A 60,948-nucleotide genomic window follows, 5' to 3' on the forward strand; every position below is an offset into this window, starting at 1 on the left:
CGCACAGTTGGCCTAGCGTCGCCCGGTTTAGGGAGGGCTTGGTCGGTAGGGGTGTCCTTGTCTCATCGCGCACCAGAGACTCCTGTGGCGGGCTGGGCGCAGTGTGCGCTAACCAAGGTGGCCAGGTGCACGGTGTTTCCTCCGGCGCATTGGTGCGGCTTCCGGGTTGGATGTGCGCTGTGTTAAGAAGCAGTGCGGCTTGGTTGGGTTGTGTATCGGAGGACGCATGACTTTCAACCTTCGTCTCTCCCGAGCCCGTACGGGAGTTGTAGCGATGAGACAAGATAGTAGCTACTACAACAATTGGATACCACGAAATTGGGGAGAAAAAGGGGTAAAATAAAAATTAAATTAAAAAAAGAAATGGATGCTTGCATAATGGAATCTTTTGTTTAGACATGTAGCTGGCCAGCTAAACAATGAACCATAATCCCAACTCATAACATTACTGCCATGCATGAATCTGCAGGCAGCTAAAGCTAACCAACTAGGTTCAATGTTAGCTAGCTAACTAACATTAGGCTATAACTAGCAATGCAAATGGCTTTCTGAGATACAAATAATATTACTACACAGATCATACATATAACGTTAGCTAGCGAGCCAGCCAGCTAACGCTAGCTAGCTAGCTAACAGTACGCTTTAACTTGCAATGAAAAATACTTTCTGCCAAAGTTAGAAACGTCTAATAACTGAATATATAGCTAGCTAGACTCTCTTCCCGTATACAGGGATGAACGCTTCTCCCTCTGTCACGGGTGCCATGGTTGCCCTTAGTTTGAAGATGTAATCCTGAGACAGGTGTTTTATACAATAACCTTCTTCTGTGTGTTCTTTTTTCGACTCCCTCCGCATATTTGCATTTAAAAAAAAACATTTTATTTCACCTTTATTTAACCAGGTAGGCAAGTTGAGAACAAGTTCTCGTTTACAATTGCGACCTGGCCAAGATAAAGCAAAGCTTTTCGACATACAACAACACAGAGTTACACATGGAGTAAAACAAACATACAGTCAATAAAACAGTAGAAACAAGTCTATATACGATGAGATATACAAAGATATAGAGATAAGGGAGGTAAAGGCAAAAAAAGGCCATGGTGGCATGGTAGAAATGGAATGGTAGATTGGCAGTGGAAGAATGTGCAAAGTAGAAATAAAAATAATGGGGTGCAAAGGAGCAAAATAGATAAATAAATAAAATTAAAATAAATACAGTAGGGAAAGAGGTAGTTGTTTGGGCTAAATTATAGATGGGCTATGTACAGGTGCAGTAATCTGTGGCTGCTCTGATAGCTGGTGCTTAAAGCTAGTGAGGGAGATAAGTGTTTCCAGTTTCAGAGATTTTTGTAGTTCGTTCCAGTCTTTGGCAGCAGAGAACTGGAAGGAGAGGCGGCCAAAGAAAGAATTGGTTTTGGGGGTGACCAGAGAGATATACCTGCTGGAGCGCATGCTACCGGTGGGTGATGCTATGGTGACCAGCGAGCTGAGATAAGGGGGGACTTTACCTAGCAGGGTCTTGTAGATGACATGGAGCCAGTGGGTTTGGCGACGAGTATGAAGCGAGGGCCAGCCAACGAGAGCGTACAGGTCACAATGGTGGGTAGTATATGGGGCTTTGGTGACAAAACGGATTGCACTGTGATAGACTGCATCCAATTTGTTGAGTAGGGTATTGGAGGCTATTTTGTAAATGACATCGCCGAAGTCGAGGATTGGTAGGATGGTCAGTTTTACAAGGGTATGTTTGGCAGCATGAGTGAAGGATGCTTTGTTGCGAAATAGGAAGCCAATTCTAGATTTAACTTTGGATTGGAGATGTTTGATGTGGGTCTGGAAGGAGAGTTTACAGTCTAACCAGACATCTAGGTATTTGTAGTTGTCCACGTATTCTAAGTCAGAGCCGTCCAGAGTAGTGATGTTGGACAGGCGGGCAGGTGCAGGCAGCGATCGGTTGAAGAGCATGCATTTAGTTTTACTTGTATTTAAGAGCAATTGGAGGCCACGGAAGGATAGTTGTATGGCATTGAAGCTTGCCTGGAGGGTTGTTAACACAGTGTCCAAAGAAGGGCCATAAGTATACAGAATGGTGTCGTCTGCGTAGAGGTGGATCAGAGACTCACCAGCAGCAAGAGCGACATCCTTGATGTATACAGAGAAGAGAGTCGGTCCAAGAATTGAACCCTATGGCACCCCCATAGAGACTGCCAGTGGTCCGGACAACAGACCCTCCGATTTGACACACTGAACTCTATCAGAGAAGTTTTTGGTGAACCAGGCGAGGCAATCATTTGCGAAACCAGTCGAAAGCCTTGGCCAGATCAATGAATACAGCTGCACAGTAATGTTTCTTATCGATGGCGGTTAAGATATCGTTTAGGACCTTGAGCGTGGCTGAGGTGCGCCCATGACCAGCTCTGAAACCAGATTGCATAGCAGAGAGGGTATGGTGAGATTCAAAATGGTCGGTAATCTGTTTGTTGACTTGGCTTTCGAAGACCTTAGAAAGGAAGGGTAGGATAGATAAAGGTCTGTAGCAGTTTGGGTCTAGAGTGTCACCCCCTTTGAAGAGGGGGATGACCGCAGCTGCTTTCCAATCTTTGGGAATCTCAGACGACACAAACGAGAGGTTGAACAGGCTAGTAATAGGGGTGGCAACAATTTCGGCAGATAAGTTTTGAAAGAAAGGGTCCAGATTGTCTAGCCCGGCTGATTTGTAGGTGTCCAGATTTTGCAGCTCTTTCAGAACATCAGCTGACTGGATTTGGGAGAAGGAGAAATGGGGAAGGCTTGGATGAGTTGCTGTGGGGGGTGCAGTGCTGTTGACTGGGGTAGGGGTAGCCAGGTGGAAAGCATGGCCAGCCGTAGAAAAATGCTTATTGAAATTCGCAATTATAGTGGATTTATCAGTGGTGATCAAATGCTGGAATTTTCTCCATCTCCTTAACTATCATACTCTGCTTCCACTGGGCATTCTACAGATTTCAAAACTCAGTCAACTTCTTCCGTGGCAACAACACTGTTGGTTTATATTTCAGAAGACTCTACAATGTCTGGTTCAATTAAAATGTTTTTACCTAAATCAGGGAGTTCCTCATAGTCTGATTCATTTTCAGAGTCAGAAACAGTCAGCATGGCACGATAGTCCTCCAGAAAGTGGAGAGCATTAGCAACACTTTTGCAGTTTTTTGAGATATCTGTCACGGCCGTCCTCCTCTTCATCTGAAGAGGAGAGGCGAGATGGATCTGAGGACCAATACGCAGCGTGGTAAGTGTCCATGGTGAATCTTTAATAAAGAAAGACTGAACACTATGCAAAAGAGTAACAAAAACAATAAACCAAATACGACCGTGAAGCTACAAAATGAGACCTGTGCTGACACAAGCCACTAACATAGACAATCACCCACAAACAAACAGTGCAACCCAGGCTACCTAAGTATGATTCTCAATCAGAGACAACTAATGACACCTGCCTCTGATTGAGAACCATACTAGGCCGAAAACATAGAAATGCCCCAAAACATAGAAAAACAAACATAGACTGCCCACCCAACTCACGCCCTGACCAGACTAAATAAATACAATACAAAGGAAATAAAGGTCAGAATGTGACAGTACCCCCCCCCCCCCCCCAAAGGTGCGGACTCCGACCGCAAAACCTTGACCTATAGGGGAGGGTCTGGGTGGGCGTCTGTCCGCGGTGGCGGCTCTGGCGCGGGACGCGGACTCCACTTCATCATTGTCTTAGTCTGCTTTAATGTCTGCCTCCGTGGCTTTCTCAGCATGACCACCCCTCTCAATGACCCCACTGGACAGAGGGGCAGCTCGGGACAGAGGGACAGCTGCTCGGGACAGAGGGGCAGCTGCTCGGGACAGAGGGGCAGCTGCTCGGGACAGAGGGGCAGCTGCTCGGGACAGAGGGGCGGCAGCTGCTCGGGACAGAGGGGCGGCAGCTGCTCGGGACAGAGGGGCGGCAGCGGCTCTGTGCCGGGGGGCTCCGGCAGCGGCGCCGGGCAGGCGGGGGGCTCCGGCAGCGGCGCCGGGCAGGCGGGGGGCTCCGGCAGCGGCGCCAGGCAGGCGGGGGGCTCCGGCAGCGGCGCCGGACAGGCGGGAGACTCCGGCCTGTCCGGCGCCTCTGCCGGAGTCTGTCCATGTCCAGCCCATCCATTATCTCAGCCAATCATGGCTAGCGGGAAAGTTCTTGTCTTTTTCTGTGGCTAAACCAACTAAGCTTGTAATTTAAAAAATGTCTGTCCTTTCACATCTGTCCTTTCAGAAATCAATAACTATTTCGGCAACCATCACATATCATCACTTCCCATCGATCATATCATCTGTCAGTGAACACATTATCTGATGACAATACTTGTGGAGACAGAGACTTTCATAATAGGGGGTCATTGAGACCTGAATTTAACCTCCTGGGTGGACCTAGCATGTGCTTTGCCCCCAGGCAGTTGGATAAGTGTGTTAAAGTATTATATTATAAACTGGGTGGTTCGAGGCTTGAATGCTGATTGGCTGACAACCGTGGTATATCAAGCCATATACCACTGATATAACAAACATTTCTTTGAACTGGTCTAATTACGTTGGTAACCAGTTTATAATAGCAATAAGGCACCTCTGGGGTTTGTGGTATATGGACAATATACCACGGCTAAGGGCTGTATCCAGGCACTCCGTGTTGCGTCGTGCTTAAGAACATTAAGAAAACAGCCCTTAGCCGTGATATATTGACCATATACCACACCCCCCCGGGCCTTATTGCTTAAATATACAACAGTTATTGAACATTCTCGTCTCTGAAGTACAACATGCTGAAAACATGGGGAACGAGTCCAAGAGCAAAGTACATTTGAAGAGGACGCAGATTGACATTCTTTGGTTTGGTGTGTGTTTTTGTATCGCATCTGTCTTCTTCTGCGAGTCGAGCTCAGCGAGAGAGAGACATGCTGGGCAGGAGGAACCGTTCTGCGCCACACCGCGGCCTCGCCTTGAGATGGAAAGGGAAATCGCCCGCACATTGCATGAGACTCAATTATTGTTCGGTAGTGTCTGTGATAGTGGTCGTCAACACAACATTAATGAAGAATAAAAACAAAGCATAAACAATAAACACAAGACCACAAAAGCCACAACTACCCCCCCCCCCCCATATCAATTCTAGGCCCAGCCAAAGAAAGTCAATGCAATAATACTTCCAAGATTTGTTTCCCCTGATAGAGAGCCCAGCTATATAAGGGCAATTGAAACGCAATATTCATCAGATAAAAGCGTGAGGATGTCATTCATTGGAAACCAAGCAAGCCGACATTAGATCCTCTTTTACATGGCCAGGCCTGGCAGTTCCGCTCTGCAGATGTGCAACTTGGCATATTGAGTAATTTCTAAAATAACCTGTTTTTAAGTAGTGTGTGTGTGTGTGTGTGTGTGTGTGTGTGTGTGTGTGTGTGTGTGTGTGTGTGTGTGTGTGTGTCTGTGTGTGTGTGTGTGTGTGTGTGTGTGTGTGTGTGTGTGTGTGTGTGTGTGTGTGTGTGTGTGTGTGTGTGTGTGTGTGTGTGTGTGGTTGTATGTGAGTAAGTGAGTGCGTGCAGGGGTTTTTGGGGGGGACAGCTGTAACGGAATCACTTCATAAGTGAAATACCACTCTGGGTACAATAGCCCGCCACAAACCAGAGCTGTGGTACAAATGTTTTTCCAACATGGTATAGATTTATCCGAGCGTATTGGGAGTAAAAACCATTTATTCTTCACTTCCTTAAAACAAGAAACGAAAGAGGTTGTGACTCTTGTGTTTGTGTTTGGGGCCAAAGACTCATTACTCTTGAGTAATGTTGGCAATGTTTGTAAAATGTCAAAACTCTGATATTGATTTTCAAGGAAAGGGGGGGGGATGAACACTTCTCCTTTGGGAAGTTTATTGGTCCATGCATTTGTCCTCAACACTGGTTCACTGTTTTGTTTCGGACAAGACGTTTACTAAGATGTGGTCTCGGATCACTCTGGTTTAAGTGAGAAGACAGTCTATTCAACGGTGGATAATGCAGGCACTGAAATGCATTCATTCTACATAGTTTCTCATGGCGAGGGGTATTTTGCAACCCCTTAAGAGTTGGATAAACAATGGCCTCTCAACCTGAATGTTCTAGAATGGCTTATTGAGGAGGGCGAGGGGATGAACTACATTCCACAGGCCTGGTGGATAGAAAACAAGATGGCCTCCTGTCAGTGTGTGACATGTGGCTTTGTTGGCCCAGCCAAGGATGCCTCTCACGGCCATCAGTGTGTCAGAGTGTGTTACCTTTAATCACAGCTGATGGGTGGGGACCGAAGGACGGATGGCTGAGGGAGGGAGAGAAACACAACAGGCAGGGCCTCGTGATTCAAATCACAACCGGTTAAAATAGGACCATGACCACACATTGACAGCTTAACATTCCACATGTTTAACTCATATCTCAGGCAGCTAGGAGAGAGCCGTGAACCACCTATAACCTGTCCCCTTCCCCTCCCCTCCCTCCTGGCCTGAACCTGGGGGAATGTCACCATTGGAATGCCCATCGGAATGCTCAGGATGGAATTCCAGTGAATGGCCGCTGACCTGACTCACCACTTAGTGTCGGCACAAGACACATACTCAATGATTATCAATTGGACCATGGTGACCGCAGCGCCGCAGAATGGATGTCTTGACCTGCCTGGGCCTTAGGACCGGCACAGCTACTTATGGGAACGGGCGAGTGGTCAGGAAATCCCATGCATTAGCCAGGGTGGGACCAAGTTGTGAGAAAGAATAGCAATGTGAGGGTTTATCTAGATAACTTTTGTCCGCTTGAGTATTGAAAAGTTATTAAAACGACGAGAATAGAAAGGGACACAAAATATCTGTGGTATGGGAGTTGTAGTTTTGGAGGGGGAAAAAATGCTCTAGTTTGGAGTGGGGATGCACTCTTTCTGTTGTCAACCGTCACAAAACGGGTGTCAACTGTTGAGTAGGCATCAGGCATGGAATGACCTCACCCATACGGCTAGCTTGGGAAGTCAATTCAGATGAGAACCCTTATATATTTGAGCAGATTATATGGTTGCATAAACTGGTGCCCAAATTCCTCCAATAGCATAGTATGGCAATACTTTACACTTACCCTGTCTACCCTCTTCTGTTATTTTTGTCCTCTTTTGATTCACCACCACTCACCACCAGTGAAGGCATTGTCGCCCTTCAGTCCTGTAAACATGAGTTCGGTGCCAACCTAGCAAGTGTGATGTGAGATGTGTAAATTTCGCCACCTTTTATGTCACAATCGAATAAATTATTTTTTGTACGCAATGCCACGTCTCATTTCCTGTGGCAACGACGCACATCCCAGCTTCATCTCAGTGTCAGACAGAAACATGCACACAGAACATCACATCAGGACATACAGGAGTTTGTAATCACATGATGTAGAGTCTCTCGCAATGCAAAACAGAGCTAGCAACAAAATCAACAACAACAGAACAACCCATTTAGGCCAAATGTGACGACATTCTTGGTATGCTGCTTTGATCATGAAAGTTACCCACAAGTACAAGTGCTAATCAACTGTCTAATTGCCTTGACCACTGACAGACGGAATGCTTTCTGCAGGCAACAAATTGAGTGTCCAAGTGTCACAGGTAGGATAGCCTTCAGCTGAATACCTTGGCAGGGAACAACGACTATGTCACTTAATCCTATTTACTCACAGTGCCTTAGACCAACTCTAAAATACTTTAGGCCACAGATGATAATCTAAAGGAACCTGGGAAGCAAGAACGAGACGTACAGATGTGTGATCTTCATTTGATCAAATGTATAGTGTATACAGAGAGAGAGTGAGTGAGAGAGAGTGAGAGAGAAAGTGAGAGAGAGAGTGAGAGAGAGAGAGAGAGAGAGAGAGAGAGAGAGAGAGAGAGAGAGACTGAGAGTGAGAAGGTGTGGGGGTAATGAGAATTAAGATCCTACATCTGTACACTTTCTACGTGTGAATAATAACTTTGACAAAGTGAAATCTAGTTACTGTTTTATGACGATGTAGAACTTTGTGTAAACCGGGTGAAAATGAAATGTGCACAAATGTCAATTCTTTGGAGTTGTATATGAGATAGACAGTAAAGTGTGTGTGGCGTAAAATCAAGCGAGTGGAAACTTAATCCGCTGGATTACTGCACATGTGCAGTCAGGATGCGGAACCTCTCTGCCAACATTCTGAAGGTTTCTTAGCTCACCACCTCCACACATGGGGATTCTTTGGCATTTATCTTCTGGCACAGGCCCACTAACACTAACAGTATGCTATGCGAATTTTTTCACTTTTTCATGGAATGTCATCACTACCCTTCTGAAAAATCCACAAGGTCTTTATGTGGATTCTGAGTGATATGGGGTTAGTAAGAGACATAATGCTCGTTCCAATCCATCAGGGTGGTGGCGGCGGTGGTGATGGTGGTGCACCTGTTTAGACCAAACCCAGAAATGGCCAAAACACTGTGGCTGATGATGGCATGTCTTCTTCAGAGAGATTGAGGGTGCAGTGGGTTCATGTATCACATTGCTGTCCTAGATTTAACATAATTGGTTGCTGAGCTCATGCCTTGCACTTGGGGTGTTTTTTTTTTACAATCATTTTGTTACAGATGTGAATGTATTCCTTACATTTAAACAACTGTATAATGTTTGTCTCTCAACTAGCCCTTTGACTGGAGCAGACTCGGCCTATACTGTAAAAGCAGCCAAATAAAGACAAGACGCCACGGCCATGTAACAGCTGGTGCACTAGGGAGAGAATGATGGGAAAGGAAAATACGTAGACTAACTTGTCACTGCTTCTTCTTTCCCTTCCCGCCTGGGCGGTGTGGCCTTCGACTCCCTTTCAGGGGCCAGTCAGGGGCGAGGAGGGACCTGTGAAAGGGCCTGCCACTGGGAGAAAGGAGCCTCTCAGTGCACATCGTGTGTGAATGCTGCAGCTCTTAGACCTGTCTATCTCTCTGTCTACCCCCCCCCCCCCCCCCCCCGCACAAACTCTTCAGTTTGAAGGAATAAGTATGCATGCCACAATGGCCTGTGTTGCTCAATATGCCACTGCTGTCTTTTATGTGATATTGTTCATAAAGGGCAATAAACGGTATGCAGTTGTGCCTCCCCAATGAATAATGTCATCTGGACTCGTTTGTCATTGTGTCAGATTGAACCCCATTTGCTGTCCATTGACCTCATTTGTCTACACACTTCTTTAAATTTTAAGTTTACTTTCTGAGCTTAAATTCAAGACGTGTAGATTTTTCTTTTTTTTTCTCATCCTTCATAACTACACTCCTAGAAAAAAAGGGGTCCAAAAGGGTTCTTTGCAGAAGGATAGGCTTCTACCAAGATCCATTTTCATCTGAAGAACCCTTTCTGGAAGACATGGGTACTTTGTAAGGCAAAGGATTCAACCTAGAACCTTTCTCATCCTAACAACTGTTTTTGGAAGAAAGGGTTCTTTGATGAGTCTTTGGACGCTAAGAAATATTCTTTGGAAGGTGAGAAGGGTTCTACATAGGACACTTCAGAATCTGAATAAGCTTGTGTATTGTATTTGTTTCCTTTATTTTAAATAGTGCCTGAGTATTACTGTTTACCCCAGTGTTTAAACTTTAACCCTCTAGAGTTTAAAAGGACAGGTGTGAGATTGATTTAAACTGTACCTACACGGGAATATTTGTACATAGCAAATTGGCCAGTTTTACCTAGTTGACTTTTCAGTGAAATATCTGTAGAGTTGATTCAGGAGTTAAATGAACTCTGTAAAGAGGTACATTTACACTCAGTGGTGTAAAAGAACCCAAGTGTTGGTGTTAACCAAAGGTGAGTGTGATCAGAAGTGTCATGCCCATAGGGGGTACAGGGGCATGTGCCCCATCAGATTTGTCATGTGTCAATCAAGATCGAGTAACTCGCTTGTCTGTCTTAACTGGCATGCCTGCTGGCAATGTTGGTAGACTTTTAAAAAAGTAAGCAATAACTAAATGAACTGAATAAGACTCACATTCCTTTCAATATTTTACCCAGATTTGAGCAGAGATGCACAGAAGCATATTTAGTTTATTTTAAAAAAAACAGTCAGGACACTGACAGCTCAAGAGGTATGCTTAACTATGCAGAACTATTGTTTCAGGGGTTTAAAACATTCAAAACAATTCTCCAACTTATTGTCGGGGGGCCTAGCCCCTCAGCCATCCTCACGTACTTTGCGCCCCTCAGATTTTTGGGGTGCATAATGGCCCTGAGCGTGATTGTGTCATTTTGACTCGGTGTAGAGTAAAACACTCAAAACCACAACCAATATTATCATATTTCCCAACATGCTCTACTGCAGGTTGATTAATGAATGTGTTTTTGCATATACATTGATTGATTGATTGATTGATTGATTGATCTTATGCTACACAAAGATAAATAACATACATTTTTCTCAACTAATCAAATTTGTTAGTAGTTGGACTTATTCAACCCGTTACTGAGACGGTTGTTCCAGATGGTTTAGATTGATAAATGAGACTGCTCTGCTTTGGCAGTCTTTCTGAATCCAGGTTGTGGGTAATTAATAAGCCCCCCATGGAGGCACTTGCATTGAACACACCTACCAACTGTTTGTGAGTGCTCTGTGTCCAGGTTGGTCTGTGCCCTGTTTGCTTCCTCTGTCTTCTAGCCTTAATGTCAAATTGCTCCTGTTCCAACAAAGGCCTATGGACAAACCTTCCACGACTCCTGCTCCCTCTCCATCCCTTTCCGCCTTCCTACCTCTACACTTATCCTTCTCACAGATCCAGGAACCTTTCATCACCACATCAGATGAGGCAATGAGGAAGGACCAAATCTCTAGACCTACGCTCGGAGTGAGCAGGCTACTGGGGAGTACCATCACTGACCTCCGGGTCTTGTGCTTCCAGGTGTCTGCTCGATCCTCAGGTTGTCCTTCCTTCCATCTGCAGATCCAACTCTAGTCCTGTCCCCAGCATCAGACCCAGTTCCAGTATCAGACCCAGTCACAGCACCAGAACACCGGAAGAGGCACTGAGGAGGGTCCAACACCAGACCTTCACCCGGAGCAAGCGGACCACAGGGGAGTGCAACATTTGACCTCCACGTCTTCCTCCCCTCTGTAGATCCAGCACCAGTCCACCACCAGACCACCAGACGAGGTGTGAAAGAGGGACCAAAAATCACATCTTCACCCGGAGCGAGCAGGTCACAGAGAAGTACCACAATTGACCTCTGGGTCTAAGACTCCCTTGTATGTCTGCTTGCTCCTCAGGTTGTCTTTCCTACCCTCTACAGACTCATATCCCAACTTAGCACCTGCAGCAAGCCCCAGTTCCCAGTTCCTGTTATTTGTTTTGAATAACATTTGTATACTTTTTCTCAGGTTGGTGGACTGGTGCTGGATCCCCAGCACCAACCCCTGGCCTCCAGTCCCAGTCCCAACACAATTTCCAGTCCAGGTCCCAACAGAAGTACCAACCCAGGTTTTTCCGGTCCAAGCCACAACACCAGCACCAATCCTGAACACAGCACCAAATTCCTTTTCCTTTCAGCCACTGTCAGCCCAGCCCAGACCCCACCCCTCCCCCAACACAAAGGCACATTGTGGACTAACTAACTAACTGACTGATTGACTGATGGAATGGACTGAATGGACTGACAGATTGTTCGGATTGTTTTTTGATTAGTTGATTGCCTTTACTTCGCTTTTGTTTGATTGGATAACCATTTGTTTTGCCTAATTTGAATTGATTACTTATTGATTGAATTGTTTATTATTCTGAATTTAAACTTAATGATGGATTGAATTTTAACTTGTTGAACATTTTAAACTGTAACGAATTTTGGAAAAAACAAATAAAATCCGCTTCTTGTGACTTGATGGCCTGATGTGGCCTGTAAACCAGGAGTTTACTAAAACCACTGTGCTAGGGTATACCTAGGCCCTCAAAGAAAGGCCTTATGATATATGTAATGTATTCTGTAATTAGTTACATTTTAAAGGCTAATAAGGCTTCATAGAGGGTTCTAGAAAGAACCCTTCAAAGATATTAAGGTTCTTAGTAGGATTCGGGACGATACCAGTATTGCGACACACGTTAGTATCATGTTAAGGAATCAAAACATCATTATGTTGTCATCCGGAGTCACATTTATTTATTTTCCAAGCTATAGCACAAACTATTTTATATTCAAAGGGTTCTTACAAAGAGTTCTACCTAGCACCAAAAAGGGGTCCCCTATGACAACAAACCGAAGAACCCTATATGGTTCTACTTAGCGTCCTTTTTTTCTAAGACTGTATGGCCATCACTACCCTGTAGATTGGGGTTTGCAGTCTAGCTAATTCTGTATTCAGTTGTGAAATGAGGGGTTAAGTTCTCCATTCCAACCTTGATATTGAGGCTAGATCCATCTGCCAAAGCTTGGTCTGAATGTAAGAAGTGTCTGGGCTCACGGTTTGTTTTGCTTCTGCATCCAGCCTGTAATCGGAGTAATTTATACCCTTTTCTACCCCTGTAATTAACAGGCTTCCTAATACTTCACCTCATACTATACTGTACGTGGGTCATTCCACCAATTTGGTGTCTTTTGAGAAGTGTAACTTGGTCAAACAAAACTTTTGATTTCACCTCATTTTAACATTCTGTCATAAATAGCACTTGTTCAACTTAATAAAAATCATGTTTTCCCATCTCAAGAGGTTACATAAAAAAAAGTGCCTATTAAGTGCAAATATAGTAACAGGGTTGACAACTTCATCTTAAATCGGCCATAAATCCCGTTGTGACAGGAGGAATGGAAGCTTGTTGTGTGCGACAATTGAATGCAAGCTTCACCAAAATATTTAAACGGTTCAATCATTTCTAGCCTGTCTATCTATGGGTAATAGAGATGACATGTTATGCTCGACTCGCTCAGTTTTCCACCACAAAACATCAGAAAATGGGCAAAAAAAAGTTCAACCATCTCACCTACTTTGCACTATAATTTGAAAAAAAAATATTTAAAAAGAAATAGTTTCACGTTAAACGAGAGTTCAGTTCACGTAACGGTGTTGACCTTAAAATGAGGGACAGACGTAAATTAACCACTAATCACGAAATTATCTTCAGGGAGGACTTTGGAAAGCAACAAAATAACTAGGGCTTTACAATGATTGTGAGAACTTGGTGAAATGTTGGTGTTAAGTGGGGTAAAATCACAGAGGGTGCACGGAGGGTAATGTCAAAATGCTAATTGTTTGCCAGTCTTTATTCATACAGTTTAAAAAATAATAATAATAATTCTCCTTGTGGTCTATATAAAAGGGCACTTCATTTAATATAAGAGGCTTTTTTAAAAATGCAATATTGGTGCACAATTTATATTTAAAATATCAAAGGGGTGAAAAAGGCACTCTTTTCGTGGAATGACCGACATACAGAACGTTTAACTGTCCCACATGTCAGCACAACAGGAGCTATTGAGATGGCAGCTTCAAACTGAAAACACAAGGAGGTTGCCATAGTGAGAGTCATCACTCACACACTACTCTAACCACCTCCATTTCGCGGCAGTGTTTTTGTATTCTGGCCAAATCAGGGCACGTTTCTTGGAGGAAGCCAAAAGGGAAGTCTAATGTATATCATTCATAAAAGTGAGTAGTAGGAATATGATTAAAAAGTAGGAGGCTTAGGTTTCATTCAGTCTATTGATGTTTGAGTCAATCGCAGCACAAATATGTGTTTGAAGAGTCAAGACAGAATATTCTACAGAACCATTTGATCAACACTGTAAATGTCTTTGGAACTACCAGTACTTTCTGAAATAGTTTGAACTATGTTCAGAAGACTCCTCACCTCTTTCCTAGCCTTCTCTGATGAAGGCAGCACACTAGGAAACCTGGCCACAGACAGACAGACCTCTGTCCGTCCAGGCTGAGGAGTTCTATCCATGCTGTCATCCATCTGGAGATGAGAACCACACTGCCGCCTCCCCCACCGCCCGGTAGACACGCTTCCCAGGTCACGTCTCAGCTAGCACGCGTTGTATGGTCGACCAGTCGGCCCTCTGGTCAGGCACCACGCCCTGCCTACAACCACTGTCTGACAGCTCCCCTCTCAAACCAACCTGGACTCATCGGAAAAGCCTGGCTAGAGCCAACCAGGCAGATGCTGGGCAGGGGACAGGACAGACAGGGCCTGGGCTGCCTGGCTGGTTGTGTCTGACTGGGCCTGCCTCTGAGCCCCATCATCCTGTCCACATAGTTATCCACATGGCCCAGGGAGCAGGCTTTTATGGCCGGGGTGATGAGAGGTAAAGCTGTGGGTCGCAGGGCAGCCCAGCTAGGCAGGGAGCAGTGAACTAACTGGCTGGGAGTTAAAAATGGATTTTACTGCTGCTGCAGAGACCTAATGGCACTTCCCAATGAGGTCTAATGCGTTTATGTATTCGTGGATTCGGTTTTATTGCAATTCGGCTCAATAAAACAGAGAAACGTAAGGGCAGAAGTTTTCTTTGGAAAGATGATACATACATGTAAAAACCAGAAGATATTAAAATTAGAAACACATTAGTTTTCCCTTGCTTTTCAGCCTCAAGCCGCTAATTGAACAAACATATCCGACAACTGGTAAGGTGATTTTAAAATGAACACATAGCCATGCATTGAAAGACGACACATCTGCAGTCAAAAGCATCGGCACGACTTTGAAAGTCAATTAGTCTGTCAACTCAAAGAGTTTATGATACTTATTTTCACAAATGGCTTAAAGCCCCACATTGTATTTTCCGTGTTGTGTCAGGAGGACTCGTAACAAAGGAGTTGTCTAACACTCCATAATAATGCATTACCTTGGTTTACATTTCCAACACACAGGGTGGCATATTCTTGATGTGTTACAGTCTCTCACCCACAGAACTAAAAAAGTCTAAACATCTGCACGTGTGTGTGTGCATGTGTGTGATGATGTGCCACAGGATGGTGAAAACGTAATGAAGATAGGGATGCAAGGACGCCAACACAACACCAGGAGATTTAACCAGAAAATAAATACATAAATTTAAAAAATAACACTTCAGATACATGGGCAATGTCCAAGCCAATGCCAAACAAAGGATGTAAATGGTTGCAATATTTTATCATTACTTCTGAGGGTCAACAATGACTTCTACCATAGTATCAATTCAGTGTCTTATGAAATGCTGATTGTTGGCCTGTTTAGGCTAACTCTATTTTATTGTATTATTGGTTGTGATTCAAAAACCAATAAATACAAAAAAAAATACAAATAAAGTCTAAACAAACAGTCAAATTAGACAGTCAAATGAATTTGCCCCCCGACTCAACCTTGTGTATCTCTTTGACCAAACAGCATCTATTGCTAAGCTGTCAGAGCACCACAAGTGGAGACCGCTGGAGAGTGTGCATCTTCATTTGACTTCAAACAGTGGCAGAAAGCCATGTGTACTGGATGTTTTGTGGCACAAGATTGAAGGAAATATGTATTATGGAGGATGTGAAATAGTTCATTGTGAGTTCACCCATCACCGGGTGACTTGCCAGAGCAATCCAGAAACAAGTAGCGGCTTATTCCCTTCTTGTGTGAGTCTTGAGTGGGCGAGGGATCTGGATCTGGATCAGGATCTGATTTGTGTCCATTTCATGTTATCTGTGCACCAGAATTTCATTCAAGTAGTCTGTTTGGTCAGGTTTCACTGATCAGTGAAGTTACATTTTAAGACACAATATAAACAAGTTAACACATAGGTATTAGGCCTTTCTTGAGCATTAAGGTTTGTCCTCCCCAGGCTGTACAGGCAAGTACAGAATCCCACCTCTGTAGCAACCAGGCAGGGCAGGGCACAGCAGTGCTTGGCAAAGCAGTGTCTACTGTGCCAGAGCGAACGAGAGCTGTCCGCCTGCGGAGAGGAGAGCCTTAAACAAAGACACGTGTTGCCAGAAGATGTCAGCAGCCTGTTCCTCAGCAGTGTGTAACTCGATCCCCCACACACACTCATCCACGGAGGGCAGAGAGGGGGAGGCGGCTGGGGGAGGGAGTTGGGGTTCAACGCTGTGATCAAAGGCCCAGCGATGGACCAAAGGGCTCTGTTAGATCATCAGTACGACCTCTGTGCATCCGTCAGGCATTAGGGTTCTGGATTGCGGCTAGAAGCGGACGGGTTGGTGAGGTTGGGCTGGGGGGGAGGGGCGGAGGGATTTAGGGGGTGAATAGGACCAGCATAGACAAGAGGGGAAAACTGGGTGGAGGAGGAGTGGGGGGGACTGGATTACAACCCAACCATCCTTTTACTTCTCCAAAACCACATGACGCTCATGTCCAATGCCCTACATATTCAAAAGCATGTACTCCAGCCCGCTCCAACCCTGTGACACAGATGGAGACCGAAATATACAAGCGCCGGGCGGCGACCGGTCTCTCTGATGTTTCCATTGGTGTGGTGTGCTCTGCTGACAGAAAGAGTTAGCCATCAATCTTCTGAAGATAGAGATAGACAAGTCCACTCGTATTTTACTTTCATACGGAACACCGCCAACTGGCTGAAAGCAGACAACGGTTTGAATCCGAACGACGTCTCTGTTATCCCAAAAAAGTACTGACGGCAAGGGAATCATGTAGTATAGTGAGTCAGTTGTCCAGTCACCCAGGATGAGAGTTGAATGGTGAGATGACACAACCTCCATTGTACACTGTGGGCCTATATGCCGTGGTAACCTCATTGAACTGTGCAGGGGGTTAAACAGTTATTTCCAAGTTAGTGACCCAGATCAGTAGCTTCGGCTGTAATCCCCACCTCCGCCGTTATTCTTTCCACAGACAGGCCAGTCAGACCCATAAAGAAGGAGGATGCTCAGTACTGGAGTTTACCCATCTCGCGACACAAGCTCCCAGTTACTCCAACCCAGCACCAGCACGAGGCAACGGCATGTAGCGCTGTCATATACAATGTTTTGTAAATCAATTCCTTAATCAATGTTTAATACAATACACTTAAACTGTATCTGAGTTCTAGTTTAAACATTGCCAAACGTGCCTCATTGAAATGAATGTAAAGTCAGATGTCTTTTCAATGTCGGCAGATAATTTTTTTGCTTGTTGACAACATCTCGCGTGCTGTGAGAGCTAACCAAAATGTTGAAAATTTAAATATTTTCCAAATGTCCAGGGATTTGGGCTGTGGGGTATCGAGTTCTGTGGTCTCAGCTGTGTAGCACATTGATGTTGTTTTATCAATTCAGAACAGATCACTCAGAGCATGGCGTTCTGGGCCATTTTCTGGTTTGGACTTGGTTTGTAAATGCTAGAAAACACAGCATTCCTTCCTTCCTTCCTTCCTTCCTTCCTTCCTTCCTTCCTTCCTTCCTTCCTTCCTTCCTTCCTTCCTTCCTTCCTTCCTTCCTTCCTTCCTTCCTTCCTTCCTTCTGTCTCTCTTTCTGGTTCCGTTTTATTCTAGCATTATTACCTTTGACAAAATGGTGTTTTTGTTTTCTGGTGTACATGCCTGTTACTGGTCAAACAGTCACTGGTGAGTTCCAAAGCATTTTATCCTCTGTTTCTTTTGAGGAGGGTGGGCTTGGGGTGTAGATGAGGGGGGCAGTCTAAATGGATGTGCTATGAAAAGGGTTGTGAAGGGTCTCTCTGAGTTTTCCCTAGGTGGAGTCTGCTTTTAGAACCCCGACCTCACTTCATGAAAACAAAACGCGAGGAAGGAAATATCCTCAAGGAGAAGCCGTGGCCTAGCCAACCACTGGACACCGAGCCGCGCTGCACAAAGCGCGTGTGGGCTGTCCTCGAACTCTCCCCACCAATGTCTCCATGTGGAAACCCACTTCCCTAAGGGATCTGTCTGTCTGTTCCGCACAGACACACACACTAACACACATATACCGACACTCATGCATATCGACACTAAGGAAGACAGACCAACTGTAGATACAGTCACACATTCCCCTCTCTCTTTCATCCCTCCTCTCACTTTCTTATTCCCTCTTCTGAAGTTTAGAATGTACTGCTCTCCTATTTTATTTCTCCTCTTCTCTCTCTTTCATTTTTTCTATCTCTCGCTTTCTCTCTCTCTCTCTCTCACACACACACACACACACACACACACACACACACACGCACACGCACACGCGCACGCACACGCACACGCACACACACGCACACACACACACACACACACACACATACCCTCTGCTCAGCCTGGAGTTAGACCCATCCTGTCATGTAAGAGCGCTGATGTTGTCCTTACTGTAGCTGTGGGGCCTGACTGAGGGCGTCACAGCATAAGTATTAACCTCGCTCGTATTTTACAAGCACCGCTTACCGCCCCTGTCCAACATAAACAGGTGTGCTGGCCAAATTGGGCGTCATTACTCCCTAGGCTAATGTCTCGTCTCCACAAATCCAGTACATATAACTTTCACTTTCACAACATCTACCAATCTGAAATTATTTACAGTTTCAGTTACATATAGTTATTAAACATCCATTATTTAACATATTCCCCCTGAAACATATGAGTAAATCCTGTTGCATTTGTATGCAATATATCAATGAATTACACATTCATGTTAACATTCTAGAGTTTTGTTCAGACTGTTATTCAATCACAAAGCCCCACCTCGTGTTTTTGTTAGTCTCAACAAGGCAATGATTATTCAGGATGAATAATTGGTTGACCACTTCCTGCAATTGAGGATGAATAATTGGTTGACCACTTCCTGCAATTGTGCATGTAGGGATGTAGCCTTCTGAACACAAGTATTGTGTGGTGAAGTTTGTACTCAAGAAGACTACATATACTGTAGTACGTGGTACTGTTGAATAAATGCAGGTCATTGAAATCTCTTTGAGGGAGAATCCAAGGTAAATCCCATAGATGAAGACTACACCAATAGATCAATGTAGTAAGACGCAGGGTAGGGGGGTTGGTTGTCAGGTATGTTTGAGAAGTCTCTGACTGGGGTCTGACGATGTGGTCCTGGCTTCGCCATGCGGTCTATGATGTCACTTAGGCCTCTGCCTTTGAATAGCCATGTGTTCCTCGCCACTAATATCAAACAGATGATGTGAAACCTCAAAATGACGGTCTTTCAATAAGACGAGCAGTCATAACAATGTAAAAGAACTGATGAGAAACACCGTTCTAACCGAACAGCAGATGAAAGGCCACGTTCATTTTTAGAACTGTGGCACTCAAATAGGTACCTTTTTTTCTGTTGATTCCATTTATATCGCAAGTAGACTTCATGAGTTTTGGTGTGTTCTTAGATCACATAATAGGACAACATGCATTTCAGAGCTGAATTTTTTTTTTTGAGCTAATCCTTGGACTTCAGCTGATTTACCTTTCTTACAGAAACACTGAAGTCAAACTAAGCTCACAATCAAATTGCATGGCATGCTGTAAAACTCCCCAAATCATTGTTACAGTGTGCTATCACACCAGGACGGAGGGGTTAAGCAGCACGGTAGTGCCTTCAGACTCTCTTATGAGCTCATCCAAAGCCAACATGTTCCTCGAATAACAAACAAGACAGGGAAGAATGCCTTAGAATGATACATCACTCTAGGGAATTTTACATATGTCCTCTATGTGTCTCCCAGGCACACTGTAATTGATGTGCAGTGTCTGGAAGACAACAGTCCTTCCTTTCTTCTCCCTGGATCCCTGGATAATCTCAAACGTCAACTCCAACGACTCCTTGATTTTAACCCCCCCTCCCCCCTCCTCCTGGTTTTGAGGTAATTTATTTTTCGCCACCCTCTCCTCTCACCCTCGCTGCAGCTGTGTCTTATCTATAAGGGCCGGGTCTCTGATCCAAAGGTTCTCTTCTGTTTCACTGAAGTTACAAATGACTGGGTGGAGTCAGATCCCCTGAGCCAAGCTAGAGGAATCTATAGTGCTTTTGTGAATTCAGAAATGTTAAAGGAAAAGACAGGACACCCTGGCATCTAGACTGGTGTTTTTCCGGGAGTTCTGTGTGAGGCAGGACCGCCTAGTGTGTCTTTGTTACCTCTTTAGTGGCCACCCCGTATCTATTCTACATAGGGCCTCCCTGAGGCCTGAGCTGGTCTGATACTTGAAGCTGACAGTTGGTTCATGTGCCTCTGGCTCAGGCCCATTAGACCATAGGTGGTAACGGTGCCCCATTTCCAGCAGCAGTGAATCAGGATGTTTGTCAGCTGAAGGAGGATAACACTGCAGTGTCAATCTGCGGAGGCACTTCATTTGGCATTGAGCAGCAAAGACTTTCAGAGAAAAGGAGCGAAAACATTCCCTCGTTTTGATCAGGACCTCACGAGGGTGGGCGTCCAGCTTCCTGTCCTCTCTTCATCCTCTCTTTGCTCTGTGGCATCTGACTGGGTTCAAATGAGACTTGGCAGCCTTTTGGGCTCTTATGCTCTTTAGACTCAGGGTGCATCCCAAATGGCACCCTATTCCCTATAAAGTGCACTACTTTCGACCAGGTCCCATGGGGAATAGGGTGCCATTTGGGACACATATTCCGCCATCTTTGAGTTAAAGGATCCGCTTCTCTTGCCAAAATGGTGTACATCGGATCGGACCTCCCCCTCTTGTTTGTCCCCTCTCTAAACGCTTAATCATGACCATAGATGTGGGCTGGTTACAGATACATGGGAGCAGATACAACCAGTGTCCATTCTCACTTGTTTCAATGGCTGTGTTACTTTGCAACTCTCTCTCCCCTGGCCGGTCCCTGATTTGGAAAAGCAGACACGTCGCGCTCTCCCAGTGTGAATTAGACCAGATGCATTAGCTTGCAGAATATAACCCAATGAACTAATGATTCTGTCAACTAAACAATAGCTGCTTTACAAGAAGGCACGCACACAGCAGTCTGTTTATCTATCTCATATTTTTTTAATGTTTTTCAGAAACAAATGGATTTATTTTTCTCCATCAAGGGTATAGTATGGGGAGCGTATGTGGTTCCGGTCCCCAGGGTTTCAGACAACTAACAAAACACATCTTACTTCTGCTCTGCTGCTCGGCTGTTATGCTTTTCACATACAGGAGAACGAGTGGGAGCGCCCACCAAATGAATAAAGTAGCATGGCTCTTTTCACAGTATGTAGCGCCCTTTTATAAAAAGATCTGAATCAAAATGACGTTTATCACACAGCAACCATTTATACTTTTCACATCATGAAAAAAAAAAATATATATATATGAGATTTGTTTTCAATAAAATGTACTTTTGAAAAACAACTGATCGTTCTGGAGTATATTTTGTACAAAGGTCAAAATATTCCACTGTTCTGTAATAGACTTATTCATAAATATTGTCTTTATATCAATTTATCCATAATATGTACAAATAAAGGTGGACCCTTGTCTGTTCCAAAGCAGTAGATATAAATATAGCACATGTAAAATATACCATAAAACTCAACAACAACCATGGAAATATTGATTATGACTCACAATCATGTATAAAAATAGTCATGTTGACACCATTTTTATGTATTGGATTTAAATAGTATTTTGTGTCGGAATTTTCTGGTAAGTTCGTTTTTTATCTCAATTTGGCCCAAGTAAATGTCATGTTTATTTTTGTTATGTCTGGGATAACTGACGGGCCGCTCCCAGACGGTGAGGGTAGGCAGCAACACATTCGTCACGCTGACCGTCAACAAATGGCACCTCAGGGGTGCGTGCTTAGTCCCCTCATGTACTCTCTGTTCTCCCATGACTGCGTGGCCGTGCACGACTCCAACACCCTCAGTAGGTTTGCTGACTACACAGCGGTGGTAAGCCTGATAACCGAATACAATGAGAGCCTACAGGGAGGAGGTCAGTGACCTGTCAGTGTGGTGCCACGACAACAACCTCTCCCTCAACGCAAAATGAAGGAGCTGATCGTGGACTACAGGAAGCAAAGGGTCGAACATGCCTCCATCCACATCGACGTGGCTGTAGTGGAGCGGGTCGAGAGCTTCAAGTTCCTCGGTGTCCACATCAGTAAGGAATGAACATGGTACACACACATCAACACAGTCGTGAAGAAAGCACGACAACGCCTCTTCCCTCTCAGGAGGCTGAAAATATTCCTCAAAAAGTTCTACACCTGCACCATCGAGAGCATCTTGACTGGCTGCATCACCGCTTGGTATGGAAACTGCTTGGCATCCGATCGCAAGGCGCTACAGAGGGTAGGGCTTAGTACACCACAGAGGCCGAACTCCCTGCCATCCAGGACCTCTATACCAGGAAGTGTCAGAGGAAGGCCCTACATTTTTTGGGATTTTCCAGCTACCCAAATCATAGACTGTTCCCTCTGCTACCGCACAACAAGTAGTACCGTCTGGAACCAACAGGACCCTAAACAGCTTCTACCCACAAGCCATAAGACTGATAAATAGTTGGTTAAATAGTTAACCAATAAGCTTCCCGGACTATCTGCATTGAACCCTTTTTGCACTAACTCATTGTACTCATCACATATGCTGCTGCTACTGTTTATTATCTATCCTGTTGCCTAGTCACTTTATCCCTACCTATATGTACACATCTACCTCAATTACCTCATACCCTTGCACATTGACTCGGTACTGGTATCCTGTGTATAGAGCCAAGTTATCGTTACTCATTTTTTATTCATTCCTTGTGATATTTTTCTATTATTTCTCTCTGCGTTGTTGGGAAGGGCCCCTAAGTCAGCATTGCACTGTTAGTCTACACCTGTTGTTTACAATGCATGTGACAAAAACTGTTTGATTTGATAACTCATTTGTTATATCAAGTTCTCAATTTTAAATGCAACATTCATCCAAATTACTCCATCAATCTGTAAATGGATATTTAGAAAATGACATAACCATTTTCAGTTCCTCAAATGCTAATTTCAAGCTGGGCTAAGTAGACAAACCCAAGTCTGGGTGACTGACTTTCAGAGTCCATATTAGAATCCTTTCAACATTCAAATTAACCATCAACAACCAACAAGGGAACTAACAAGTACCAACAAGGGAACTAACAAGTACCAACAAATGAATTGGTTCAAAGACGAGTGCGCTATTAGTTTTTATCTTACTTTTTGATCTGATCTTAAGTGGATTTGACTATTAACTATTAGAGGACACAAGAATTTCAGTTTATGAAAAGACAACACAAATATGATTCACACCAATTTCTCTCCTCCACAGAGCTGCTACCCTTGACCCAATGTTGTACTTCCTTAACAGTATCCCCACACTCTATCTCACTTGCTGTTTCCGACTGCACATGCACTTCCTTGTTCCATCCATCTAGAAAAACACACTCACAAAAGAATGACACTCGTTTGTGTCCAAAAAGCAAGAGGGAAAATGAGGCACTTCTTATTCAGCACAGGTCATTTGCATGGAGCTCCAATTTCCCATTTGTGGTCCTGTGTGGCTCACTTGGTAGAGAGTGGCGCTTGCACCGCCAGGGTTGTGGGTTCGATTTCCAGGGCACCCATATGTCTGCACGCATGACTGTAAAGTAGCTTTTGATAAAAGTGTCTGCTTAAATGGCCTATAGTAAGTTTTTAGTGACTCTAGGGGCCAATGCTGCCAACACAGAGAGTATGGTGAGGGTTCAGAGAGTTGAGGTAATCACTGTACAGGTACTCCATCAACATGTAAAGGCATCCATAACACTTGAAATGTAATTATTGATATCAATAATCAGTGTTGGGTAATAGTGAGTTACATGTAGTTCAACTAGTAATAACCTACATTTTGCAGTAGCTTTGTGGTAGTTCATCTAAATCTAGATAGTGTTTTCAGCAGTTCATTACTTTTTTTTGCCACGCTACCTACTGGAACTCCTACACACTACTTTCTTTTGCCATGCTACCTACTGGAACTCCTACACACTACTTTCTTTTGCCACGCTACCTACTGGAACTCCTACACACTACTTTCTTTTGCCACGCTACCTACTGGAACTCCTACACACTTCTTTCTTTTGCCATGCTACCTACTGGAACTCCTACACACTTCTTTCTTTTGCCACGCTACCTACTGGAACTCCTACACACTACTTTCTTTTGCCACGCTACCTACTGGAACTCCTACACACTACTTTCTTTTGCCACGCTACCTACTGGAACTCCTACACACTACTTTCTTTTGCCATGCTACCTACTGGAACTCCTACACACGACTTTTTTCTGTTGCAAAAATGAAATCAAATACGTGTGAAGTAGGCAACCATTTCCTTTCTTTTTCGGCATCAGATCTGACTAATTCTCCCGTGAAACATACAGTTAGTGTTTAATAGTTTAAATTACACTGTTAACATCTGACGGCAGAGAGAACCGTTCTTGCAATTTGTATTCTATGACACTTCCCAGATTTAGTCGTTTGGATGTCGTGAACTACTTTTTCAAAGTAACTTTAGTTAAGTAAACTATGTTTCTTTAAGGGTAGCTTAACTTCTTCCAGTGTGAAGTAATTGGTAGATTGGTAAACTACATTTTTAGAGTAGCTACCCTAACACTATCAATTCTAGGCATTTCGCTACACCCGCAATAACATCTGCTAAATATGTGTATGTGACCAATAACATTTTATTTGATTTTGATTTAATAGTATCTCATATCAAATTGTGATATATTGACTACAGCAGGCATACAGTCAAGAACATGTGCAACAAATGGTGACTGGGTTAGACCGATTATTCAATGATAGAGTGAGAAGATGTGGCTTTACGGGCTGCTCTGACAATCCAAGACAGACAACCCCAATTACCCAGAAAAGGCAACACAATAACTCCCTATGAAGCTTTAGAAACCCCAAAGACTCTCTCTTCCACTTGCTCTCCCACTCGCTGCACACATGTGACTGACTGACTCAGCGATGGGCCGCGAGAGATAATTGACTTTTGTTTTGTGCGCACCATAATCAAGACAGACGAACCACAGATTATTATGAACATGTGCTGTGTACAAAATAATGTCAAAGTCAGCAAGCTGGTTGATTTATTTATGATATTTAATGATTTACGCTTCCTTCGGCAACGCCAATAGCCATATTCACGGTGGTTGGAACTTCTGAATAAGGGACATTTTTTATATAGACAATGGCGGCTTAAAATCTCTACATACAAGGGCCAGGCATATTAAAATGTGTTCCATTGCAAGGAGTCAGAGCCCAAATAACAAGCCCTTTGGTTGTCATGGGCAACTGAGATGAGCACTGACACGCAATATTATGTGAATCAACTTGCACTTGGCCCAAACAATACACGGTCTTCTGCCATAAAAGTTTGAGATAACTCTGGATATTGTAGAGAATTTAAATATGGCAAAGTGAACAATTGACTCCAGTTATGTTAATCAGTAACTCCAGGATTAGTCGTTCTAATATGTGGGTGCAGCGATGACAAACTATCTGAGAGATAAATCGGATCATTTTCACACGTTTATCCCCTTGTTTGTGCGTTTATACTGTATCCTGAAATTAGTAACAGTGGTTTTAATCAATATTAGAACACATACTCATTTGATAAACTTTCACGTCTAGGCGACATTAAATAGTTTGCTTTAGTCAGCAGACTATCCGGCTAATTAAACTACTATTGTATTTGAGTAGCACCAACACTAAATTTACATCGTCACTACAATAAAACAGCACCTTTGACCTAAATTGCAACGTTTATTATTCACTGTGCACACAATGACAGATCTGTCTATCTCATGAAAAACCAAGAAAATTAAACAGGAAAGAAACTGACCTGTCTGAGAAGTAAACCTTGCGTCGTCATGGTCTCAAATCAGCAGAAAAACAAATGGTCTCGTATCAACATATGAAGCTTAAACACACAGAAAAATAGAGGAGGAGCTGTATGATCGATTATGATAAAGTGCCAAAATGATGTGTTCTGATGTTCTACGTCACTGAAACCTGATGTAACCGGACACTTTTGTATAGCATAACCGCAACCAATGAATACAGATGAGAATGAGATCACAGCTCTGTATGCAGTGAATGAATGAAGCCATTGGCTGACGCCTTGCATTTCCCCTCGAGACCAGCAGACTTCACTCACTTTGATTCTCAGTCTTGTTTTTTTCTTTGCAATACATTTCAAAAACTCTGTCAAATTGGAGTTCATATGATTTCCATTTGAGGCATATCTCGACAACACATGCGGCAACATGTCAATATCACGTTAAATTAATTGAGCAAGGGTCTTTGTGGTTAAGAAAGGAGTGCTCTTTCTACTGTCTTTGCTTGAAAATGCAACATAAGCCAGGCAGGATGTAGGCCTACCATCTGGTTCATAAATGACTGCAAACAAAAGCTATGCTACAGCAGAATAGAACCGACGTGATTGATTCTACTTGCAAAATACACTTTAATGTTGATTTTTGTTGTTGTTGTAGTCAACACACCAATAGCAATGGAACCATTTTAGAAAAAAGGGGGATTGATAGTGGGATGGGTACCATTTTCTAAAAGACACGCATAATCTTCAGTCAGAGTTTTCTAAAAAAAAGTATTTTTTACACTTAGTACAAAAAAGACATTTCTACCCGTTAGTGCTTTGTTTTAAGATACTATAACATAAATAAACCATTTATTTTCAGTGTTCAAACAGACAGTTCCAGTGTGACTGGAAAACGGACATACTCTGTTCCAGTTGGCAGCAGAGGGCTTACTATAGAGACTCAGCTTTCGGTGCGCCCCAAGGCACCACGCTAAAACAGCGTTCTTCATGTCTACACAACTCCAAAAAGAAAACACCTCCTGTTTGGGGGCTAAAATATTCACCTCTGCTCTCTCCCTCTGTGGAAAAACAAAAGAAAACTCCAAAGAGTTCTTACTAGAAGACTTTTAGATGACTCTTTCCCAGAGTCTCATCCCTCAACAGTTACTGTCAATTTCTACCACATCTCCAGTCCCTTTCTGGTCCATTTAGAAGCCATTCCGGGAAATAAAGAACTACAAATCCCAGAGTGCAATGCACAGTTCCCGTCCAGGCACTATTTGTTTCCTGTAGTCCCAACTTTTAGAGTCACTTTGAATACATCACTACATGAGCACACATTATTTTGTCTCAGTCGGTCTAAGATTTGGGGTAGTATTATTACCTATTGATATTTAGCCTTTACTTTCTTAAAAAGCAAATTTTGATTCTGCTGTGCAAAACGATGCCATGAAGAGCTGACATGAAAAATTCCATTCCTTTTTTATTGTAAAGTCTTTCATTGTTCCTGTTCCAAGACATGTCCATTTATCTTTCCTCTGGGGGTCTTCCTCCTCATCCAACTAGTCCTGCTACGCCCCTCCCCGTCATAGTACCGTACTGTAGGTCCGTTATGACAAACCCCTTTATTTGCAGGTAAACACCTCCGTCCTCTCGCTGCACGTGTTGCACTTGACAAAGCAGCACCACTGGAACTTACAGTTGCACTGCCACACTTTGGTGTACTGGTGCGTGTTGTAGCCCCGGCCGCAGCACATGAGGTCGCAGCCGTCCGTGTGGGGCGAGGTGCGGTTACACAGCCTCCCCTGGGTACCCACGCTCCCCGTGGCCGCGTCCTCCTCGCAGTAGTTGGGCGACCTCTCAATGTAGACGAGGTCGGTCTCCATGGGCTTGCGGAAGCCCTGGGTCTTCTTCACCTTGAGGAAGGTGGGTTGGCGTAGTCGGCTGGCCCGGACCACTTCCACATGAACCGCCTCGTTGTACTTGTCCTTCAGGATATAGCCGATCTCTCTGAACTTGGGCAGGGTCGTCCAGCAGGTCTTGGTAGTGCAGGAGCCCGACACGCCGTGACACTTACACTCCAACTTCATCCGCTCTTCCAGGACCTGCATGGACAAACAGGAAGAGAGCAATGTAAGAGGTTACATGGCGTTACAAGACATTACATTGCATTCCTGTGGCAGGCCCAGCGTTAAAATACTGGAATGGCCTAACTAGGGTGGAAACAGAAACCAAGGCCAGGGTGAAGAGGTTCCTAGCTCTTCTGCTAAATGAATGATGGAAAAACAGTCAACAGAAGGTCAGTGAGAAAAGATGGCCCTGGGTATAATATCATTTTAAGATCAGAGTCTGTAATAAAAGACCAAGCTGTTCTCAAATGTTGTTGAACCACCGCACCTTTATCCGCACCAAAACTCCTAATTAATTACCTCTTGAGCCAACAAATGGATACTATTTTAGTGTGTTTGGCAATAACTACAGTGCCTTTCAAAAGTATTCACCCCCTTGGGATTTTTCCTATTTTGTTGCATTACAACCTGTCATTTAAATGTATTTCTATCTGGATTTCATGTAATGGACAAAATAGTCAAAATTGGTAAGAAAAAATAAGAAACTTGTTTTTTAAAAATCCCCCAAAATAAAAAACTGAAAAATGGTGCGTGCATATGTATTCACCCCCTTTGCTATGAAGCCCCTAAATAAGATCTCGTGCAACCAATTACCTTCTGAAGTCCCATAATTAGTTAAATAAAGTCCACCTGTGTGCAATCTAAGTGTCACGTGATCTGTCACATGATCTCATTATATATATATATATATATATATATATATATATATATATACATATATATATACATATTCTGAAAGGCCCCAGAGTCTGCAACACCAATAAGCAAAGGGCACCACCAAGCAAGCGGCACCATGAAGACCAAGGAGCTCTCCAAAGAGGTCAGGGACAAAGTTGTGGAGAAGAACAGATCAGGGTTGGGTTATAAAAAAAGATCAGGAACTTTGAACATCCCACGGAGCACCATTAAATCCATTATTAATGATTTGAAAGAATATGTCACCACAACAAACCTGCCAAGAGAGGGCCGCCCACCAAAACGCACAGACCAGGCAAGGAGGCATTAATCAGAGAGGCAACAAAGAGACCAAAGATAACCCTGAAAGAGCTGCAAAGCTCCACAGTGGAGATTTTAATATCTGTCCTTAGGACCACTTTAAGCCGTACACTCCACAGAGCTGGGCTTTATAGAAAAGTGTCCAGAAAAAAAGATATTGCTTAAAGAAAAAAATTAAGCAAACACGTTCGTGTTCGCCAAAAGACATGTGGGAGACTCCCCAAACATATGGGGAGTACTCTGGTCAGATGAGACTAAAATTGAGCTTTTTGGCAATCAAGGAAAACGCTATGTCTGGCGCAAACCCAACACCTCTCATCACCTCGAGAACACTATCCCCACAGTGAAGCATGGTGGTGGCAGCATAATGTTGTGGGGATGTTTTTCATCGGCAGGGACTGGGAAACTGGTCAGAATTGAAGAAATGATGGATGGCGCTAAATACAGGGAAATCCTTGAGGGAAACCTTTTCCAGTCTTCCAAAGATTTGAAACTGGGACGGAGGTTCACCTTCCAGCAGGACAATGACCCTAAGCATACTGCTAAAGCAACACTAGAGTGGTTCAAGGGGAAACATTTAAATGTCTTGGAATGGTCTAGTCAAAGCTCAGACCTCATTCCAATTGAGACTCTGTGGTATAACTTAAAGATTGCTGAACAACAGCGGAACCCATCCAACTTGAAGGAGCAGTTTTGCCTTTTAATGGGCAAAAATCCCAGTGGCTAGATGTGCCAAGAGACATACCCCCAAAAAACTTGCAGCTGTAATTGCTGAGAAAGGTGGCTCTACAAAGTATTGATTTTTTTTTTTTTTGGGGGGGGGGGGGGGGGGGGGGGGTGAATAGTTGAAGTTTTCTTATTTCTGGTTTGTTTCACAATAAAAAATATTTTGCATCTTCAAAGTGGTAGGCATATTATGTAAATCCTAATGATACAAATCCCGCAAAAATCTATTTTAATTCCAGGTTGTAAGGCAACAAAATAGGAAAAATGCCAAGGGGGGTGAATACTTTCGCAAGCCACTGTACTGACCTCCTAAACACAGTCGTCTAATGCAAGGTGAAATGTGACAGGATTCTGTCCAACAATCCTCGGCCTGGTAAAAGTATGAGAAAATGTAATGACATTTTTAAAAGGACATACTCAGATAGTAATCATACTTGAATACGTGAAACCATCAAGTTTAAACATCTCTCCTTATAAGAGTTTACTTAATATTATTTAAATAAAAGGAACATACCACACTGTTGCATGGCCAAAAAAGACAACTGTTGTCTATGTTGTATTTGCAGCACTGTTTGGATGGCATGTTTCTATGGATGCTGGTATTTCTCTGATATAACGTCAGCTTCACAGTTCACACCAGTGCTTTCCTAGTTTGTTTTCTCTTCAGTGTTACATGTAGATCTTTTAGAGAAAGACCAAGAGACAATCTGAGTGAAGAGGACATATTTATTTGAGTTCAATATTGGGTCTATTAATGAATAACCAAGAGTTGGCAGCAGATGGTTGGTAAATGCACTCCTTGTTTGGAGGGGTCCCTGTAAGTGGAAACGGATGTCCACAATGACAGATCTGTGGAATTCCAAACACATTTGTTTGGAATTATTTTACTTAATATTGGTTTGTAGAATGGGGAGTTTTGTTCTATCTGAATTCACACTTGTTGTTTGTTCTGTGCGTTGTGCCACATCCACTTACGTCAAACATTTGCATCCTGGCTAAGCGTAGAACAGGGGTGTCAAAACAATTTGGCCCCGGTCTTCAACGAGGTCTTCAACGAGGTCTGGAGGGCCGCACTGAAAATATGTTATATTCCCTACGCCATCAAAATCTGAAGAAATTGTTCTATATCTATAGTTTTTTTTTTATGTTCAATTGTCCCTGACTGTCTTGCTTTCATTTAGGTGATTATTAGTGAACTGGACACAGTCCAGAAACTGTTTGAATGTAGGTCCATTATCATTACTACACAATTTTGAGTTGATTTTAGTCATTTTAAAATATATTGAGTTTGTTTTCCACCACCAATTTTTTTCAAAACAATATGTATTTTTCAATATATTTTATTAACTTAAACCACCCCCTGGCTAGATAAGACCCCCTCACGGGCCGTAGAGCGAGGAAAAATGCCATTTCTGGGTAATATTCTACCATGTAATTATCCCTACCTTCCTGAACACCACATCAAAAGAGAGGAAAATAAATCTAAATCTCATATAACCATACACCATTACACTTGAGTTAAATGTGGATCATTGGGCTATTTTATTTGTTGCAGATACGTTGGGCAGACATCCTCGACAGATGACCATTAACTGTTTGCATCTGGATCACGGTGTACACTGGGAGCATGGTTTGGTTTATTAAATAAAGAAGCATGGTGTTTAAATGAACAAGCTCGATGCATGAAGTACTGGATGTCGCAATTAAACAGATCCTCCAAACCAACACTTCAAAGTCTCTTATCTTGAATCAAAACACTCTTACATGTTCAAATAGCAGACATATCTCTTAGAAACGGAATCCTTTTCGAAATGCACTAGCACTGGTTAATTTCCCCTACCCCACGCCCTCACCAAGCTCATCTTCAGCTCCAACATGTGGCACACAGTGTAGTAGAGAACTCCTACTAAAATGCCTAATCCTAGGGCATCTGGGAAATATTGTGTGGTGTCCACAGCAGTTTAGTGTCAGGAATGAGACGATCCTTGTTCTACAACAGGCTTCCAGTAACCTACTGTAGTACTGCGTTCCACCACTACAGTACAAACTGTATTTTGTAGAGAATAGAGAGGGTAAAGTCATGGAGAAATAAGAGACAGTGGCTCTTGTATGAGACATGGAATACATAAACACTTCTGTAGTAGTCTTAACATGACTCTTTCAACCTAATTGGGCGCTTCTACTTGTAAGAACCAAGCATGTATTTGTTGTATAAGATGTTCCGTTTTGTTGGCAGGGCATTTTTCCAGAGCAGTTTTTTTTCCAGGCACGATGCCTTGCCAGCAGCAGTCATCGTTTCTATCATACACTCACAAACACTTCTATCAGACACGTTGTACGCTGAGTTATATCGATTAATACATGCCGTTAGACTCTTACTCTTGATACGGTGTGCGATTTGAAATCCCTCATTAGCAGATATTTGATTGAAAGAGAGGGGAGAAGGTAAAAGATCTGAGGGTCAACCAAGAATCTCATCACACATGGTGATTCAGAATGAGGATTTCCAAAAACATACTGGCGGCACAAACCACAATGATTGTCTATGTGAAACAGACTGACTGAATGGTTGGAAACATTTACTTTACAGTGTGTCCATCAAACCTCTTGTCTGCTACCAATTAGTCAGATATGACCAGATTTCCTCGAAAAGAATCTGGTCAAACTTCCAGAGAGACTAAATAATTCCATGGGTTTGTCTGTATTTATTTGGGATTTACAGAACTGGAGCCGACAGTGTTTGTGTCGGAATGTTCTAGATGCAAAGCGATCTTTGTAGTGGTAGAGTAGTAGACTCTCAAACTTGTTAGACACCAGAGTATTTCGTTAAATGGTCTAGGGCCAGCTTCAATCAAACCCCAAACACTTAAAGAAAAGGACATTATTCCTGTGCTGTGAAAATGCAGCCATTCAAACTGGAAATATGTTGAGTTGAGTTTCCCTCTTGTCTCGTTAATCAACAGACTGCACTAGAAAAAGTCATTTCCCCCCCACAACTCCAGTTTCCACAGCGTGTGTTTGATTGAATCCCATCATCCATACCAAACCTCTGCCAGGCCTAACTCAGACTCAGACAGGTCACCTGACCGCGATCCCCTCATATCAGTCTGCCTGCGTTAACTCCACCATTGTCGCTGTGCTTTCAGAAACAGAATGGGTGCAGTGAAATAGCAGTGCTGTGTTTTTGGTACGGCTGAGAGAACTGCAATAATATCCTGTTCCTGACTTTACACTTCATAATTCCATGAAAGGGCTGGATGGAGGGCCATGGCAGAACTCCATCTGGCAGCTGGCGGCCGGCCGCACTCCGCTTCCCTAGCAAGCAGCGAGCACACGATAAAACCCTGAACTTATTAATTAGATCCATTTGTCACCAGAATGCCAGAGAAGCACAGGCAGGCAGTCAGGCTCTCTCGCTCTTTCTTTCTTTCTTTCGCTCTCTCTTTCTCTCTCTCTCTCCCTCTGTCATCTTTATGTCATTTTTGCATTCTCTCACTCCTTCTTTCTACATCTCTCTCACTTAATTTTTCTCTGTTGTTCACTATGCCTCTCTCTCTCTCTCCCTCCCTCCCTCCCTCCCTCCCTCCCTCCCTCCCTCCCTCCCTCCCTCCCTCCCTCCCTCCCTCCCTCCCTCCCTCCCTCTGTTATGGTTCATGTTGTTCTGTGTTCTGAGATGACTAATAGCAAACAAACATGGCCCAAGTGTGCCAGATCACTCCTAGAGAAAAATACACCCCATTATGGTAGGGAAAAAAAACAGTAATTGAGCTAAAGCAAAACAAGCTGCTAAGAGGCTAACTGGGACTTGTCAATCAGCACGTCACCCAATCAGGGGTTCCCGCCACCAGTCTGTAGGTTTCCACTCTTTCTCAGGCCTAGGGTGTTTACACATGGATGCATGTGCAGACACCAAACTAAAAAGACAAAGATGCATTTCTTCTATGTGGGTGTTTACCTTTCTCCCTGCCTCATTGTTGTGGAGGTTCATCAGCCGGCGCGTGGTCTTCTTGATCTCGCGGGCGTCTACGAACCTCCTGGAGAACTCCACGCCGTACTTGATGTCCGCCGAGCAGCCTCCCCACTTCCAGCCCTCCTCCTGATTATAGTAACCCTGCTTCTCCCGGTCGCAGCCACACTGGCTCAGGTTGCCCTGGCTACACGCCGCCGTGATGGCGTGGGCTACGCCGGCGGCCGTGATAGCGTACGTGAATGCAGCCTCCCGGCTACCTGAGAAGAGGAGACGGGAGAGAGAGTAAGGTCGTTAAATAGTTGTAGAACTACAACGATGACAACTGAACACTATAGAAGCTGGTGTGAACTGTGACCTCGTTGCTCCCGTTTTTATTCTATTCCCACTGGATCTAGACACGGAAATCCAGCATAACCCTCCAGGCACGACCTCCCCTGCGTCCCTCCCTCCTTCCCCTCCTGCACCTTAGTAGCGTGGTCACAGTGCAGACCACAAAGTCCTTAAGCACAGCCTCCAAGTATGCGGTGCTGTGATTCCAGGCAGAGTGGAGAGAGGAAAGTACTGTAGCTAGGTGCTGTCCAAAGTGCTGAATTCCTCTCCTCGAGCACCTTGTACTGCTGCCCACATTACTACAGCTGTGGTCTGCAGGTCTGCCTGGCTGCTTAGTGCACTTACTTTCCTTTTCTTGGCTATCTCTCTCTCTCTCTCTCTGTCTGTAGTAGCCTGGCAGCAAATGTTTCCCTCTCTGGTGTTCTCTCTGTTCGACAGTACAGTTTGCAGGGGTTAGGATTTCAGTATTGCTGGTAAAGGCTAAGGCCATGTACGCATAAGGTCAGAGGACAATCAACAGGCAAAAGTGACACATGTAGTCTTTCCTCCAATGAGAGTTATTGTTCAGGGCCGTCAACACAGATGTTTTGCTCTACCATCCCTTTTCAAGTATGCATCCCCTAGTGCTGTCCCATGGTCAGTAGGCAGTGCCTTTAAAAGACTGCTGTGCTCTAAAAGGGTCCGTGGGCGCTGTGCTGTCACTGCCAGTGACCCAGGTGTCCCCTGAGCCGTCCTTAATGTGAGCGAGAGTAGAGAGGATCTGCGCTTCAAAGAGAGAGGGCGGAGGGAGAACAAACGCTACTGGTGACTAACCAGTGTGTTTTAGTGGGCCTCTAAGCATTTATGAGGGGGAGTGGGGGATCTTTTCTTCTTTAAAAAAAAAAAAAACATGGCTGTTCCTGTTTCTTTTACGTAACCTATTTTGCCTGTAACGTCACAGGAAGCACACTGTAGAACTCATGGTTGTGTTTTCATCTTACTCTAACGTTTCTTCTGTTTCATGTGAATGCTATTAGTCAAGTATTTCAGATATCAAGGAGAGTTTATGATCGGTCCGGTATACTTTCTGCTGTCTGGTCCACATGGCCTACTGTACCAGGCTACCAGCATGAGGGAAGGGGAACATATCTTGACGTTCAGCAACGTGTGGCCACTCCATATTGCAATGTATTTTGCCAAATTACAGAAAAAAACACGACATACCTCAAACGTGAAAAGTGATACGTTATTTGCCTAAGCAAATACATATTTTACAGTTTAGTAACTTACTAGACGTAAAATCACTGCTTTATTGTCCTTATTTTACAGCCCCAAACACTGTGGTCACAGCCAGTGGAGACTGCTAGTCCGTGCTGGAGCTTAGCCCCGGCCATGACTGCTGCTATTGCTAATGACCTGGACTGCCTGCCCACTGCCTGTCGTATGTACTGTATGAGGAATGACTCACAACCACCAGCCTTCCTGGTTATCGACAGAGATGTGACCTGCCAGCTTGTGGTTACTTACAGCTCAGATTGACTTCGAAATTGGATGTCTCTGCATGTCCCGAGGACGTCGGGAATTGCCTTCAAAACTGGCCACTAGGGGCAACAGTGAGCACTATTACCATCAAGTAGGTTTGGGTTTAAAGGGATACTTTGGGATTTTGGCAATGAGGACCTTTTATCGATTTCCCCAGAGTCAGATGCACTTGTGGGGAAATAGATTACACAAACTTGTTTGTCTATTTTGTTGTGCTGTTACATTTGTATTGACGTTTTTGTTTGTGTCCGATGCACTCAGGGTGTTGTTACATGTCCACCTGAAAATCACCACAATGTTCCCACCCCCAATTTGTGAATATGTGTGTTCAATCAGAGTGGTAGACACTGGTTTTGCATTTTGGGGTATTAACCATATCGCAAACCTTAACCCTTAACTTAACCGTTCGGGAATGAATGCCTAAACGTAATGTTTTAATCCTAAAACTTGAACCCTTAACCTAACTATTTGGAATGATGTGGAGTAGGAGGAGCAATCTGGGGTGTTTAAAACACTTCGAAATTTGACGTTTGGAGAAACATGTTTAAACATCAGAATGTGGATTAAAACTGGTAAAACCGTGAGATCTTGTTGCTGAGCTATCCCCACCTCACGCACACAGTCACACACACTGAAACACACACAGAATCGCACGCACAACGTCACGTCACACAGACACACACAAAGACACACATACTCAGAATACACACACACACACCGAACACACACACGGCGGGAGAGTGTAATGGTAAAAACAGAATGGATACTGGAGTTTCCAGCGTAGGAAGGGTGGTTCCCTGTGCCATAGATGCAGGCCTGTTTCTGGGGCCATTCTGCCTGCACTAAAACTGCTCATGGGGAAAATGATGATGATTGGGTGGGCTGGTATTGGTTGAGGGTTTGAGTTTTGGTGAGGTCCCAGGATTTTCTTTGGAATGTTGAAGCTCATTTACTACATTTCTATACAATGAAACAACTTTAAAATGCTATTTGGAAAACAGGAAAAACAAGCTAAATTTACCCCCGCCATTATCACCTTGGTTCATTCACCTCAGTCGATCTACAAACACATAACCTATTACCTATACAATTGTAATGCTATACCCCTGAAAGAGGGGAAATATGAGAAATGATTCACACTGACACGTAGCATCAGCAACTGTTCAGTCGGTTGTAATGATGAATTGCATAAAATCATCAAATCTTTGCATAGATATCTCTTTTCACAAATTGCATAGTGTTCACGTGTGTCTATTCCTAGGCAACACTGATCAAGCTCCGCACAAACAGACGTCAACGGAGCACACAGATGATCGTTTTATCACTTTAACACGAATGATTACAATATGACTTACGATTCTGTATTAATATCAGTGATGTAGTGGTAAAAACAAAAGGTGGATAAACTAGGAACTGCAGTGGGTGATCGAGATAAGATGAACAACCACCGATATAAACGAAAAGGTCATCACAACTTTTGAACTGTATTGTTTGCATTTTGATTGCATGTAGAGATGTTCATATTGAAACATGTATATATATATATATTTTTTTTTAAAGTTACTAAGCTGTTTGATAAGATTAGTACAGATTTTCTCAGGGGACCCCACATGGGGACTGACCCCCAGTTTAGGAACCACTATACAAACCTCTCTCTCTGCTTGCTTCCTCTCTCTCTCTGTTTCCTCTGCTTCCTCCTGCATGCATTGCAGTCTGCCTCAGCCTCACCAATGAGCGCCACATCACTGTCTGTCTCAGTAATCTACTCTCTGTAAAGCAAAGTTATTATGAGAACTTAGTAGCCATTTTTTTTGTTGCTCCTGCTGAGGTAGGCTCTGGTTAATGTTAAGCGCTTAGTTCTTCTAGCTGGCTAAGTAATACTAGCCAGAGCCCTTAAATGTTACTACCAGTATCTACGGCAGCTAGCCACTTGACTGACTGACATATAAATGACTATTTACCAGTTGTGGACTCATTCTCCGAGAGGCAGTTTTTGTTTGTTTGGTGGATGTCTGTACACAGAAGTCGTGGGTCGGTTTTAAAATGGCCTTTTGTCCAGCATCTCGCAAACACACTGTCAGCAGCGTCTCTAGTTGCCAACTTGAGCCAGGAGACATTTGAGGTAGTTGGGGTAGTTTGTTTCATGTCTCACTCATTCGCAAAGAGGCAGGCGCAATCAGAAGTCAGTAGATCATGAGTATAAGTGTTCTGAGCTTTGATCGACGCTGGGAGCAATATTTAGATGTGTAAAAATTTATATTTTTTCTATTTTATTTTTTATTTTTTTACTGAGGTCCAAACCTCATATGTCCTCATATGTAGTTATGGCCCTGCACGGAACTGCCAGCCAACGCTAAGAGGGCTTAGTCTAGTAACGAGAGAAAATGGTAGGAAAGCAGCACCCACTTTGTTCTGCTGCAGTAATCCTATGCACATTCGGGAGCTCCGTTTGTGGGAATCAGCATTATCCATCACACAATGACGTCAACATCATGCTTGCATGTCTTTATTCACATTTTAATTCACACAACTGGTAGTCTTGAATCAGACTGTTTACAACTGTGCAAGGAATGTTTGCAGACCCAAGACCCTAGGGAGCTGCTTGATGCAGAACAACACGTGTTGGCACTGCTTCCATGGAGGAGATGTTTGATGCTGCAACCTTCAGGTGCTCCATTTCTGTGTTGGAGTCTCAGAGTATCAGTGAGTGTAAGGTTTGATGGAGTAGTGTTGGTGATGAAGTTTCATCATTGATCCGTGAGGTGATTTATTTTGTATTGATAAGCCAGACGTTCAACGCTCTGTTGGTGTGCTGTAGGCGCGATGCTCAAATAGATGTACAGTATGAATGGGAGTTGTGTACACGGAGACCCCGCTTGATGAATAGGAATGTGGTTTATGAAAGAGAAAAAGGCTAAAGAGGCAGCAGGCCCCAGAGTCCTGACAGGATTCCAGGAAGAACCACCCTGGGATAGCCTTCTCTGCTGCCAGTGGAAAATTGGACTGACCAGAAAAACCTCAATGAACTTGGAACAGTCTGGGGAGAAGAATAGGGGAATATTAAACCAGATGTTTAATGGAGTTTAGTGGCAAGTGTCTGTGACAGTGTCCAAGATGGAAACTAAGGAAGGGAAGGAAGGCACAAGCTTTTCCCTGAGTGCAGGTACCAGTCAACATCCCGGGGCCATAAAGAGAAGGAAGGCACAAGCTCTTCCCTGAGAGCAGGTACCAGTCAACATCCCAGGGCGATACAGGATGGCTCGCTACACCCTCTATGGAGGAATACACCTTGTATGGAGTGGGTGTGAGAGTGTGGCCTTCGCATAAGCGGACCACTGCCTGGCCTCTGCTTGTTTGTCATGTCTTGCCGTATCAAATGAACCCAAACATTTCTGTATGTGGTAGCAGGACGTTTTTACATCAATCTGTGTTTAAACAGGAGGCGAGTGCACCACAGACATTTCACATGACACAGCAATGGAGTTATACAGCCGGAGAGAGTACAGACACTGCAAACAGTGCTAGGCTACACTAGCAAAGCTCTCCTGGTGACAAAGGAGATGATTGTGGACTACCGGAAAACGAGGACTGAGCACGCCTCCGTTCTCATCGACGGGGCTGCAGTGGAGCAGGTTGAGAGCTTCAAGTTCCTTGACAGTCGTGAAGAGGGCACGGCAAAATCTATTCCTCCTGAGGAGACTGAAAAGATTTGCCATGGGTCCTCAGATCCTCAAAAGGTTCCACAGCTGCGCCATCGAGAGCAACCTGACTGGTTGCATCACTGCCTGGTATGGCAACTGCTCGGCCTCAACCCGCAAGGCACTACAGATGGTAGTGCGAACGGCCCAGTACACACTGGGGTCAAGCTTCCTGCCATACCAGGCGGTGTCAGAGGAAGGCCCTGAAAATTGTCAAAGACTCCAGCCACCCTGGTTATAGACTGTTCTCTCTGCTACCGCACGGCAAGCGGTATCGAAGCAGCAAGTCTAGGTCCAGGAGGCTTCTAACCAAGCCATAAGACTCCTGAACACCTAAATTGCCGTCGTCGTTCCCCCCACCCCCCCCCCTCACCCTTTTACACAGCTGCTACTCTCTGTTGTTATCATCTATGCATAGTCACTTTAATAACTCTACCTACATGTACATATTACCTCAACTAACCGGTGCCCCCACACATTGACTCTGTACAAGTACCCCCTGAATAATGTCCCGCCATTGTTATTTTACTGCTGCTCTTTAATTACTTGTTACTTGTATTTCTTATCAGTATTTTTTAAAACTGCATTGTTGGTTAAGGGCTCGTAAGTAACCATTTGGCCTTTGTTGATTTTGTTGACAAGGGAGGAAAATAGGACACAAAGGGACACAGAAATGACACATTGGGGACAGTCGCCGTAGAAACCACAGTTGGTTCACAAGTACTGAGGTTACTGCCAGCCCCTGGCCCTCTGGTGAGCTTCTGGTCTGGACACTGTGCTGCCTGGAAACACTACAACTAACCATCGCTGTGCTATGGACTGGCAATGTGCTTCCTCTTTAGAGCCTGTGTTTGTTTGGAGCTGTGTACGTGATGGGGGACATGGGATCAGACCAAGGGGCCGGGGTTCTGGTCTATAGAAGCATGGTTTCGACTGCTCCTTCAGTCTTGTACTGCAGTTTAACTGAGTCCCGGGTTCAGAAAGAATTTCTATAGGTGGCCACCTAGAGAAGTCAGACTGGAAAATTCCTAATAAGACACTTTAGTCATTACCTATGTGCACAAAACATCCATTTAATTATTCAAATAATTGTCGCTGAGGATGATTCCCCCCCCCCCCCCCCCCCATCATTAACATTTTATATTCATCCAATGTCTGCCATGTTATTGGATGACGTGATGACATCGTCGCTCCCCTCCCTGGTTGCGGTCCAATCGTGTTATTTTTACCCCCTCAGCCCTCGCGCTAGCCACTTTCCCTCAGGAGAATCCCGGTCGAAACTGGATGCAGTTTGATTGACATCTTATGTGGCGGTCCAATTCACAAAAGTTTCTCAATCGGCCCTCAAATTAGCTTGAGAGAGAGAGTTAACAACTTTAATCACTTCTGGGGTTGATGAGACCAACAATTCAAAGCAAACTGTACATCAATAGCTTCAGATTGGTTGTTTTTAGGCTCAACAAGATTCCCACCGATCATCACTCTCCCTCGCTTGGGCAAGGGACATTTAAGGTACACTCGGTCGTGACGATGGCAAACGTCATTCAAGGGCTGAGGGTTGAGGTCCGAGGGCTGTCTAATTCACGTTTGGGCCGCAGCCCCTGTATGCACATGTAAAGTTGGGCTGCGTAAACCGGATGCAACCTGGACATAGAGGGTCCATGAATCGGCATATGTGAACGTGAGTAGATTACGTTGACAACAACGGTCGGACATCTTGGACGCGGTCTCCAGTTCTTTATACCTCAGTGGGTATAGAGGGCTGTCCCAGTGAGTCACAGAGCACACAAATGACTTAATCACTGCTCTGGGGCGGGGCACAGGGATAAAGAGAGAGGAGGAGGAGCTGGGGAGAGGGGAGTGGGCCCCGGACGGAATCAGGGTGGGAACCCAAGCAAAGCAGAGGCAGAACACACACACACTCACGCACACACATACACACGGACAGATACAGATACATTGATATACCCTTGCACACACGCACACACGCGCACACACACACACACACACACACACACACACACACACACACACACACACACACACACACACACACGCACACTAAGCTCAGCAGTGCAGACCAGTGGACTCTACACACAAGCCAAGCACCTGTAAAAGAGAGGGGGAGGCCTTGGCTGCCGGAGAGGAAGGCCCCTGTCTCTAAATGCACTCAGAGAGGAGGAGGAGGTAGAGGAGGAGGATGGAGGAAGAGTGTCTTGCTTACAGCATGGAAGCATTACAGTTGAGGAGGACAGTTCTATATAGTTCTAGTTTGAAGTAATCTGTTAAAGCACAGACTGAGAGCCCATAATGTACAGCACACATGTAATCATTGACTTGGAACAAAGAAAAAAGTGGCACCTGCTGGTAGCCACAAGGTGCTGCAGTTAGGCAGTGTGGTTTGTGTTTGCTTGTGTTTGCAATTCAACTGCAACCACACAGGCATGAAAAGGCATTGCGGTTTCAGAGAGTCAGAGTGCCACTAGGAAAAGGGTCGAGCATTATCCCGAAAAAAGGAAAGGCAACTAAATACTAATACTAAATCAGTGTTTTCAATGATAACCCAAGACGTTTATGCCATACATGTATGTACTCCACACTGTACATCCCAAAACAACAACACACACAGTAAAGTCCGCACCCAGTGAGATTGCAGTGCCCTGGTGCTGTTACTTCCCCTCTCTCTCCAGGGCCCCAGTAGAGGAAAACCCTTGCTTTGTATACCAACCAATTTCTCTCTTTCTTTCTTTCCTTCTTTCCTTCTCTCTCACTTTTGCTCTCTCACTCTCTTTCTCTATCTCTCTCTCCCCGAGCTGACTAATGCACTCTGTACAACTGTTTTTCGTTCCGCTTTATGTACCGTTGCTATGAACATATGCTCTGAGCAAATTATAGACAAAGTTGTGGTCCGTGAGGTTTGCAGCTAGAGGAATTAGTGCAGCCATGTTCCTGTACAATAAAGTAATATTGTTTTACCAGAAGTGCGTACTGAATACACTCACATTGCAAAGCGTGTATATATACTGTAATGCTGTGGGAGTCACACACTCAGGCAGGCGGAATAAGTCCTAAGTTCCGGTCCATAGGACGATGACGAAGAGAGATGACGAAGAGTTAAGTGTTATAGTTAGAACTGAAAAACAATGTGAGTGCATTCGGGGCGTAATGGTTTTAAATACTGGGATGCCAACCAATCTCCCTGTCTAAGACCTACTGTTCATGCGCCCGCACTTCTCCCATCTATCTTCCCCGAGGTGAAGATAAAGATTCTGACACAATGATGACTCTGCCCAAAATAAACGTGCCAAAATCCATTAAACTAACTTGAACGGAAAATCCCGTAATGAGTCGGGACGGTTCAAGACCTCATCTAATTGAGCAACTCAGAAAGTCGTTCATTTGATGTCATTGTTAGAGGTTCTAGTCAATTTGAATGATTGGCATCTTGTTTGTGTACTACTGTCAAGTAGTACGCTGCCTAGATATCCAATGTACTGGTTAAACTGTAACTCAACCACTCACTGGAGTCTCAGAGGATATCTGATCGTCCTGACATTAACAACATGCAAAGTCTCCCATTTTCACCTCGATAAGGGGTTAAAGCCTCTTGAACATTTTCCACCTCCAAAACCTCTCCGTATCTGTCTCTCAATCAACTCTCTTTAATGTTCAATAGTGCTGTGATTGTTGGCACATGTAAATGTGCTCTGCCGACTTGCGTGTAGTGGATACAGTCAGTGCTGTGATTGTGTGGAACAAAGCGCGCTTTGAGATTACAGTTGATCCTCTCACATCCTGTTCCCCCGCGTCTGGCGGCCAGGCGGACACAGGCGGACACAGACGGACACAGACGGACACAAGCGGACACAGACGGACACAGACGGACACAGACGGACACAGGCGGACACAGACGGACACAGACGGACACAGACGGACACAGGCGGACACAGACGGACACAGGCGGACACAGACGGACACAGGCGGACACAGGCGGACACAGACGGACACAGGCGGACACAGACGGACACAAGCGGACACAGACGGACACAGGCGGACACAGACGAACACAGACGGACACAGACGGACACAGGCGGACACAGACGGACACAGACGGACACAGACGGACACAGGCGGACACAAACGGACACAGGCGGACACAGACGGACACAGACGGACACAGACGGACACAGGCGGACACAGGCGGACACAGACGGACACAAGCGGACACAGAAGGACACAGGCGGACACAGACGGACACAGACGGACACAGGCGGACACAGACGGACACAAGCGGACACAAGCGGACACAGACGGACACAGACGGACACAGACGGACACAGACGGACACAGGCGGACACAGGCGGACACAGGCGGACACAAGCGGACACAGACGGACACAGACGGACACAGACGGACACAGGCGGACACAGACGGACACAGGCGGACACAGGCGGACACAGATGGACACAGGCGGACACAGATGGACACAGACGGACACAGATCCCAGCGGACGATAACACCACGCGGGTTATCCACCGACTCCGGCCCACGGCATCAGGCCCCCGGGGGGCCGAGGGGTAGGGCAGGCCAGGATACGCAGCTCCTGTCAGCAAACAGTATACTCTGTAGGTGAGAGGGGACCCCCATGCTGTCTGAGAGAGAGGGGGAGAGGGGTAGGTGGAGAGAGAGAGCAGCCGTGGGGACCAGACACAACTGGTTCCCCGACGTAGGAGGTGAGGCCTGCCTAGGCAACAAACACGTTATGGAAAACACTTCCCAGTGTCTAAGGCGGAAGAGATCCTGATGACCCTGATAAAGCCTACAGATGGTGATACACTTATCAACCTTTGCCATGCCTTGGGGACTATAAACCCACTCTCTGAAGGTCAACCCACAGCCAGACTACTGTACCTGATAAAGGCTACAGATACAGCCCACACTGTAGTGGAACACAGCCAGACTCACCACATAACAGCACAGTACCTGATCAACTCTAATGATCAACTCTAATGATCAAATCCAATGATCAACTCCAATGATCAACTATTAATGATAAACTCCAATGATCAACTCAAATGATCAACTCCAATGATCAACTCTAAAGTGAAAAACTATAATGATCAACTCCAATGACCAACTCCAATGACCAACTCTAATGTGATAAATTCTAATGATCAACTCCAATGATCAACTCCAATGATCAACTCCAATGATCAGCTCCAATGATCAACTCTAATGTGACCAACTCTAATGGTCAACTCTAATGTGATCAACTCTAATGATCAGCTCCAATGATCAACTCCAATGATCAACTCCAATGATCAACTCTAAAGTGAAAAACTATAATGATCAACTCCAATGTGATAAACTCTAATGATCAACTCCAATGATCAACTCCAATGACCCTGATAAAGCCTACAGATGGTGATACACATTCTACATGTTTCCATCAGAAGTTCCTCGCCCCATTCTGTTTCCCCTGGCCTCAGTGGCTTGACGGGGAGGAGCGGCCAGCGGATTAGGCCTACCCACATGATGATGGCTCCGAACATAGGTATTTTATTCGCCACCAGTCTCGCATAGCACACTGCACGCATCATCTGCACAGGGTTATCCACATGATATGAGTTACTTGGCTATGGTTGTCTCCGTTTACTGAGCGCAGTGCGGGCTTGACGTTGCACATTAAATCAAGTTCTACAGCGTTCTCATCTTTCCATGATAACGCTGTAGAAAGTCTGATAGCATATCAGCTTTGATTACAATCATTTGCTTGAGAGTAATATAGCCAACAGGAAGAGGAAAGTGGTCCAGTATTGCTCAGTTAGTGCAGCATAGTGCTTTCACTGACAGGGTTGTGGGTTCGATTCCCGGGGCCACAAATAGGTAAAATGCATGCACACATTGCTGTAAGTTGCTTTGGATAAAAGTGTCTACAAAATGGCATATTATTATTATAAATAGTTAAGTTAAAAGGAATGGGCTCTGTAGTTGTGTACTACTAAAGTGATGAATGATCATTTGGGAGAAGTTCACCGGTGTCAAAGCATCCACTTACGTTGCTCTTACAGTCTTAAAAAATGTGTTTTTCCTCTCTACATTAAACAAGGATGGGTTGGTTAAACACTTGGCTGTGGAATGGAATGTGTTAGGTTACGAGCTGTGTGTCAGCAGAGACTTTTGCAATCAGATGGGGCATCAAATCATTATTCTAGCGAGAATTGAATTACTACATTTCACTCCCCACCAGTCATGTTGGATGTAAAATATGGGGAGGGAAGACAAGCCAATAAACGTAGAAAAAAAAATAGATGACCACTATCATATGATAATGTATAGTCACTCCTTCCTGGGATTCAATGACTAATTTATAGTGTTTACTTTGCAACGGCTGACATTTTCTGACCGGCTCTCTATGCTCTTTTACATTTAGAATGCCTTGGGGGGGTTCCCAAGGCATTTATATTTGAAGGGAATATGTTTCTTTTCAGATTTGTATTTGACTTTCCCATTTAAATGAAAAACTGAGTGGTTGTAGAAAACTTCAGCTGGTCATAATGAATATCCCAAAATGCCTTTCCTTTAATTTGGTAAAATTGGATGAAATCATGCAACACATGCATGAATTAAACCATATGTGTATGTTTTGAGCATAGCAGTGCATTTAAATACATTGTTAGGTTTGGGAGGATAGTCACTCATAATTAGGATCGGGTTCTATGGAGATACTGTCTGTGTTTGCATTCTTTGAAGATACAGTTTCACCACAAATTACAAAGTGATTCTGAGAAAAGGAAGGAGATCTTACCAATTCATTTAGAATTGGAGTATTTAGTTGCCCTGCAATTGTGACCTTCAGCTATATTACAGTACATGAGACAAAGCTATACTTTCTTTGTTGGCACTAAAACCCGCAAATGACCGAGAATAACAAATCTACAGCTGAAATGTATTGCTACTTCAATGATAGCATCTTATCTCATTAACAGGACCACAGGAAATAATGTGACATAATTGGGAGACATTACATGGCAATGAATTCATTTGGACTGAATCGCCAACAAAGACATTATTTATTTGAGCTTAGCTATAGCCTATGACAGCTCAATCGCATATAGTACATCACAGTATAACAGTGGAATCCTTCAAACTGATGATAGCTGATAGCACTCCTTCCAAGAGTTGTCAATGTACAAGATGCATGAGCAACTTGTAGAAAAGCATGATTTTCATGAAAACAACCTCCATTGTGGAACGAGAGACAAACCCAACCAACTCATCACTGATTTTATACATTTATGCTGCGGGCTGATATTAGCATAACATTTGCCAAAAATACTGCAGAAAATGCATGCTCTGTGCACAGGCACAGCATTCCTTTACATAAACACATAGAAAATTGAGAAGAATCTTCTGCATCTGACCAGTGGCAAAAATGTACACCATTTTGCTTGCGAGTCACCTGTTTAAGTCTAAACTTGAACATTATTCACCTTTCCTCTGTTCAGCCCACTTCTAAACAGAGATAAAAAAAAAACACTCTAATCAGTCTGACTTATGGAGCGAGGCGATCTGTTGACTGTGACCCTTCCCCCTCCCTGTCTGATGTCTGATCCGGGGGAGCTGGTCTGTTTATGGGAGTAGTAGTTTGCATCTTCAGCTCCTGATCAAGTATGTGCCTGTCCTAACCCTTTCCTCTCAAGTGGCTTCCAATGAACCTGCTGACTTCCACATCTTTTATCTGTATAGACGTCTGTTTGCCTCGGCCCTACCCCAGCCGCCCGGCCGCTGGGCAGCAGTAGCACTCCCCCTCTACAACCCTCACCCCACCTCCCTGGGGGATGTGGGGGAGTGAGAGAGAGCTTCATAGTGGAGACGATACTGTATTGTATGCACCCAGGCGAGTGGGAAATAGAGACGGAACCACCCCCATTCCCTCCCTGATACCCCCCACCAGCTCTCACATTCCACCCCAGTTAAGTTTTTTCCTCTTTTAAAAGCCCCCAGACCTCTCGTTCGCTTGCTAACCAGCCGGTTGGAGCTGCTAGGCATTTTTCATGCCGTCCGTTTGCCTCCTAGCTGGTCGTGCCTTGGAGTGCCTCTCTCCAGAGTTGTACTCATGGAGTCAGGCTCAGCGCTATAACTCAACTCACTGCCTGCCTGTCTGTCTGTCGGCTGCCTTCAGGCTGCTGCTTCTAAGAAAAGGTGCAGCGAGAGCAGGAGGCAATGCAATGTGGCCCATAGAGCAGAACGGCCTGCTAGTCTGACAGCTTCTCCTCTCTGATGATTGAATAGATGTTTTTGTGTGAAAAGCAACTACTGCATTGCTTTGTCATTAAATGTAGGATGTAGATTGAGTTCTCCAGTCTCTAATAGATTCTAACAAGTGGATTCCCCAGCCCAGCCCGGGCTTTTAGTGTTGGTATGAAATGAAAGCAGCATTCCTATGTCGTGCACTGAGAGGTTCACCTGCCCCTGTCCTGCATCCATTCTCCATTCTTGTGCAATGAGCCAGGGGCCAGAGTAATTGAACTTTTGCAATATCTCACCGCTGAGCACAACAAGAACCTCTTTGAGATGAAAAGCATGAATCACTATGGTGACAAACTGGTTGGAAAGTTAAACAGAAAGTAACCAGAGCAGGGCAGTTATACGACGGGGCCTACGTCTGCCTTTGATGCTGAGTGTAGCCGTTGAAAGGTGTCTATTTTCATACTATAATCGCTAACCTCAAGTGCTCTACTCTTCTGTTCAGGCTGTGAAAGCTGTTAAAGCTGAAGGTGCTCAGGCTCGGGGGCTCAGGATATCTCTGGTGTAGATGCTCTCCTCAATCTACCGTATATCACATGAGATTGCATCAACTATTTCCAATTGAAGACGGCATTTTTCATCCTAACTGACCAGGGAGCAACAGGCCAAAGTAGACAGCAGTGTTAAAACTGATAAGGTGTTGACTTCCCACAGGTTATGAGAAACTAGGGTTGGAATTATGGTTGTAATCAACCCCACCATACATCACTTTTATTCAGTGCTGTATTAAAACCTTACTTCTGAGTATCACTCTCTTGCCATTTATCCTGGCCTTTTCCACGTCTCCCACCAGCCCTAGTGCAACAATCTGCTTCGCCTATCCATAGCCCCTCCCTGCCTTGATGATGGATCTGACTTCAGTTGTATTATTTACTGTTAATAGAGGGTAATATACCACTCAATAACACCCACTTCTGTTAGCACGGGATAATTCACTCCACATTTTATGGGCTCAAGGTACAGAGCAGTGCCAATATCATTCTGCTAAGGCACATGACAACGTGAGTGAGTGAGATTGCTATAGCTTCTGTGTCCAGAGGAGGAAACACAAACATATTTTAATACCCAGCATCCAGTGTTTATGGCCTTGTTCTCCAATGTGTCAGTTAGAGCATAACAGGAGAGCCAACGACTCTTTGCACAACAGAGGAACTGTTGAAGGACGTGACCGTAATGAGTATGGTTCCATCCATGTTTCCATCCATCCTTTAAAGTCCCATCGAACTAACAGAGATGCCAGTGTCAAGGAAGGCTGCGGTAGCATCGGCAGATAAAGGATATATATATATATATATATATATATATATGCAGTATATATCTATATTTACAGTATAATAACACAGAAATAAATATCAAATGAATGGCCTTTTTTTAAACAGAATCTTTCCTTGAATCAAGATATTTGGGGTTCTGTCCTACTCAATAACCCAGCTATTAATGTGTACTTTCTTGGAAACCGAATGTAATACCACGGAACCCGGCCAAACTGACCGACTCCCTCCAAGTGCAAGCAGCGCAGAGAGAAAGCATTAGGCTTGTGGTTCCCTGATCTTTAACTCTTCAGAAAACAACGGCATCTCCTCCGATCCAAAACTAAGACTGGATCATTGAGAATAGGAAAGGTTTAGTGTTCATAATTTGGGGGATTTGAATGAAAAACTTCAGTGGGAGTGGAATATGCACTTTTCTCCTTGCAGTTGATTGTGATCATGTGGGAATTTGCAGATTCGGGAGGAGACGGACTGTAACATTTGTCTATTGAGGAGGTGTATTCATATGCCACACTGAACAACACTACTGTCATACATACAACATAATTAAAGAACACGGCTACTCTCATCATGCACAAATCAAATTAGTATCAAAAACAATCTATGGCGTATTGACAATAAAACCCTGAGATAAATACTCAATAAATGGTCACATCCATCCACTGACCTTTCTGCCTACAGTACTGGAGCGGTTGATCTCACGGGTAATTGGCCATGGCAGCAGCCAATCACTAACCAGTATGAGTCAATCTCTACAGTACCAGTACCCACTGTCTGGCTGTAGCTCTGAGAGAGTGTAGTGAAACATCCCTGGCTTCGCTGTCAGTGAGTATCATGGAGGAAAGTATGGCTGCCTCATCTCTGCCTCCTCTAGAGAAGAGGTTCCCTCTCTCTCTCTCCGGGGGTGTAGGATGGAGGAAAACATCCGCCTAAAGTTAAATCGCACGACTAACTAAAGGCTTTGACCAGAGATGTGGCTGGTTCATGAGTCAAGTAGTTTGAATAATTCATACAAATGTTCTAAAAACATAAACGTAGTTCACATGCAGTATCAGTGACCTGATCGATTTCTCAGTGATAAAGCAAGGCGTGACATGTGGTACTGTTCAGTTCACGTCTCCCTGAAACTAAGCAAAAAGGAAAATGTGAAAAAAAAGGAGTGCATAAGAGATGCTGAACGCAGAAGAAAATGAGACGAGATCCATTACAAAAGTGCCAGATTTACAACAAAGAGAAACGCTTTTAGAGGGGTTGGAGCGAAGTCAGCCGCTCCTAAATAGCAGTGATTGTTAACAGAGCTATTGGATTAAATGCATAGTCGAACCGCACTTTAACAGCGACAAACATTTCTAAATGAAACAAATGTATAAAAGTCCCTGTAAAAAAAAGCCATACAAAAGAGGTCTGCGGAATTCAGTTTCAAACAAAAGCCCCGTAAATGTTTGTCTGCTTGTAGCTTGTTCTGACAGTCTGTACACGCGCGCGCGCACACACACACACACACGCACACACACACACACACACACACACACACACACACACACACACACACACACACACACACACACACACACACACACACACGTGAACCAAGCAATGGACACAACCAATTTCCTAAGATTAACAACAGATGTGTCCATCTATTTCTGTTCAACAAAGTTCTCTACAATAATACCATTAGTTGTCTCCTCATTTGCTATATCATTTTTCAACCATACTTTTTTCCCCATTAGACTTTGGTGCTTCTGGTAACCTTTCCATAACTTTGCTGCAGCCAGCAATGTATGGCATGCTTTTAACCAGAAGTTCAACGCAAATCATAAGTCAAACGAAATCAAGCCACGCTGCAGAAATGTAACGGTGTAAATTGAAATGAGGACACATCGGACTGCAATCTGTTGTAACGGTAACATATGAAGTCATCTTGAGTTTGAGTTTGCCAACGTGTATTGTTATACAATAGAGAGTCAAAGACTCTTGTGTGCAGTTGGTTAATGTTTGACTCTGTGATGTGTGCAGCTTGGGTTTGGCTTGTGAAGAGGCTTGGGTGGTCGGGGCTTGGTAGTGGATTGAGTTCTCCTCTCAGGCTACCATTTGGAGGAGATGGTGACATCCTCAATCCAAAATGTAACCTGTTTTACATCACAGCTTCAATACTTTGCCCGAAAACAATGATCAATGACTACCATTGCAATCCAGTCCTCCCTGCAAATAAGATTTGAAGTAACTCTTCAAACGTCAGCCTTATGCCTCCCCACAAATGTAGCAAACGTATTGCGCCACACCTTTACAGTAGGTCTATGTCCGCAAACATGCCTTTCAGAGTTGTGGACATTACAGCGTCAGTCCACGGTACAGAAGACAACGAATTCTCCCAAGGTGCCCAGACTAACCTACTCGCAGCTCCTGTCCGAAGACAGTCCTCTCCCCCAGGGCGGAGCAATTCCACCGGCCGTAGCGAAACTGGTACTGACACTCATTGATGCCCAGCTGAGCGCCCTCCCCCACCACGATGATGGCGTCCGGGCGGCTCTGGCAGATGGCCCGTTGGCGAGGGGCCAGCCCAGGGATCTTGTTGCAGATGATGTTGGCACCCAACGCCACCACGGAAGACAGGGCCCTATGGATGGAGAGGTAAACATACATACACACACACACACACACACACACACACACACACAAACATAGTCAGTTAGCGGTACTGGAGGACACATAGACTTGAGTCACATTACATCGACTTTAGGCCTCTCCAGACCAGGATTAAAGTCAACCAAAGCCTTGATGAGCATTCCTTAGGCACTCAGTGCTGTCTTGCTAAACATATTACAATTTCATGGATCAGAGGTGAAACAAAGAGAGCATCTGAAACCATATTATCCAATGTGAAGCTGAATAATAACTACACCGTATGGTAAAACAGATCCAAAGCAGAAAGTGACATTGTGTTTATTTGCTTGCTGACCATGTGCCTCTCCGCGTTGGTTTGGCTCGTGATCGTAGAGAAATGAGTTGGGATTTTGCGTTCATTGTTAGGTAACGTGGTTAGAATTGTTTCCGGGCGTGGGCAAGCCGCGCGCCGGCACAACCGTGCCTTCCATTTGTAACTGGGCCTCTCAAATGTAGGCATGGTTCACTTCTCAACCAAGACGTCACACAACTATGCTGTCCTTATTTCATTTGATATGTGTGAGTTTAAAGCTCACATGCGGCATAACACACCGCCTATACATATATTTCCCGTGCGAGACTTCTTTCATTTATCCACATAGAGCAATGCCACGGTATGCCTGGCAAGTACGCAAGATTTCCGACACCAGCCCTCCTGCACGCCCGACGAAGTGTTGTTCCTCCAAGCGTGAAGATGAAGCAGTCATTTAACCCATGACAAGACACCATGGAGCTTCTACTACTGATCGTCACTTTGGGAGTGACACATGTTGGATGGGTTTGGAAGAGTCACGTAGCTGAAAACAGACGGCTTAACAAATGGGGTTATTTCTCCATCAGTGTGTTTATAGCCATCCAAACCCTGCAGATACATGCCTTTCAAACATGTCAGTAGACAAGGAGCAGTAAAAAGAGCATAAAGGCGAATGCCAGCTTTGATGTATGACGTAGGGCCTCCGAGGGCTTTACCACAAGCAGGGCAGGCTGATGCAGGCAAGTTGTGTGTCAGCAAAAAAAAATGACAGAGAGGGAGAGAGAGGGCGGAGAAGGGGGGGGGGGGGGGTCAGAGAGAGGGGGAGAGAAGAGAGGGAGAGAGAGAGAGAGGGAAGAGAAGGATAGAGGGGAGAGGGAAAGAGAGGGGGAGAGAGAGGGGAGAAGGACAGAGAGGGGGAGAGAGAGAAGAGAGGGAGAGAAAGAGGTCGACTGCATTTGTGGATTACCCTTCAAAAGGATTATGGAACAAAACCATACTGCCCTTACAACAAACAAACAAAAAGAGTGACTGTTGACCTCACATGTTCCTCTTCTGTTGATTAGCTGTCTTTCTTTCTTTCTATCTTTCTTTCTTTTAATAGTTTACTCTCCGTTAGTCAACACCTCCTTAAAACAATTTGGTTTGTGCGTCAGCTTACATTGACATTTGAGTCATTTAGCAGACACTCTTATTCAGAGCCACTTACACTCTTATTCAGAGCCACTTACACTCTTATTCCGAGCCACTTACACTCTTATTCAGAGCCACTTACACTCTTATTCAGAGCCACTTACACTCTTATTCAGAGCCACTTACACTCTTATTCAGAGCCACTTACACTCTTATTCAGAGCCACTTACACTCTTATTCAGAGCCACTTACACTCTTATTCCGAGCCACTTACACTCTTATTCAGAGCCACTTACACTCTTATTCAGAGCCACTTACACTTTTATTCAGAGCCACTTACACTCTTATTCAGAGCCACTTACACTCTTATTCAGAGCCACTTACACTCTTATTCAGAGCCACTTACACTCTTATTCAGAGCCACTTACACTCTTATTCAGAGCCACTTACACTCTTATTCAGAGCCACTTACAGTAGTGAGCGCAGACATTTTCTATGCGTTTTATTTTCGTGCTGGTTAAAGCGTATGCCTCTTACTCCATTAATGGTCTCCAGACCAAAAAATGAACCTTGAATGCAAAACGACATGACATGTTCAAATTAAACTATAACTGCAACGTGACATGTATCTTTGGCAAAAACAGAGCTTTTTCTTATTCACACTATTTGCTACTTCATCTGCACTAGAGGAGAATGTACTCTGGATGTCATGTGAGTAAGTGTCAGTTCTTTCCATCCTTGCAAAAGTTGTGAAGATGCTTAAAAATGCAAACATTTGAGTCCAGTGAATTCAAAAAGGAACGGCAAAGGATTTCAATGGTTCAAGGGAGACGATTCAGACATCCCTTCTTGCTTCAAATCTGCCGCACCATACGCAGCATAGACCTCTCCCCTTTCCATATCCAAAATGATATGATAAATTAGGCTCACCAATGCTTTGACCTTTGCAAAGATAACATAATCACCAGTACCAGGCATTGAGAATTAGGTGAAAATTAGGTGAAATGTCTGGTAAATGCCATTAGAACGCTCTCAAATGTCATTGAAAATACAGTATATTTTCCATTTATATCCGTTCAAACCTGAAATTGAGATATAAAAGCAAAGAATTAGTGAAGCACAGAGCTCTAAACGTAACTCTTTAAACCTCCTGGTTCCTTGATGTCTGCCGAACAAAACAATCAAAATGCTCCACCAACCTTCCTCTATCGTAAAACAACCCCCATGGAGCGTGTGGTTTAAATGTGTGGTTCATATACTGTGTGATGCTACTATTCACGAGGTCAGGTGCACTGCAACTGATGCTCTAGGAATGTACACAGACGCTCTGGATCACATCATGTGCATAGATCCTAAATATCCCACAACAACAGCAACAACCGTAATGACTCTCGGGTATCTCCTCGGTCAGCAACAAGTCACTGTGCAGCTCACTGTCTGTTAAAATGGTCATGAGGACATGATGATGTTGCTACTACTCTCCTGTATCATCATAGCCTGGCCATTTTCACCTGCCAATTCCCAGCATCACTGTCTAACATGGGCTGGCAAAAGCATGAGACAATGCAAAAACAGAGCATTCCTCAGTTAAGCTGTTAAATCCCTGCAGCATCAAAGTGCACAAATGCGATTATGTTTGCTTAGTGGCGACTCTGTGTGCACAGTGTCAGTCCAGGAACAGCTAGTACTCCAATAGACAGATATAAAGGGAGAAAACAAGCTAAATATGTAAATTGGTAACCATGCTGTATATTAATACAAGTATAATGCACATTATATACACACATATATATATATAATAATAATATTATCTATGATAGCTACAAACAATTATTCTCCATATGCTATAGGCTATAGTATGTAGCGACGTTAACAATAGCAAATCCAGGGATTCCCACAGTATTTTATAGTGCACGCGGGCCACCAAAGCGAAATAACCTTCCCCCAAACCTTACATTATAAGGTGGTGGGTTCGATGACAGGGTGTTGTAAAGGGGGAGGGATGCATGGTTCTACACACCGACACACACACACACACACACACACACCTATTCCATCAGTCGAATGCCTTTGATGTGACACAGAATTAAGCTCACAGGTATGTTTCACTGAAAAATATCTCAGCCACAATTGTCTCAAGATGCAGGTCATTCAAGTGGATTTATTTGGTGAGATTTGTCAGAATTGCTTCTTGGGCAAATTTGCCAAAATAGCAATTGTGAAAACGAAACAAATCTACAAGATTTGTCTAAACTAAAGATATGATATCAATTCATAATATTTACTTTAAGTCAAAACAAATCTTTCTGCAGTGAAAAGATTTTAAATCTTGACTGTCCAGTCTAACACCCTTGTATGTATTTGTGTTATATATGTAGGTTATAGCAAATCTGTGGGCAAGTTAAACAAATTAACAGTGCAGCTTGTTTTCATATGAAATGTCTTATTCCACTTTGATGTTACTAGGGTTTAATATGGACATCGAAAACGTATTTCTAAAGTTCCCCCATTTTAAAAACCTTATACTGATCATATTTGGTGAGGTGGTGCAATAAACACAACTTTAAAGGCACGATTCACCTTAACATTTGCATATTTCTTCATGGAATGACAGCGTGTTCTGACTAATACCTCTGTCTGAGGATGAGTCATTTGCCACCCATATAGTTAACCGAATTTCACTGTTAGATTAACACGCATTTAGCTGCACATGTAATGAGAGAGGAAGGAACACTGTGGAGGATGGGGGTCACATTCCTCCGTGTTTCTTATTCCACTTTAAAATCATCCTCATCCCTAAAAACCTATTTCATTTGCGGTACTGTAATGTAATAAAGCATGTTTAAATTATGAAAACAAAATGATATATGTAGTTTATAATGTGCAAACGAATAGGCTACTAAACATAGATCATAGCCACGTTTAACTGCAACCATAAACCGCATCTATTTTAACATTAAGTTTGGGGTCTCCAGCACGGGGATGGATACAACGTATGGTTCGGTAATTATTTTTAAGGAAAAAATAAAACGTTCTCCTGCGTGAGCAACTCCTTATTTTAATTCAATGATACAATCATGACCACTGTCAATCGTGTGCGTGTCATAGACCGGTGTTTTACAGCTACTTTTCCAGATATGGCTTTAAATTGTAACTTGGTAATTCTGCATAATACTATGGTGATGTAACGCATAAAGCATAATCCCTATTCACAAATTGTGACAGGTACGCCGCATGCGTAAAAGCTATTCATAAAGGGGAAATAATGAAATAACGTTCACTCTTCATTCAATTGTCTTGAACATCTCTGCCACTCTGTGGCCAAATGAAACCGTGTCCAACCGTCATTACAATGTTGTAAAATAGGATTTGGGTCCTAACTTAAAATTTAAAAAAATACTGTAGTGTGTCACATCGAACTACAGGCCTGTAAAATAAGACGTCAGGTAATTAACATCGACTTCATCCGTTGTTTCCCACGTGGACCGGAGGGATGCCCTACCTACCTGAAGCATACGCATTGATAATGAATGTATTTCGAGAATAATTTAGTTATCTTAAACGGTAACGTCTAGAACATCATCGAATGTGGGGAAATACAAAATAATACATCAAAGTCGGTGCGTAAAATACACACCCAAGTGCACAAAAATAAATAATCGAAATCGTTTAATATCTCCATTTTGCTGAACGCCTTGTTGTCTTAAATGACTAGTTCTAGTCAAGCATGTTGTGGGCTATATTTTATATTAAAACAGTTTGGATTAGACTAGCATGTGCACTGTGAAGCAAACATCCATCATAAACATGGGCTACCGTAACCAACAACCTGCGGTAATATTTCGGAGAAAGATTCAACAATAACAATTCTAAAGCAGAGTATATATAATCGAAAATGAAATCCATTTTTTGTATGTCTCCAAACACAAAATCACACCAGTGAGGCAACTAAGGTTTCGGGTGATTGAGTCAACTTACAGGTAGCTCCCACTTGTAAGTATGAGGAAGATCTGTGGATAGTAGACTGACAGTAGTACACTGCGCGAGGAGAAGATGATCATGATGACATTGAACAAATGGCCGCTTTCTGGTGGAGTGAGAAAAATGGTGGGATAGAGTCCTCTTTAAATCCTTGATGTCGCGCGTTTTAGTTCCCCTTTGCTCAAAAATCAAAGAGCTCACACCCGGGTTGGTGCGATGCGTCTGCGGTGCTCGCTTGAGTGGCGGTGCTATGCAGCTCCTAGCTCCCAGTCCCAGGGCCGTGAGTGTGCAGCGGGCGCGGAGATTGGCTCTGTCATCTCTCAGCGGTAGAGGCTGTTACATAGTGTGGTTCCCGAGACGGAATGATGATGGTTTTAGGGATTTTGGATGGCAGAAAAGTGCTTTTCTCCACACTCATGAGTGTCGTGGCTGCCATTGGGCAGAGAGAGACACTGCTATCCGCCCACTTCTGCGCCACAGCAGGACAATAGGGTGACAGTGATCCGCTGCTCCCCTGGACAGGGCTGCCTTTCATTCATCAAATCAGGCCCAAAAGTAAACAAACACTGGCGCACTCACTGACTGTTTCATCTTCAGGCCTACTGCTTCACACTAACACATCATCAGGCAACAAAAAAAACGTATGTGCGTAATGTGCATAAAGCAATTGGTCTTGCACACATTTTATCCAATGCTTAAAAAATAAAAACGTTGTGGATAGCCTAATACGTAACCACACAGAAATCAACACCTGGTATGTTGTGTTATTAATGACTTTATCCTGTCAATAAATTAGCAGGCTACTGCAGGTTTTAAAGCAGGTTCGCGTTTTTCATCTTGTCCTTGAGGCAGCACTGCAGGGTGGTCACTAGCTGGCACAGCCACAAAGTCATACAATCCGTTTTTAAACCTAACCCTAACCTTAACCACACTGCTAAACCTAATGTCTAAACCTATCATTAAATTAAGACCAAAAGGTTCATTTAAGTTACAATATCGACAATTTTGACTTTCCATTTGGCCTATATAAGGAGAAATCGCTCAGTTTTGCTTCTAGGACAAGATTCATGACAATAAACATCAACCTGCGGTTTTAACACAGGATCTACAGGGCGATCTCGGTGTTGGACCCGGTGAGTGAAAGGCTCTGTCTGCATCATCGCGTCAGCACAAAGTGATGTCACTCGTCACCTGTAGACTCCAGTCATTGTGTGTGAAGAGGGTATCATGAAAGATTTTCCCAGGCTAAAGAAGGGGGGAGAACGCGGCGGGAATGAGCTAACTGGTTTGGCTTGATAAAACCCTGAGATATCTCGTCACGCTTCACTTGGTGTGATTTTTTTTCTCCCTATTTGAACTGTTAAGATATGAATACCTGTGGAGGTTAGGCCAATTTCACTTAAGGCTTGTGTAGGAGAAGGAAAGGTGAGCTCCCACCAATGGAACGCGCTGGGAGATGACACCTGTTGTTTTTGTTTAGATAACCACGACTGGCTATGGATGATGAGGAACACTAGCCCGAAAAATGTATGGGTAAAGAAAACAGGACCTTGAGCTGTCCAAGGGTTGACTCTTGTTGAAATATCCTAACGTTACATACTTTGTGTATAAAACATTTTTTTGTACTGGTCGTATATAATTTTACTCTTATCAATTCACTCCAACCCATCAGGGTAGGCTACCGTGCAGACAGACAACACAGACCTACAACAGAGACAGGTAAACAAAATGATCTAACCGTTTGTGTAATATCATTTCTATTTATGCAATAACAATACCCGTTTTTCTTTTTGCACACACACAGCATATATAATTCCTCTGTTTTTTTATACATCAAGATGAGCTATTGCAAAACAAGTAAAAACTCCATCTGGGCTGTGGAATGTGGAAATACAACTCAGCCAGGCTGCCTCTATTAATGAAGGTATGCCGCAGTGAGCCAGAGCCCGGCTGAGGGGGTCAAACGATCTATAGAGCGACAAAAAACAACAAGACTTTGATCAGATGAACCACAACCGAGACTGAATATGAATTCATCTAATATTTGGCCAAGCGCAACAACAACAACAACAAAATGGGCACAGCTTTTACGCACATCCAGCCGTTGTCCCTTGATGGCTATGGGTGTCAGGTTCATTTCAACACTGACAAGGATGGATTAGGCTGCCACCACACTGAGTTTTTGAGATTGTTTGTAAAAGTCAGAAATTGTTTGTAAAAGTTAGTGAGGTCAAAAGGGCAGTTCCGTCTGCCGCCCGCAGAAGACCACTGCATTTATATGGGCATTCAGAATATACATGTGGCTGGGCATTCAGAATACCCATGAGGCTCAGCATGTTGCAGGTTATATTTAAAACAACAATAATAATACTGACAAGAAAGTAACATAAACGTATAAGCAGTTGATATAAGTATTACATTTACACTTACCCAAGCCTTAAGTAGATGATGCCAAAGCACAAGAAGCACAAATTCCACCTTCGGAGGGGTCTGTGCATGATCATAACCGCTTCTGGGACGGGCCATTCACTAGAATGAAGTGGTCATTCTTGCGTTCACATTGGCAACACTACAGTATCCTAACCTTTCCAGATGCAGATATAACTTATCTTTTCCAAAATGTCAAATCTAAACTCCTTTGAAATCTTTATCCGTTTAAAATCCATAGTCAACGGGTAACAGGTGAGACGGAGAGTGATGGTGATCCAAAACGTGGTTGTTAAAGAGTTCGACAACAAAACACTTATGAGAGAGCGATGGGTCGAGGAGTAAGATGAGTTCTCGAGTGAACCATTCTTATATTTCGTCCTTTGTATCAAAGTAGGACAAGTTATGTATTCTCACTTGTTCTTGCGTGCGCCAGGTACATTTACACCCGGTGCAATGTTCTCCTTTTCCTCCCCTCGTCTGTATTGAGGCCGTAACACATCGGTTGCAGTTCCTCTCCTTTGACGACATCTTAAATTCTTTCCATGTAGCTGCAGGTATTCTAATGCAGGTAACAAAAGCCCTATCCACGCCTCCTCCTTTGAGCTGGTATGGATATGCAAGGATTGGGACGGGCTTCTGGGTTGAGCTGAACACGTGCAGTTGTTGTACAGCTACAGTAACATACAGCGAAACTCACCGAAACTTCCTTATATAGGCTATTTGAGGTTGCAACCTTGTGTATTGCACAACAGGAGATACTAGACTACTCTCATCAAGTAGACAAGCAATTCTAGCGATTAGTCCATGCACCAGTTTACAATATGAACCTTGAGTAGAATTCTAGAGTATTCTGTGGCATTTCATATGTATAGCTTAACCGATTATAAATTATACTTGTTTGCCACCTGTTATGAATTAATCTATAGACAATATTTAAAGATCATTAAGGAAATGTATTTCTTATTATTTATTACATCAAATCATGGGGCTCATTTTCAACAAATAGGCGACAGAATCGCCTACTATGACAAATGCGTTTTAAAACAACATGTACAAATAGCCAGTTGACTTTGCACAGGGGGACGGACCATCATTTCAGGATGCGCACAATCTTGATGCTTCTTGAGTGTCTGTGCCCTGTGGTTCCCTTTTGGTGTATAATACTCCCCCTGGTGGTTACAGGAGACAACTGCTGTCGAACTGGTAGGGGGAGGTGTCTTCTGTGTGACTATAGAGGCCTGTATGATGTAAGTGAGTGAGCTTTTGTATGCAGACAGTTTGGCTAAGTTCCTGCACTTATATTTTAACATGATGTGCACTTGTGTGATCTTTAGAAAGTGTAAATCACCATAAATATGCTATATGCAAATGTATTTAAATATGGTCCTGTTATTTTATGTGTTGTATTGCTGCATTTGAATGGTCTTGCAAATACATGTAATTCCATATTCAAGATTCTATATACGATTTTTGATTATATAACGCACTTTGTTAAAACAACACATAAACCGTAAGTCCTATACCATATTAGAACAAAACTATACGCAATGAAAACGTCTAAACTGGAATAATAATTACAGCATAAACTAAAATGACAGACATCAGACCCATCTCTTTGGTTCTGAGAGTTGTTGTTGACCACAAGAGACAGACAAACCACAGAAACCTTTGTTTCAAGACATCCCCGCTTTGTGGTTTCCAGGCCCTTTTGCTTCAAAACATGCCCATCCAAATTCCAGATGGATTTCTGAAATAATGAATGTCAACATAAAG

At 43.8% G+C, this 60,948-nt stretch overlaps 1 protein-coding gene across 2 annotated transcripts; it reads right to left on the minus strand.

Annotated features, from left to right (window-relative positions):
- Positions 1-22,696: 22,696 nt before the first annotated feature.
- On the minus strand, positions 22,697-59,863 carry wnt7bb (wingless-type MMTV integration site family, member 7Bb). 2 transcript variants are annotated; one of them, XM_021567684.2, is made up of 4 exons: positions 59,176-59,863; positions 51,107-51,333; positions 33,569-33,840; positions 22,697-27,867 (listed from the first exon to the last, which is right to left on the minus strand). In XM_021567684.2, the coding sequence occupies exons 1-4, from the start codon at positions 59,247-59,249 to the stop codon at positions 27,388-27,390; spliced, it is 1,053 nt and encodes a 350-aa protein (XP_021423359.1). In that variant the 5' UTR covers positions 59,250-59,863; the 3' UTR covers positions 22,697-27,387. The 2 variants fall into 2 exon arrangements, with proteins under 2 accessions (XP_021423359.1, XP_021423351.1); XM_021567676.2 differs by lacking the exon at positions 59,176-59,863 and adding an exon at positions 56,743-57,314.
- Positions 59,864-60,948: the final 1,085 nt, after the last annotated feature.

This window comes from Oncorhynchus mykiss, chromosome 2 (genome assembly GCF_013265735.2).
Source record: "Oncorhynchus mykiss isolate Arlee chromosome 2, USDA_OmykA_1.1, whole genome shotgun sequence".
In the NCBI taxonomy this organism is placed as follows: domain Eukaryota; kingdom Metazoa; phylum Chordata; class Actinopteri; order Salmoniformes; family Salmonidae; genus Oncorhynchus; species Oncorhynchus mykiss.

What these genes read in the sequence shown, in the direction of transcription:
- wnt7bb (XM_021567676.2), bottom strand. Translation starts at nt 56,825, where the DNA reads ATGATCATCTTCTCCTCGCGCAGTGTACTACTGTCAGTCTACTATCCA. An exon ending in CTTACAAGTGGGAGCTACCT is followed by an intron (nt 51,334 to 56,742) that starts GTAAGTTGACTC and finishes CTCCATCCATAG; the next exon opens with GGCCCTGTCTTCCGTGGTGG. An exon ending in CGGACAGGAGCTGCGAGTAG is followed by an intron (nt 33,841 to 51,106) that starts GTTAGTCTGGGC and finishes TCCTCTTCTCAG; the next exon opens with GTAGCCGGGAGGCTGCATTC.